Source organism: Lycium barbarum, chromosome 4 (assembly GCF_019175385.1).
Source record: "Lycium barbarum isolate Lr01 chromosome 4, ASM1917538v2, whole genome shotgun sequence".
Lineage (NCBI taxonomy): Eukaryota > Viridiplantae > Streptophyta > Magnoliopsida > Solanales > Solanaceae > Lycium > Lycium barbarum.
In genome coordinates this window covers 118,552,765-118,613,712 of record NC_083340.1, presented here as the reverse complement: position 1 = coordinate 118,613,712, position 60,948 = coordinate 118,552,765, and the positions used below count along the sequence as shown (strand labels likewise).

The 60,948-nt window shown below is 38.5% G+C and overlaps 1 protein-coding gene across 1 annotated transcript; it reads right to left on the bottom strand.

The window, feature by feature from the left end:
- Positions 1-9,685: 9,685 nt before the first annotated feature.
- LOC132637701 (uncharacterized) lies at positions 9,686-11,395 on the bottom strand. Its single transcript, XM_060354755.1, has 4 exons — positions 10,685-11,395; positions 10,327-10,578; positions 9,894-10,174; positions 9,686-9,701 (listed from the first exon to the last, which is right to left on the bottom strand). Exons 1-4 carry the CDS (start codon positions 11,393-11,395, stop codon positions 9,686-9,688), a joined length of 1,260 nt encoding a protein of 419 aa, XP_060210738.1.
- Positions 11,396-60,948: the final 49,553 nt, after the last annotated feature.

The window sequence follows — 60,948 nt, the reverse complement described above, 5'->3', positions numbered from 1 at the left end:
AAGCGGAAGAATTATGGACGAGCATTCTAGAGCGGTTCGTCGTTATTAACAACCCTCGAATGCAACAACTAAAGTCGGAACTTGCAGAGTGCAAGCAGAAGTGAAGGACCATAGTGGATTACTATGGAAAACGCAGTAAGTTGTGGGAGGAATTAGCGAATTACGAACAAATTCCAACTTGTTTGTGCGTAAAGTGCACGTGCAATCTAGGAACGGTCCTAGAAGCCAAAAGAGATGAAGAAAAAGTGCATCTTTTCCTCATAGGATTGGATGAGGCGATGTATGGAACAGTGAGGTCGAACATACTAGCCCAGGAATCACTCCCATCATTGAACAAGGTCCATTCAAAGCTGGTGCAAGAAGAGTGTGTGAGAGGAATAGCATGGAAAATGTTAGACCAAAGTGAAACCATGGCTTTATCCGTACAAGGGAGAAACCCTTATCGCGACCAAGGTGAAGGAAAAAATGATGTTGCATTCTGCACACATTGGAAAAGATTCGGACACGTTGTGGACGGATGTTTTTGACTCATTAGTTATCCAGATTGGTGGCTAGGAATAAAAGAGGAGATAAAAAATATTAGGGAAGAAGACGATGACAGCAACAACAGCAGAGGGGTGGATTGGGATCTGGTCATGGAAGAGGTTACTGGGCTAACGCCGTGGTTACCAAAGAAGGAACTCAACCGGAGACAGGATCGATAAACACAGGCAGGACAGGACCTTACAATTTAAGCAACGAGATTCGGAAGACTATGATTCACATGTTGAATTCTCAAATAATAAACCCAAATGGCAAGATGGATAGTGAGACCGAAAACTCGTCCTGCATTATTGACTCCGAAGCTACTAATCATGTGACAGGTAATTTGGAGGAACTGAGTGATCAGCGAGACATTCCTAAGTGCCCGATTGGGCTTCCGAATGGAAGTAGCTCGGTGGTCATGAGAGAAGGAACAACCAGGCTAAATAATAGGATATGATTGAAGGATGTCCGATACGTTCTGGATTTAACATGCAATTTAATTTCGGTGTCACAACTTGTTGATCATTTAGATTGTGATGTTAAATTTGATAAAATTATGTGTGCCATATAGGACCCCACCACGAGGAAGTTTCTTGAAATGAGTGAGCGTCGAGATGGACTTTACTATTTTCGGAATGTGCCAAGGATATGAGCTATGAAGGCGGAGGCAATTTATTAGTTCGATCTTAAGCACAAACGGTTAGGTCATCCTTTTGCACAAGTAATGAAGTTCAGTATGGCATTAGGCCTAAAAGGCAATAGTATTAGATCATATAAAGAATGTGATATATGTCAAAGGGCAAAGCAAACAAGAAGTGTTTTTCTTTAAGTGAAAATATAGCTTAGGATATTTTTAAAATGATTCATTATGACTTATGGGCACCGTATAAAACTACTTCTTCTTGTGGTGCTTCATATTTTTTTACAGTTGTGGATGATACTTCGCGAGCCATGTGGATTTTTCTATTAGTCGACAAGAAAGAAGTGTCCAAAACCTTGAAGAATTTCTTTGCCTTGGTGGATAGTTGTTTCGTAAGAGGGTGAAGCTTTTTAGAAGTGATAATAGAACTAAGCTCACATGTATGAAGACTTACTTCTTCGAATGTGGAATTCTTTTCCAAACATCTTGCACAGGGACACCACAGCAGAATGGAAAAGTCGAAAGAAAATAGCGTCACATTCGTAATGTTGCACGAGCATTAAGATTTCAGGGTCATCTTCCAATCAAATTCTGAGGAGAATGTGTTTTTGGACTGCGGGGTATTTGATCAATATAACACCATCTTTGGTTTGAATGGGAAAACCCCCTATGAAATTTTATATCATGAGGCGCCTTGGTATGATCATTTAAGGGTGATAGGGTCACTATTTTATACACACACAAAGGGAAGAAGAAGGGACATGTTTGAGAGTCGGAGTCATTGGTGTGTCTTCTTGGGATACCCCTACGGAAAGAAGGGTTGGAGATTGTATGACTTAAAGAACGATGAATATATAGTCTTAAGAGATGTGGAATTCTATGAGACTAAGTTCTCATTTGTTGTAGGATCGAATAATTTGGTCAACAACATAGAAGTGACCCCGAACGAAACGAAGGGAGAAAGAAACCAACACAACTTTGAAGAAAACTAGACTGACAATGTAGGTACAAACGAAGCTTGGATGGATGAAGTATGGACATCGAATACAGAACATACAGATCAGCCGAAATTAGACTAGACAGATACCGGTCCAGAAAAAGAAAACATAGAGGAAGTACAGACGAAAGGTGTCTGGATCAAAGAAATACCCCCGAAAGAACAATTGTGTCAGCTAAAAGTCAGAAGCATGAACTGATTCAGTTAAAACATTCCAGAAACAAAGTCCATCAACACGTCCGTCCAATCCTCATCAACCCTCAGGTGCGCTTTATCCTTTAGCTCACTATATATCTTGTGATAATTTTTTCTCACAACACCAAAGCTTCCTTGCGGCAATCACCACCGGAACCGAGCCAAGAACCTTCTCAGAGTCAATGAAAAAAGAATATTAGAGTAATTCCATGCAGCAAGAGATCCAACCATTAGAGGATAATGAAACGTGGACATTAGAAACATTGCCACCGGATAAGAAAGCACTCGGATATAGATGGGTATACAAGATCAAGTACAACTCTGATGTCACAATCGAGCGATATAAAGCTCGGTTAATCATTTTTAAAAATAAATAGTAGAAAGGAATTTATTACAATGAAATATTTGCTCTGATTGATAAGGTAGTAATCACTCAGACCTTCCTGCATGTTGTGGCTGCGTGAAATTGGGAGTTGCATCAAATAGATGTTCATAATGCCTTCTTACACAGTGACCTTACGGAGGAAGTTTATATGAAATTTTCACCGAGGCAAGTATGTTGACTCCAAAAATATTTGTATGGTTTGAAACAATCCCTACAGTGCTGGTTTGTGAAATCGTCAATTGCTTTGATGAAATATGGATTCAAATGGTCGTACTCAGATTATTCTCTATTCACGATGCACCGGAAAGTTATGCAACTTAACGTTAGTCTATGTGGATGGCTTGATTATCTCTGGAAACAACCATAGTGCCATTGAACGTTTCAAAGACTATCTCTGCACATGTTTTCACACGAAGGATTTGGGCCCTCTGAAATATATTTTAGGAGTTTAAGTTGCACGTGAGCCAAACGGGTTATTTATCTGTCAACAAAGATATGCCTTCGATATAATATGAGTCCAAATTATTGGGAGCTAAACCAATCAATACTCCTACGGAACCGAATCACAATTTGTCGTTGGTCGAAGGAGCTGTAACGACCTGCTTGGTCATTATAGTCCTTTCGGCACTTATTGAACTTTCCCCAAGCTTGTTTAGCTCACATTTGACATAAGAGGATCATTGACACACTTCCCGAGGTGTTTAGATTTGATTCGGGTGACTTTTTGGAAAATTTGGGCTTTACGCTAAAAAGAGTTGACTCAAAGTTAACTTTTGGATAAACGAACCTTTCTCGAAAATCCGTTGATTTTGAGAGGTGCGGATGGTCATTTAGAACTTGCGTGCATATCTGGTTCGGTTCCCAATGCACTCAGGTGCATTTTGAGACTTCGGTTGGGAAGTTGGAATTGAGGTACTGGGAGTTGACTCGGTCAATAAGACCTCCGTTGGAAATTTCGATCCCACGAGTGTGTTTGTAGCGCGTTTTTATGTGGGTCTATGTATGTGGTTTATGAGCAGATGGCCTCGAGTATTAGTCACGATTTCATATTAATATTGTGATTATTTTTGGGGAAATCTGGTGGTGGTGTCCGCTTGGGCGGCACCCTTACCGCCCCAGCGGTACCGCCATAGCGGCGGGATGGGACGCTAAGTGTAATTAAGGGCAGACGTCATAGCGTTCTGAGAGATCATTGAGGCAGGATCGTTGCAGTGGCCCCGCTGCCGCTAAAATGGTATCAGGCCTGGTTATTTCATTAATTGTGTATTAAAATCCCTTAGTCCCTCATTTATTACTATTCTGAAATCTGAGCTATTGGGAGAAAATCTAGGGTATTCCTGGAAGAAATTCTCGGTGGTAAGTTCTTCTAATCCCTTTACTATTCCATTGTCCTTAGTCACCTTAGAATCTAATTATCTTGTTAGTTCATTAAGTGATTGAAGATTAAAAGTGGGTTTAATGAGTTCTTTTTTGTAGGCTTCTAAATCATGATTTGTTGGTTGGGTTAGCTTCTTTAAGCATTGAATTGATGATTAGACTCCTTTATTTCATAACTTCTTCCTAATTAGTGGCTAATTTATGGAATTGGAAGTTGGGGTTTATACCCAAATTTGGGGGTTTTGCTTAGAATCTGAAATTGAGTGAATTGTTGATTATTCTAGCTTGCTATTGATGGGAATTGATCACCTAGAGGTTTAATCTCATGTTAGGACTTCTAGTTCATAAACCCTATTCCATAGGTTGGGGATTTGGGTCTTGAATAAGAGTAGGGTTTGTTTGATGTTCTTCTTGATTCTAATTCCATGACTTGAATATGCTTAGACTTTCTTGATCTCGGGGCTCAAAGGAAAGGAAAGGCTAAGGTATGATTGTTGGTAATATTGTTGTGCGGCCTTCCGTGTAGGTTACGGTTTACCCTATGGTGAGACTTCATTTAGCGAAGCATATATTTAGATGATATTATCGGAGAAAGCATGTAAACCTTCGGGTATGAAGTTGGGTTGGATATTGTCTTAGGTTGGGTCTTGTTGTGTGATTGGGGTTAGCCACCCTGTTGTGTTGTGACTTATCTTATTCTATCATTGTTGGCTTGATTCCAGGTAGAGATAGTAGATATTAGAGACTTTTGACATATCCTGATTATGATTTTGTAGTATCTTACGTGTTGTCGTTTGATACGAGGATTGTGATTCTATTGTGGCTTATTATGTAGCCTTATCATTAATATTACTTATGTACCCTGTGAGGTACTGTGGAGAGTTGTGATCACATTGTGGATTATTGTGTAGCCTTTTCATGATATTGTTGGCGTGCCCATGCGTGGTACTTGTGATATTGAATTGATTATTGACATTGAACTCATACATTGCACGCATTCTCATCCTTCATGATATACTGTTGATACGTTAATGATACTTGATAAAACACTGTTATGAGCTGGGTTTAGTTGGATGAGAGTGACGTGAGGATCGATATCCAATGGTTGTCCCGGAATCGAGGTTGTGCGTAGCGATTGCTGAAGTTTTTGCTGGAATCTTGAGGTAGCGGTTGCCGAGGTTGTTACCGAAACCGTGAGGTACATGGACTTCACGGGTCCCTCATGGGTTGTGCTACCGAGATGTGATGTTCCATCATCGGAGTAGATGTGTATCATAGCATTGCATTGCATTCACATTCCATACATTATTGCATTGCATTGCACCATGGCTTCTATTGTGCTATTCTTGTGATGTATTTGTGATATACGGATTCAGACTGAGTATTTGAGACTTGACACAATTGGGTTTAGATGCTATAACATAGGTGATAACGTGTAGTTGGATTCCGGCTCGTATTTGATTTATACCTTGTTGATTTACCTGTTTATCTAACTTTATTGACTTGATATGTGTTAGCTAAACTTAGTCGGCTTATGGTACCTACCAGTAGTAGTTGTTTATGGTGACCTGCAATTGCTGCATTCTTTTATGAATGCAGAGTTCCAAGTAGGATCGACCTCTGGTTCTCGTGGCTAATTGTGGTGCAAGAGTTGCTTTTGAGAGTCTTACAGGGTGAGCACAGGGACGTCCGCCGCCTTGGAGATTCTTCCCTTATTTTATGTCTTTCTTGATATTCCGAGACATATTCAGACTTTTGATGTATTTGTATATTTCTAGACTTGTAGATGTTAGTTAATTGCTCTTGTATGATTAGACTTATTTCTGGGGTGGTTGATGTATTTCCGCACTATTCTATTTATTATTATGTCAGACTTACGTATTTCTATCTCTTCCCCATATTTATTTATTACTTCATGTATCTGAGATTGTTGGATAAGGGTTCGCCTACCGAGGTGGGAAAGGTAGGTGCCTATGCGACTTAGCTAAATTTGGTCATGCCAGGAGCCAATTTGGGAGATCCGGAACCATACCGACGTCCGGTCGATTGATTGATATATCTCAGTTTTAAGCGACTTGAGTCGTCATATTATGTGCATGTTCTATCACAATTCATGCAACAACTGAAGAAAACACACTGGAATGCGGTTCTCCATGTGGTTGGTTACTTGAAGAAGAATCTAGGACAAAACATCATGAGGAGAAGTGATTGTGATCTTCAATAAAGGATTGTGATCTTCAGTTGTACGGATGGTGTGATTCAGACTGGGCTGGATGTCTGTTGACTTGAAAAACACTCACCGATTGGTTTATCCCCCTCGAAAACTCACCCGAATTATGAAAAACCAAGAAGCAACACATTATCTCTCATTCATCAGCAAAGGTGGAATATCGATCAATAGCAATAACTGTACGTGAAGTAAAATGGTTAAAGGGAAATCGTTTGTGCGTTTAACATAAATCTCCGTTGAAAATGTATTGTGATAGTCAAGCGGCATTGTATATTGAAGTCGATTGTCACTATGTCCGAGATGCACTCGAATCCGGTATAATACTTCCCAGTTATGTACCAGTGAGGAATTGGCCGATGTGTTTACAAAGGCTTTAGGAAAATGGCAACATGAATATTTAATTGGCAAGTAGGGCATTTGAGCCCCTCATGCTCCAACTTGAGGGGGGCATTGAGACCGGATGTCACCGGACCAGTTTGTCTGGTCATGTCGGTGAGTTGAAACCCTATGTCGGTGGAATCCTGTTCTAGTCTAGTTGTAATAGTTTTATTTATGGTGAAATTACAGTTATGGTAATATAGGATGTCTAGTTCTATTAGATTAGGGCTACCTTATTAGACTAGGATAAAGAGGACCTTTACCTTATTAGACTAGGAGAAGGAGGACCTTCCTTGTATATAAGGAGGTCATCATAATGAGATACAAAGCAGAAATAATTCTCTCATTATTCTTGTCTCTCTAAATTCTCGTCTATGTCTCAATTTTAACATATTTCTAACCATTATAAATTATCCATTGAATAAATTAAATGATCATATCTCCATATGCATCATATATGTATGTGATTTAGTTAGTGAGATCAATTACTATTTATTTCGTAAAGACCACTACATACATATTGATCTAATCCGCTCATTAATGTCCTACTTAATGATCATATGATGAAAAACAATTCTAGATTAAAAACAATTTTAGGGTTTAGTGTTTTTTGATATGGCCCACCCCGGAACTCGCCCTAAAATTGCCTTTGGAAACACTATTATCAACTATATCCGTAACAACAATGATACTAAACAAAATGGTGTAATAATATAAAAGAAAGTTTGGCTCTCTCACAAACCTACTTTACGGTGACAAAACTATATTATTCAATGTAATGGAGTAATGACCACACATTGCTTAGTTTTCTAAGGTCAAATAAATTTTTTCATAACTCATATGGGCATAATACATAAACAAGCCCCCAAACATGGCCTCAGATAGCAAGTATGCCCTCCAACTTTGGGTGTGCACAAGTGGGCACCTCAACTTGTCTCAATTTGTCAGTTGAACACTCCAATTTACAAAATGATCATCTAGACACTTCCAAAATTTATGTGTCGCGTCAGCATTTATGTTTACTTGTTCAAGTCTATACAAGTTGAGGTGCCTACTTGTGCATACCTAAAGTTGGAGGGCATGCTTGCCAGCTGAGGCCAAATTTGAGGGCCTGTTTATGTATTATGCCTAATTAATATGTTAAAATTAGTATAAACTTTAAATCTAAAAATTAAACCAAAAATAAAATCTATATAAAGGCGATCAACTTTTTTCTCTCTTCAAATTCACTTATTTATTATGTCGTGCACTTTGTTATAGTTATTATAATTGTGTGTGCGCGCGCTCAACAATAAACACGAACCCAAATCATCATATGATACAGTTGGAAAGAGAAAGTAAATAGCAAATTATCTGGTTTATTTGTCTAGCAAGTGGAAAGTAAATGTACAACACAATCAAATACAACAAAATTAGAGCACAAATATTACAAAATACACACCAATTATACTCTTGGTCGACAAACAGGGATGACAACCTCCACCTGTTTGTCAAGCCTCTTCTATATATTAGTAAAGTAAAGTAATAACACATGTCATGTCTCTACTCAGGTTCCTACTCTAGGCCTTGTCTTACATAAGTACAACAACAACATACCCAATGTAATCCCATAAATGGGGTCTGGGGTGGGTAAGATGTACGCAGACTTTACCTCTACCTTTATGGGGTAGAGAGGTTGTTTGCCTTGTCTTACATAAATATAATTATAAATCACCGTATTACAAAAAGATATATGATTAACCGGTACATAACGAAAGAGATACAGCAAAAGCAACAGACAATAATAGAGAGACCAAGTAAATGTGCTAAAGTAGCATATATACCAGTTATAAATGCTACTACAACTATCGTCATGGCCAAACCCTGCAAATAAGTTGTAGCAAAATAAAGCCTCCGTAGACCTTTTAACTCGTTTAGGATTTTATCTTGATCTACGTTTTGATCTGCCATGAAGAAGTAAATGAATATAGCACCAGCGGAACATGCAAAGGCAATGACATATGTAACAGCAAATACACGGAATGTTGTATTCCTTATTAGAATAGCCATCCCTTTAGTAGGGTTATTGGGATCATTGTCTAAACCTCTTGGCAATGTGAAACCAGTTGTGAAAGTCACTGGCATTATTAGAGTGGCCACATCTAGTTGTATTTGAGTTGCCTTCATAATATTTTCTTCTATTTCAGCTCTTAGCTTTGTCCTCCCTCTATTGTATGTTTATACTCATTTGATCCTCCCTCTGTTGTATTTTTCCACTCGTTTCATCCTCTCTCTCTGTTGTATGTTTCCACTCGTTTGATCTTCCCTCTTCTTCTTTTTATCAAAACAGCCAACATTAAGTTAGTCGTGGTTTTATTAAACAAAATAGTTGTACAGAATCTGAAAATACAAGGCCAAAAGTGCCTAAAACATGCACTAAGCAGACTAAGCAAAACTACCAAAGCCTAAAAACAACAAACTATGCAAGTCTTGATTTGATTTCACCAGAAGCAACCTCAGAGATCTCACTAGGTGCTATGAAATAAATAATCTCAGAAGACTCCTTCTAACGTGGATTTTGAGTATGTTAAAGACCTGTTCTTTACTCATCTGCATGTACTCCATGAATCTGCATTATGTTGTATACTCATCAGTACACATGACTTTGCATTAGTATACAAATTCTTGCAATAGCCTGAACATCAAGTTAATACCACGCATTGGTTAGAAAATGCATAGTAACAGAAATCATGGCTACTAATCTTCCCTTTTGATCATCTTATCTCTATTGTTGCTGACCCTCTTGTGCTCTTACTTCCTTTTCAACTTGTTGCAGTTTTACTGCATCTTGTGGAAATGTCCTTACCTGATCTTCAATCTGGTTCTCTTGTATATACTGTCTTGAATCTGAATGATGAAATGTGCATTTTATCAATGTTAACCAGCTTCTTTGCAGCTACTGGTAGTTCTTGAAAATTATTACAGTCCAGTGTACCTACAAAATCAAATATATAGTTAGCAAAAAAATCAGCCAGCTGGTTTCCTTCTCTCATGACATGGCCAATGTGTATTAACCCTTTCTTTCTCCGTTCCAAGATGTTGTGAAGCTCCATATTGACTTCACCAGATATGTATTAACCCTTTGTTTCGACATTCCAAGATGTTGTGAACCTCCATACTGACTGACCATGGCACTTCCCATTCACCTTCAACTATCTTCACCGGAGTTAATGAATCTGTCTCTACATATAGTGGCATCAAATGGATATTAACATAGTAAACTATGCCATTGTACATTGCTTTTGCCTCAGCTACAAGACAATGTGTATCTGCTATTCTCCTTACACTAGCATGAATGAACTCCCTTACACTGTCCCTAACACAATATGCAGAAGAGCTAGGTCCAGGATTCCCTTTTGATGCACCATCACTGTTACATTTAAACCATCCCTGAGGTGGACTTGTCCACTAAACCAAAGTAAATATCATTTGAGCTATAATCTATAAGCTATTGCACCAGATGAGACCATGAATTGGACAAATTCTTCATCCAATGGTACTTGGTTCTTGCTAGTTCGACTAAATTCAGATTAATGGCATATATCACCTTGTACTTAGACATTGTCCCTCCATGCAGAACTGTATTTCTTCTTTTCCATAGTTGCCAAACTATAATAGCAGGTGCTGCCTGATATAATGGCTTCAACTTGACTGAACACTTTGCATCCCACCACTTCTTGACTGCTTGCTTCACTTGAACAAAAGGGCCATGAATTCCTGCTGCATCTGAGAATGTTTTCCATATTCCTGCTGCATACTCTCCTGTCAAGAATGTATGTTACAATGTTTCTTGTTGTGGCTGAGAACAACATCTACAGATAGAAACAATAAATATGCCCATTCTAGCTAATACATGATCCAATGGTAATTTCTGCTTCCAAACTCTCCATAAGAAAAAAGCAATCTTGAACTACAAACCTTAGTCCATATTTGCTGAAAAAACCAGTTATGATCCTTTCTCTGTCTGAGCTTATCCCATGCACTTGATACTGTGAAATTTCCATTACCATTAAGTAGCCACCATGCCTTTTCCATTGAGTGATTAACTGCATCTCTAGAAAAAATCTTCAGAATGTACTCAACTAAATCTTTAGGAACTGTTTGTTGCAGTTTTGGAATATTCCATCTTCCATCCATCATTATTTCATCCACATCCTGAATGCTTTCATCCATTGGAAAGTTAGAAGGCATCACATCTACAAGAGGTCCCAATTTAGTCCAGTTATCATACCAAAAATTGGCAGAACCATTTCTTGGTTCCCACCAAATATGTTTCTCCATATTATTTCTAGCTTCAAGCATTTTCTTCCAACGTTGAGAGCCTCCTTTCCATTGCACTAAAGTTGGGATTTGCCTCTTACAATACTTGTTCCACATGTAAGTAGACCACAAGGAACAACTATTTCTAAATCTCCACCACAACTTAGCAAACAATGCATTGGAGATATCAAAAAGAGATCTGAACCCCAACCCTCCTTCAGTCTTTAGTAAAGAAACCTTCAACCATGCAGACCAATGCTTGCTCTTCCCTTCCTCTTTATTGCACCAGAAGAATCTTGCAAAGATTTTATGTAATTCATTTATAGTGTACTTTGCAGGAGCCATTGCAGAAAGCAAGTATGGAGGCATACTTTTAGAACACTAGTAATAAGAACTGCCTTTCCACCAAATGAAAGAAGCTTACCTTTCCAATTATAAAGTTTGTTCTTAACCTTCTTTATCAAATCATTATAATACACCTTCTTCTTTCTGGAATAAATTATAGGACAGCCTAAGTACATGAAAGGAAATTCCCTTCTACTACAACCAATACTTTGCATCACTTCTTGACTAAGACTTACAGATGTTTTCTGATGCATATAAAAGCAGCTTTTGTCCCTATTTATCAACTGACCTGACACTGCTTCATACTCCCTCAAAACTGTCATGATTAAGCCTAATGAATCCTTATCTGCCGAAGCAAATATTATGGTATCAACAACACATGCAAGATGGTTCAACTTTGCACTCCACTTTGGCATGTCAAATCCAATATACTGCTCATGTTCAAATAAAGAGTTTAGTGCTCTTGACAACACTTCTGCAGCTAGAACAAACAAAGCAGGTGACAATGTATCACCTTGCTTCACCCCTCTAGTGGAATGAAAAAATCCATGAGATTTCCCATTCACCAATACAGAATACCAATTATTAGCCAATAATCTCCATATTTTATCCACAAAGTTGCTTGCAAATCCCATATTTTCCAGTACATTTGTTAGGAATACCCAAGACACCCTATCATAGGCTTTTGCCATATCTAACTTGAGAACTACATTTGTAGGCTTTCCTCTTTTTCTGATATCAGTAACAATTTCCTAAGTGAGAAGTACATTTTCAATAATACTCCTTCCCTTAACAAAACCAGATTGGTGACTAGATATCAGATAAGGTAACAGCCTATCCAATCTCCCATGCACCACTCTTGAAATAACTTTATTGATAAAGTTACTCAAACTGATAGGTCTCAAGTTAACAAAGCTTTGTACCAAGTCTTTCTTAGGAAGAAAAACCAAATTGGTGTGTGTAATGGATTTTGGAAGAGTATATCCCTCATAGAAGGCTCTCACGACATTATAGACATCTATACCAACAACATCCCAATATGTCTGATAGAAGGTATCTGATAGCCCATCTGGACGACATTCACTATCGCCTTTAAGCTCAAACACAACCTTTTTAACTTCATCAAATGATGGTATTTCACACAATTGCAAATTACACTCATCAGACTCTATTCTAGGAATAAACCTGAGCATGCTATAATCAGAAACCACTGTTTCTTGTGTAAATTGACTTTGGAAGAAATGAACTACTCCTGCTGCTATCTGATCATCATTCTCTAGCCATACTCCATCTTATTCTTGAATTCTCTTGATCTGCAACCTCTTTCTCCTACCCTTAACTATATAGTGAAAGAACTTTCTATTTCTATCACCTTCAGAAAATCAAGTGTATCTTGATTTTTGCTTCCAAAATTCTTCTTCATAATGCAAATTCTTCTTCATTTCTGCTTGAGCAAGTTGCTATATTGATCTATTCTCCACAATAGGTTCCTCTTCAAATAGATGTTCTTTAATTCTCACTATGTCCTCCCTTATGATAAGTTGTTTGAAAATATCTCCAAAGGAAACCTTACTCCATATTGATAACGCCCATTTAATCTGCTTAATCTTCTTTTTAAAACTTAGGAAAGGATCACCATCACAATTCACAGGCCAATTATCTTTAATAGTATCTAATAATCCCTCATGTTCTACCCAAAATTTCAAAAACTTGAAAGGCCTGATGGAATGAAGAACTTTAGTGCCAAATGAAATAAGGAGTGGAGCATGATCAAAACCTACTCTAGACAGGTGCTCCACCTCTATATTCCCAAACCAACGTTGCAATTGAGAATTGACCACACTCCTATCTAACCTCTCAAAGATACAATCATATCCTGCCCTCTCATTCCACCAAGTGAAAGGACCTCCTTTGAAGGCAGGTTCCATCAATTCACAAGAGTTAATGCAAAAGGCAAAATCTTGTGGTAATACTGGTGTGCCTCCTATTTTTTCTTCTTCATTCATCACCACATTAAAGTCACCACCTACCATCCATGGTTCATCAACAATTGAGGACAAGTGATATATACTATCCCACAGCTGCAATATATCATTATCATCACATTTAGCATATACCAAAGTGGTAACCAGGTATCTACTGTGCTCTTGCAAAAACAGCTTCAATGTAATCTCCTGTGCAGTATCTGATAGAATCTCTACATCAACATTTCATCCACAAAAAAACAAATCTTCCCATTATAATTTGCACATGACCTCTGCATACCTAACCTTCTTTGGTACTTTTGTATATATCTAGCTTGTTGGAAAGGTTACATCAAAGTTATCAACACAAATTTATGATGCCTATGTAACATTTGTAGCCTATGAAAAGCTTGTTGAGTCCTTACTGATCTAATATTCCATATAAATGATTTTAAGATTATTTAAAAGAATGTTTTAATGTAGAAACTCTCTTTGGCACAACCCTGGTAGGTTTGATCTTCCCTTTGTTGTATGTTTCTACTCATTTCCATTTCATCCTTTGGCTTTGGCATGTTTCCTACTATCTTGAAGTCAATAGTAGAGTTGACATAGTGAAATCTATCCCTTATACGTTGACAAAGGTGAATGCAAAAGTAATTAAATACTACTGTACTACTCCCTCTGTCCCAATTTATACGACACATTTTCCTTTTTAGTCAGTCCCAAAAAGAATGACACATTTCCTTATTTGGCAACAATTTAACTTTAAACTTTACCTTTTACGCTTAACGAGATAATTTATAACTATACAAATATCTTTGGCTTGTTTTAGACCACAAGATTCAAAAGTCTTCCTTTATTTCTTAGACTACGTGTCCAGTCAAACTTCATCACATAAAATGGGACGGAGCGAGTACTAAGTAATATCTGGTGCGTGCCTTCTATATTGACTCTATGCAAGGCAATGTTATTATGTCATGCAAAGTTTGGTTTTCTTTTCTAAATGGCATCTTCTTTGCCTTGGGATGGTTTGTCAATTCTTTAGGCACATCATTCCCAGATGCACCAAACAAATGCAGAGGGGTGTTACCATTATCGTCTGGCTCATCAACAAGGCTACCCTAATGTTTGAACTTCAACAAGGAGCTGAATAACTTGGCTTGATTGTTCAATGCAGCTATTGTTAAGCATTTCCCAGCAATCTGGGAAATGCGTTAATTGCTCAGTTATCATGTTTACATCACCTTCACTAGCTGTAATATGAATTGCAGTCGTCTAGTTATTTTCACTGCCTGCTAAAAGGTAGGCTAAGGATTTCTTCCACCCCAACATTTAATAAATTACTTCTCTCAATCCTAGTTTAACAGCATAGCCCCGTTAGAGTGCTTTTGATCTGCAGGGATAGGAAACACGATTCTCGAGGTTATTGGACGAGTTTTGATAGGATTTGAGGAAGTTAGAACATTAAATTGAAAAATGTTTGACTGATAGTTGACTTTTTGGTAAACGGACCGGACCTCTTTTGGAATTTCGTCGATTCCATGAGGTCCGGAGGGTCGATTCTAATTTGGTAGGATGATTGGTTCGGTTCTTGAGGCATTCGGGAGTGTTTTGTACCCTTGGTTGCAAACTTGATTTTGGCCATTTGGGGGTTGACCGGGTCAAGGTTACCTTCGTTGGGAATGCTGAGGCCACGGTTGAGTTCGTAGTACATTTTTACATGCAGCTGCATGTTTGGGTTGAATCCGGGAGGTCTAGGATAGATGTCAAGATTTTGGGTGGAACTTGGTGAAAATTTTCTGATGTCCTGCTTCTGCAAGTGTGTTTCCGCCTCTGCGGGTCCACCCATGTCGGACTTGGCCTACAGACGCTAGTGCTAAGTCATTTAATAAGATCCACCTCAGTGGATGATTGTCCGCCGAGGTGGGATCGCGTAAGCGGGTCTTGCTCTGCATAAGCAGAGATCTCTATATCAGAATCCTATATTTTCCCCATTTGAACCATTCGTCTTCCATTCACTAAATTAGTAACCTAAGGAGTTCTAAGGGAGATTTGAGGAGCTTTTAGATTTGAATCTTCATTGGGTAAGTTTCCTTTCACTCCATTGTGTTTTATTTAATGATTAAACTTGGATTTGATGGTGGAATTAATAGGTTTAGTTAGAAAGAAAGTTTGTAGACCCTAGGTTGACTTCAAGAATCTTATGTTTCGGAAATGGTTTTTGTTCGTAAATCTTGTTTAATCTAGTATTGAATTACTTGGAATGAGTAGATACTAAGGGTGTGTTCGGTATGGAGGAAAACATTTTCCAATTTTGTCATGTTCGTTTGGTCAAAAATTTGGGAAAATATTTTCCTTAGAAAAACAAGCTCCTTAAAAATGGAAAAAAATGATTTCCCTAATCAAAGTAAGGAAAACAAGTCCACAATTCGCATTTCACCAACCACCCAAGCCCCAACTACCAAACCGCAACCACTCCTGCAACCCATGCACCACCCACCTCCCACCCCCAACCACCAAACCCTAACTACTCCCGCAACCCATGCACCACCCAACCACTCCCGCAACCAATGCACCTTGCACCCCACCCCCTTCCCCCACCCCCAAAAAAAATAATTTTTCTTCTGGGTTTTCTACACCACCAAATCCCTCCCTCCCTCCCCCCCCCCCCCCTCCTCCCTCCACCGCCCCCAAAAAAAATTAAAATTTTTCTTCTAGGTTTTCTACACCACCCTATCCCCCCACCCCCTCCCTCCATCGCCCACACCCCCTAGAAATTTTTTAAATTTTTTCTTCTGGGTATTCTACACCAACACATCCCCCCACCCACCACCCCCCAAAAAAAATCTTTTTTACTTCTCTTTTGGGTTTTCTACACCACCACATCCCTCCCCCGGCCCTCTCGACACCCCCACCACCCCCTCCAAAAAAAATAATTTTTTTAAAAGTTTTGAAAAGTTCTCATTTTTTTTTGGTTATCTACACCCACCCCCTCCCGAATTTACTACTTCATAATCAATTTTACCTTTATAAAAAAATAATAAAAATTGAAAGTTTGTGTGGTTAAAAATTAAAAATTTTGAAGGGGGTTATGGGGTGTCGGGTGGGTCGTGGGTGGTGTAAAAATCCCAAAAAAGTAACTTTTAAAAAAAATTATAAGAATTTTTTTGGGGGGTCGGGGGGGGGGGGGGGGGGGGGGAATGTGGTGGTGTAGAAAACACAGAAAAGAAAATTAAAAAATTCAAAAAAAAAAATCTATTGTGGGGGGTGAGGGTGGGGCGAAGGGTGGGTGTGGGGGTTGATCTGGTATGGGGTGGTGGCATTGGAGTGTAGTTTTTGGGGCTTAGGTGGGTATTTTCCAGAAAATGTTTTCTACCAACGAAACGAACATGAGAAAATAAGTAAGAAATTCACTTATTTTCCACTACCCATGAGAAAATAAGTAGAAATTCACATATTTTTCAGAAAACAATCTCCTTGGAAAACATTTTCCTCAAAAACATTTTCCTCCATACCGAACACACCCCAAGTTGAATCTATCTAAATTTCTTGGATTATGAATATGGAAAGTTAGGGTTTCTTTCTAAATTGGTGTTTTTTTTAATTAAAGGGTGAATTGAGGATTAATTGAGCTTAATTAGTAATTGAGAGATAGTATTGGACTTCCTAAGTGCTATTAACCAATTTTACTTTACTTTCCTATTTTGCCCTTATGGGCCCAATTTTCTCTTTAAAAAGGGTTAATTTCGACTCGTATAGTATTGTAGCAATATGGGTACCGTTAGTATTTTTTTCTAATATAGAATACGTTATTGTATAGACTTCGATCATTCAAAAGCTCTTTGGAAGTGCAAGGCTTGTGTTAGATAGTTTGTGGCACCCGCTCGGCATCGAGGTAGGTTACCGTTTACCTTTCGGTTAGAGTATAATTAGCGAAGCATATGTAGGAGTTAGATATTGATGGGGAAAGCATGCTAGGCCTTCGGGTATGAAGTTGGGATGGAATGCAATTAGGTTGGTTGTTGTTGTTTATGGGCTTGTTGCCTTGTTGTTGTGATTAGGTTTGTTGCCTTATTTGCTATGTTGTGATTTGCGTATGAATTCATCTCTCTCTTGTTATGTCACTTATCATCAGAAAGAGGAAGAATCATGAGATTAGGCTTGAATTATGATGTGTGGTTATGATAAGACACGGATGAGATTTTGGTTACGATTTATTATTGATTATGATATCTTGCATGGCATAAACCCTCGTTTCATATGTTGCATTGATATAAATTGTGACTCGGTATTGATTATGATAAATCAGGCAAAGGATTATTCGAGGTCTTTGCCAGATTGTGTAAAAGTAAGATGAGAATCGTGATCCGAGGTTGTTACCTGAGCGGAATGTGTTATACTCGCTACCCGAGGTTTCTCGCCAGGACGAGGATGTACATGGACTATGCGAGTCCCCTATTGATCATGACTATTGAGATGTGAAGATTTCCATTCGTAGCATGTGTGTACAGTTTGAGGTATTTGGCCAGTGCATTGCATCGCATATGCATTCACTCTTACATCCATTCTTCATTGACTGTACATGGCATTGATATTGAGTTGATCTTATGTTGATTTGTTTCATGACTGTGCTTGACTGCTTACATGTCTACTTGTTGATTTCTTCTATCATAGATGTGAACTAATTGTTGTCGGCCTATGATACCTGCTAGTACGTAGTGTTTGTACTGATACTACCTTGTTGTACGCCTTTCTGAGTGCAGAGTTTGCTACAGGATCCACGTCAGCCACTCGTGAGTGATTCCTGTGGCTTCTAGTACGAGTTTCCTGCGTGATCCATGTTTCAGATCCACAGCCTGGAAAACTCTTCTCTTATGATATATGTTCTTCTGCTCCGAGACAGTAATTTAGACTCTTATGTATTTACTATATTCAGACTTATGTATTTTATAGTTGCTCCTGTACTATGACTTGACTAGATTCGTGGGGTTTCATTTGTATTTCCGCGTTTAGATATTTATGACATGATATTGATACTGCTTAAATAATTCTATTTCCTTTTGTATGTTTAAATCAATTGTTGAATGAGGGAAGGGTTCGCCCACCAGGAGGGTTAGTGTAGGTGCCCGCTCGATTGGGTCGTGACATGTTGGTATCAGAGCTCTAGGTTACCGGTCTTACAAGTACAAGAGAATATCTAGTAGTCTTGCGGATCGGTACGATGAGCTCCGTACTTATCTGCGAGAGGCTATATGTCATTTAGGAAACTTCCAATTCTTCCTTTTCTTTCGTGCTACTTTATTCAAATTGGTATCTAGTCAATTCAAATTGGTATATGAATTTCTTTGTCTTATTCTCTCAACGGATAGTGGGGACTCATCCTTAAATCTTACGGAAGCGGTTTGACATGACGTGGCGCGGTTAGGTACAGATGTGTTATTCTGATACAGGCGCATGACCAAGTCCAGTTTTCAGCCATGATCAGGTTTCTCTAGTTGGTATGGAAAGGTTTCAGCATCGTCAAAGTTTAGTTTAATAGATGCGTGGCACAAGTGTTTCAATGGCAAGTCAGCAATTCAGTAATGCAAGTGTATCGATGTCAACATCAGGAAGCAAGTGTAACTTAAGAAGGATCGTCGGATTCGACAAGAGGGTGGTGACTGTGTTATGATGATGAAATGAAGTTGAGAATAAGGAAAGGAAAGGCGAATTTTGTGGTAAGGTGTAACAAAGTAAGATTTCTTAGGGTATATTAGTAAGAGTACTTCTTGTCTTATGGGACAAAGGCGTAAGGAAGAGAATTTAGATCGATCAATCTCCGCTATAGGAAGGGAACAATTGGTATCTGACATGCTCGTCAGGATAAGGTTGCAAGATATGAAAGGGCAGATTTTGTATTCGATTTTGGAAAGTTAAGTTGGGCTTCGATGTGACAGAATGGTAGTGGTGGAGTGTGTGGGTTTTTTCTGGGAAATGGCTATCGATTCTAGATCAGAAGGAAAGGTAAATTATGATTAATGGGAACTTGAGGTAGTGAGCAGGTGTGGTCCTTCAGTAAAGGGTGTGTTCGCAGGGTCGTTGTGTTTAGAGGATTGGTGAGGGGATCCTTTGAAATAAGAGCTTGTGGATTTGAGAGTTATGTCGCAGTTATACAATGTAGAGTTGACGTACGGATTCATGGATGAGCTGGTATGTTCGGTTATGTCGCAGGCTAATGGGGGCCAGTGGTTAACTAATAGAAATGACTCAGTGATGGGCAAGAGTGAAGTTTTAGCAGTCAAGGATTTATCGGGTATTACATCTAATCTTGGACAAAAGGTGTGGGCATTGTATCTGTTGTGTAAGTTTCGGCTATTCCTACTGTTGACACCTAATTTTCACCTCATAAAACGCGTATTTTAATTTTTCAAATTTTCCGAGTCTAAGACGGAGTACGGATGCGAGGGAAAAAGCTTTGATGAAGCAAAGTGTAAAGCTGAGGCATATTTCTAAAACAAAATAGTTTCCACGTCGACGAGTAAAAAGGGACTGCCTGGGATTGAAGAAAACCAACATCGCCTAGGCTCTTTCGCTCTCTCTTATTAGAAGAAGGAAGGGGCGCGACCCCACTCAGCTATTTCCAAGTACGTATCATCCGCTGCGTTATTCGCCGTCTCTGCGGCCGCCAAAAGCCAAATAGAGACTTCAAGAAGCTTCTATTTATAGGCCTTGGAGGCCCCAAAAAAAAGAGAGACTGAATTTCTTCCACCTTCCCTGTACGAGTAGTGAAGAACCCTTCTCATACCCTCCCTTACAGGAGCCTAACGGAGAATTCAATGAATGTGCTTGCGGCCTCTTCAACCTCGCTCCTAACTATTCATATTCATGGCTTATTCATAATCTAGGGCATTCGAACCGCGTCTAAACTAAATGTTGGGCAAGGGCCATTTATCAGTCAGGGCCAAATCCTTCTCCCTAAAAATTCCGGATTTTCTTTCCTCGGCTTCTATTCCCAAAGGCGAATCCTAACCGAAGCAAATTAGCCCCGTAGCTACAAAGAAAAAGAAGTTGTCGGAGACGATGCGACGAAATCAATCAAAATGGACCTGAATTGAATCATGACTATATAAGCTAGGGAGACAAGGTTAGGCGCTGGGTAGGGCAGCGCATCTGTTTCAGGGCAAGGGGCGTTCAGCCACTTGACTCGTTGGAAAGGGGTGGGATTAGCAGTTTTCTCTATTTTCTTCAATGGTAGGAGACGCTTTTGGATATTCAATAAGATTCAACTACGAATTGCCCGATTGCTGATTCACTGCGCCGATTCGGGCGGTTGGTGGCCCCTTCGAGAGTTGCGGGTCCTTCGCCAAATCAACTATTTCGTTTGAGGGGTCAGAAAGCCCCGATTCTTGGCAGAGGGAAGCCCCATGACCGACCGAACCGAGGCAGACCATGCTACCAGTCCTAGCTGGCACCGAAGCGACCGGTTTACGGAACAAGGAGGTAAGAAAGGGCCAGGAGATTGATAAGGCTGTTATTAATACGACTAGTCCGAGAGCTAGCAAGGCAACATGTCCATAATAATAACCACGCCGAATGGGCCGGGACGTCTGGCATAATAATTTCGAAAAGGCTCGTCTTCAATTTAGCTCAACTTGTCACCCACAAACGGATGGCCGCTCCACTGTTCTGAATAGTGAGAAAGAATGAAATTCGATCAAATCGATCGAGAAAGGTGCGGCATCCGCCTGAACGGGGAGAGGATTTCCCTAATACAAAGATAGGCATGTCAGGAAACAATGGGAAGTCCTCCACACAGGCCTTGAATGCTTCTTCTTATAATGAAGTCGAGTTATGGCATCGTAGATTAGGGGGCCCGGATACCGCCTAAACCAGTGCAAGGTAGTATTCCCCGCTCTCTCTTTTTTCCAGCCTTCTTTTTATTTTAAAGGCATATAGTGCGTTCTCGCCACCGGGATCGTTGAGGCCCCATGAAGACGGCTCTACTTCACTAGGAAGACATAGGTACTGATGACTAAATTCCCTGGAGCTTTAACAAGATCCCCAGATGCGTGGGCCGATAAGTCATCATCTTCGAGAATTTCAAAAGAATGTGAATGAAAATCAAATGTGAATTCAAAAAAAAAAAATCATGCCCTTAAAATTTTGAAAAATTAAAAATCCCGAGAAAATTACAAAAATTGACGTTTAATCATTATTTTCCTAAAAACTTAACAATTACAAGAAATTATGAGTTATTTACTTTCATAAATATAATTCAAAAAGAAAATACGCATCCCGCTCTGTCTAACTCGGAAAGATTGTTAATTAAGACGATGTATGAATTATGGTTTATTTTTTTATCGCATTTTTCACATTCTTAAATATTCCCCGGCACTATATCAATATTAGGCTTGTTTCAAAGCTAAAATTTTAAATCTACGAGTTTTAAATTTTAATCTGCCTAATAACTATTTTTACTTAAGTTATATGCGTATTTTAATACTTAGTTTTATTTTGATTTAAAACGGAAAGGGGATTGAATTAAATCTTTTTAAAACTAAAGGGGGGGGGGGGGGGGGACTTTAAAAAAAATAGGGGTGGAAATTTATTAAAATAAACATTCGACCTCCCCCCCCCCCCCCCCCCACCTCCCACCCCCATATTTTCATTTGGTCTTACCCGTCTCTTTCTCTTCGTCAAAGACGATTATTTAGGGTTGGGGTTTCTTCTGCCACAGCAACACGGTGGTTTTTGACCGAAATTGAAAGGGCTTTTATGACCTTTCACTCGTTTATGTCGATTCCAGGTTCAATTGCTTAATTTTTTATGGAGGTTGCTCGGGTCACCCATGCGTGTGGTTGCCATGGGCGGGACCTTGAGTCCCTTGCCAGCTTGTGCACCACACGCGACTATATGGGTACCTAGGGTAATTTCCACGAAGGTCCGCTGGTTTTGGGTGCGAATTTGAGGGTTTTATCCCCTTGGTACAAAGTTGGTACAATTATACCATTTGGATTGTACAGTATACGTGGTTCATGCTGGCATTTGTACTATCCTCATATTTATCTGATTTTTGTGGATTTTATTTGAAATTTAGGGTACAATTAGTTAGCATTTTTATTTTGTCCTACCTGATTTATTTTTGAAATTCTAGATAAGGTACAAATTCTGGAAATTTGGAGGGAAAATGAAGGCCAGGTGTCCTTATATTTTTTCCTAGGATTCCTATAGATTTTTGGCGATAAAAGAGCAAGTCTGGGAACAAGTTAGAAGTCCAGATTTTTTATCAAAAAAAAAAAAACCAATGTCTCATCTACACTAACTATTTATTCAAAATATATATATATATATATATATATATATATATATATATATATATATATATATATATATATATATATATAGAAAATACAATAGATATAGAGAAGAATATAAAATATAGGAAGAAAAGGTGATTTTGGGGATCGGAAAAGGTTTTGTTGCTTGAAGTGTTGAATCAATCCCCTTTTTGATCTTTAGGTTGCCCCAACAAAAGGTAAATTCTATTTCAATCCTTGTTTTTTCATTTCCAGTTATGATTACTTACTGTTTGTGATGTTTGCTAGTTAGAAAGATTGATTACATATTGGCTGGATTTTTGTTTTAAGAGATTAGTTGAGTATTTTGTGTCCTTTGTTGTGATTTGAAATTAAAATGAGTTAGGAAGCTTAAAGTTTGACAGTATTGTGTAATTTTGAGTTACTTAAGTTAAATGAAAATGAAGAAAGAAGAGTCTACGTTAGATTCTTGACATTAAGTTAAATAGAGTTGTTGTTTTGACCTAAGTTTGTTCTTGATAGATCTTGTTGAGTAATACAGGTCGGTTGAAAATCTACCCTGGTTTGTGACATGCATCTTCTTAAACTTTGTTTGCTGGTTTGAAATTATGAGTTAGATTGTCAAAACAGTTTGGAAGGGTTTTGGAATGAAAATATGATTAAGTGAAGATACTTTTAAGTTCAAACATGTTTCTTTTGAACCTGTTTCAGTCACAAATATCAAAAAGAACCTTTTTGTTTTATTCTTCTTCTTCATTGTTAGGTAACTGTTTATTTGCTTCAATAGTTTGATTTATTTAGAACTGCATGATTGTTTCTAAGAATGTTAAAACCCATCCTAGATAAGTAAGTTTCTTTCTGAAAATAGATTCTAGAGTCTTGTTTGAAGCTTGAATGCAACTTATGAAAACTTGTGTATCTCATATGAGTTTTGAGTTGAGAAATGGGATTTGCAAGCCATTCTTGATTTTCTCTAAAATTGCTAAATTTGATTGAAGATCTTATAACCTAATTTGTGGTCTTGATCAGTTCTTGTTTTGAAAAGAAAAAATGATTTTAAGGGAGTAAGAGTTGTTCTTGAGATATAGTATGAGGACTTGAAGTTTAAAACTTTCTAGATTCAATAGGAAGTTTGGATGCCTTATTAGTCTTTAACTTTGACAAAATAAATTAGAAAAGGTTGTAAGCTAGTCTTGTGTGTGAACTATGTAGTTGTCGAGATTTCAGACTTAGCTAGATGGTAAGCTTGAAGTTAGGAACCTGTCTCTGTTAAACCATAGTCTTATGAGTTTGTGTATCTTTACATTTTCCCTTATTTGAAAACTTTGAAGGTTTAAAATAGAATAGGCCAGAAATGCCCCTTGTTTTAATAGTTGTCCTGTTGTGAAGTCATTTATGTTGTAAAAGCTGGGAAATTGGATTGTATCTTTCAAGAATTTAGTGTAGAGGTTCAAACTAGTTTTAAAGCTAAGAGTAGTTCCTAAACGTGTAGAAATTGTTTTGCTTCCTCTGTAAGTCATAATTTGGTTCATGGCTTGAGTCATTAAAAAAAACCAATTGGCTTAATCACAGTTTCTAAAGCACTCAGTTTCAGGATTTTTAATAGTCAAAAGCCTGGGAATTAAGTGGAAACTGACTTAAAACTATGTGACATCCTTAGTAGTCCAATCTGTCCTCTTTTGTTTCAAAAAATAAGAAAATATGCATTTGTCTATCTTGTTCTGTGCTTTTTTGACTGTGTCAGCTACTATCTGTCTTCTTGATTCTAGTATAGGTACTATATGACCTCTATGAGTTTCTTTCTAGTTCTTTTGAACTGTGGAAATTCTTGTTTTGTGACTGTCTTGGTTGTGTGCCTTGTAACGTGGGAAACTTGCCTTAAAACCTTTCCTAGACTAGACTATGTCTCATATTAGCCTTACTTAGACACTGTTTGGCCTATTTGAAACCAATCTAGCCTAGAATACTCCTTTGTGTGATAGCATTTGTAACCTGCATTGCTTAAGAGTAATCTCAATGTTTGGAAGGAAAAACCTTTCAAATAATAGGAATCTCTAAGACTGAAATTTTGAATTGAAAGGAAAGAGTGAAAATCTGTTTTGATTTAAAAACCACTAAGCCATGATTGCAATGGTGCTAAGTTGGCATTTTGTTCATTTTTCTAAATCTGAGAAACTTGAATGAAACTGTTTACCTTGTAAGGCTGCTATTGTGATTATTATTTAAGTGATTGAGGTACATACTGAACCTAGTGGTAGTTACATGTATTTAAGCTTGTGAGTCTCATCTCTGTTTACTATTTGATTACAAATTACTGTTGAACTAATAGGCTAAAAGTTGTAAAACTGGAAGATGTGAACCTATTATCTATAGAGTGTGTTCCATGATTCATTTGAACGACTGGTTGTCTTGACTTTATACCTGAACAAATCCCTCTAATAATGTAAAACTTAGTCTATGAACCTGGTCTGGGAAGATAAACCCCCTTCTTGACATAACATTTAGTGTTGATGGAAGTCTAGAATAGAAATAGGATTTGGAAAAGGTTCCTCCCCTATTGTCTGCTTGAATTCCCTTCATTTCAAGCCCTGAGGCATTTCTCTTAGTTGGAATGTGCATTACAATTTGATTTTGAGACTAGAACCTGATTCATATGGGAAAGAAAATCTGGTATTAGAGCTTTATGAGAACCGTTCTTGCTTTTCCAAAGCTGAGCTGGATTATTTGATTGCTTGCCCATTTTGTTTCATCCTTCTTGATTTCCTTTGTGATAGCTGGACTTTGAAATTGCTTGAAATATGGTTGAAAAGGCTAAATACAAAGATTGTGACCCTTTTTCTCTAAAATATGTTGTGTTGAACATGTAAGTTTTAAAGGAATGTTATGGATACTCTTGAAAAGATAAACAACCTTTGCTTTGCTTTCTTTTTACTTGGTTGGTTCCTCTTTCCTTGGCTGATGTATGATCCTATGTTGAACCTCAATTGCTGAAAATACTCTCTTCGAACTCTATCTGAATTTTTATACTTAACTGGTCAAAGGGTGGATGTGAGGTGGTTGTAATTTGTCCTTCTTGTTTTATGGATGTTGCTGTGTCTATGGGTGAAACGTCTTCATAACCATCTCAGTCTAGACTTACATTTGAAACTACTGCTCATGCCTACCTGATTCATATTAGAAATTATCTGGAGATCCGCACAAGTGTCTTTGTCTGAAAAATGGACTTCTAAGACTATCTGTGTAATTATCATTTGCTCCCTCCAATTTTATAAGCTAAATTGGGAAGCAAGTTGAGATTTGGAATATAATTTAGAGACCTTGGAATGCCTCATAGAATTTGTTATTGTTGAGTTGCCTATGGCTTGTCTTAACCTGTGTTTGGAAATCCCACCTGTGCATTATCTTAAACCTGTCAACCTGTTTGCATTTTCTAGAAAAAAAAAAAAGCAGGTTGGCACCTTTACTTTGGAACCTGGTTTAAAACCTGTTGACTATCCAAAATGAATTTTCAAAAACTTGTTGAGTGTAATTTGAAAACCTTGAAAAATGAAAGTATATTTAGGTCAAATTAGTACTGTTTCATTTTGCTCTAACCTGCAATATGTTGGTTGTGGTCTTAGGTGATAATCCATCTCCATGTCATTTTCTTGCATTGGCACTTCTTAAAAAGTTTTTGCATTTGACTCATGAATATCTTGCTTGCTTGAAACTGCTTGATTTTTCTTCTTGTGCTAGTTGAGTCACTCTGTGACACTTTTGCTCTTGAAATTGTTGATAACTGGCCTTGTAGCAGTGCATTATGAGAGTCTTTTGATTGTTTCTTTAAGTCTTAATTGGTAATTAGATATTTAAGTTTGAACTTGTGGTATTTGTTGGGTAGATTTGAAGTTTTCTGCGTAGTTAAATGTGATGTTTGAGAGTTGATATTAGCCGAGAATGAAGTGTATATTGAAGTGTATACAGGGTATGCCCTTCATGGGTTTTGCTCTCTATTTTTGACAGTATATCAGTGGTACACTGTGTATATTCGCAGTTTGACACTTATAATATTTCAGAGCTGTTAGTCATTGGGCCACAGTTTTGGGCCTGTCCGTCTATACAGTTGATCTATTAATTGTTGGACCCTTTTTGCATAAATTGTCCCTTATTTGATATGTTTAATAATTGTGATCTTGGCCCAAAAGCATTGTGATTCATTTTTTTTGCTTTATAATTTAATTCCCATTCTCGGTTACTTTACTAATATTATGTATACCTATTTTTGTGACCTCCCAAATCTGTTGTTGGGTCCTTCGAGGCCCACTAACGTATCTAGATCGAGTCAACCTTTTCTCTTGGAGCAAAAATGGAGCATACGTTAGATTTAAGACGAACCTGATTGCATAAATATCTCCTTGTTGGGCTTGGTCGGCCCAATCTCTCTATCTCCATTTTATTATGTACTTTAAATTGTTACTTGTACAATTTTTATATAAATTGGAACCCTGAATGAGATTATCACACCTAAGAGTTGCTAAAAAGAAAAAACCGTTTAGGCAAATTTAGGATTACTGATGATTTTGAAGATTTTGGATACCTTTGATATGATTTTAAACTTATAGGCAAACTTTAGGACTACTACGATTGATTTGAAACTTGAGTTGAAAAAGATATTTTGTAAACTTGGATTATCATTTTGGGTGAACTGTTTTGACTATTAAAAAGGCTAATGAGTTAACTTTGAGACTTTTTTGTAAAGATTAAAACCAAGAATTGGATAAAAGTTCTAAAAATATGGCTAACCTATGGAGTATATTAGTATGCCTATAAAAACTATTTTCTATACTTAAAAACATTTTTTATAAAAAACTTTTTTCTAAACTCGAGTGGGCTTACGTAGTGTTCTACTTGAGTTAACGCCTTCGGGTTTTAACTTAGGTGTTCTAGTCCGAAATCCAAAAAAGGCCCAATTTTGGATAAAACTCTACCATTTTTCGTTTCTTGAAAAGGAGTGTTTTTGGCATGACTAATTTCTATTTGCGGAAATATAAAATAAAAATTGTTTTTATCACAAGCAATTTATATCTGCTAAGGCATACTATTAGAACCCTTAGGTCAACCGCATTTTACAGATCCTTAATACCGAGTGCCTAACACCTTCCCCGGAGGATCACCAGAACCCTTACCCATACTTTGGTTAGATTAGGATTCTTTTAAAATTTAACCGTTTTAAATGAACCCTTTTCGAATTGATTTTCCTAATTTCCTAAAAATTAGGTGGCGATACCATTACGTAGAGGTATATTTTTTCTTTTTCCCGGTACGATTGACAACCGTACTTCCCCGGGACACTTTCCTTTTTAAATGAGGCAAGTGCAAATGCGAATCGGAAAACATATAGAACCGCTACAGATGGCGACTCCGCTGAGGAACAATTTAAGGTTCTAACCATAAGGGTTCCAATAATTTGTGTGTTTATGTGATATAATTTTTTCTATATGTTTAAATTTCCGCAAAATATAATTGTCATTCATGCATGCATACTCCGCCACTCCTGGAATTTATTTTACATTTTTTTCTAAAAGATGACGACGCGGGATGAGCTGCGGTCATACCTTCACTAAAACACCTTTTGATATATTCTTTGGAGGTATCTAAGGTCGAGTGGGCATGCGATCATCCCACAGACTTAGAGATCCCACCCCCAGCTTGTCCGTCTGGGTAACCTGTGTCATTTGCTTGAAAAACCACTCTAGAATAATTAGTGTAGAGCGAAGCCAAATCCTTACTGATATAGCGCATGCTGACCATAGACCGGTTTGAGTATCTCAGACCTACCTGAATCGGACAGGAAAGACACCTTACCGTGTTCAGATGGTGTAAAAACCTGAAGACATTGCATCCCACTATTTGCTATATGGAAGCATTATTGTGCCATATGTGAAATAAATTGTTGTTCCTGAGGGCGGGGAACTAACAGTGTTCTGTCTTGCAGATGTCTCTAGATGTGCAGTTTGATATGGTTGTGGGTCCACCACCAGGTTTAATGATGTGGTGGGAAGGATTGACTAATGATCAGAAGAAAGAAATAAAGAGTTGTATAGGGCATCTGCCTTTGTTGATGGATATGACTGGGGATCCAGGTCTGCTGGAGATTATTATTGGTTATTGGGACAACGACAAAATAGTGTTCAGATTTGGAGAGATAGAGATGACTCCAACTTTAGAAGAGATTAGAGATGTCTTGGAAAGCGTAGAAAGTGCTAACAGATCCAAAAAGAAATTAGCTCAAAATATCCTTATCCCTCACAAACCTACCCCAAAAGAAATCAAAGACATGTTTGCTGTCAACAAAGCCGATTGGGCACAGGGACCCACTATAGCCTTTAGAGAGTTGTATGGGAGGTATTCATCTAAACAGGGATACGAGAACCACATCCTTGATTTTTCCTCACCCCAATCCGGGGAAGCTCACCAAACACTAGCCTTTATCACCTGCCTATTGGGAACCATGGTATTTCCATTAAACGCCTCCCTAGCTATTAACACCCGAGTTGTCTTTGTTGCCCATGCTGTCCTTAGGGGAGTTACAATGAATGGGCTTACCAAATATTTCGACATCACCCCTATTATCTTATCAAATATATACCGAGCTTAGGGAAAATGCCGCGACCGTTATTATTATTTCCGGGGTTGCAACCTCTTAGTCCAATGGTGGATACTTAAGCATTTAGATAAGAGCAGTCTATCTACCCGCCGAGATCCGGCCCTGAGAGAGGTTGATTTGGGTGTCGCTGATATGCCTTGTGGGGTTCAAGATAAAAGAGGATGGGCTCACATCTTTTCCAGACTGAGAGAAGAACATATCATGTGGAGGCTACTTGATTTTCATTCCAAGACTGTTTGTGTCAAGAACCATGGCGTCCATATCTACTGCTTATGGGCATTAGGGAAATCAGACCCTACGCACCATTGAGAGTACTTAGGCAGTTTTGCATGAGACAGGTTATTCCAAATATAGGTAATATGGGAGAGTTTGTACGAGATTATGAAGAAGGTCGTATCGAAGTTATAAAAGATGCTCAGAAAGATTAGAAGAATGTGATAAGAGAAGATAAGTTGGATGAGGATCCAAACAATCCAAGTTATGATGAAAATTACTACGAGTGGCAGTGGCTTAGGGCTGAGATAGCTGGTACTACCGCTCTAAGACCGTATCTGTACAAATTTCGCGAGTATAGGGAAGCTGTGAATGCAATTCAAGTTAGAAGAATGAAACGACGAATAGAAGGAAGAGAAATGGATAATCAAGCAAAAATAGAATATGATCAAGAGGTGATTAAGAGTTTGGCAAACGAGGCAAATGCTTTATTGAAGAGCTTGGAATGGCTTGACACTTTCGTTAAGGAAGCCATAGATACGGGGACGTCGTTGACTGACGATCAGATGGGTCAATGGATTGGGACAACATTGATGCCCGCCCATGTAGTCATTCAGACCATCCTTCAAAGGGCCAAGAAGACGCAAGATGATAGAGAGCAGATTTTTGTCTGTGGAGTGGATTTTTTCTGATTATTGCATTTATTTCAAAAGCCTTGTAATCCCACTTGGGAAAATACTATTAATGAAAAGCACTGGGATTTTATTTTTGGGTAACAATACATTTGTTTTACATATGGCACAATTTTGCTTCATACGCTAGTAGCCTCGGAGCAACGGGGTATAGGAAAGTTGTCACGACCCAACCCGCCATGACTGGCACCCATCTAAATCCTAGTGGGTGAACCAATATACAAGACACCTATCCATTCAATCCGGTTTTATATTAACCAAGCTAAACAATTATTACTCATTTAACAACAAAAGAACAAGGTAAATCATGCCATAAATGCTGAAATAAGTGCGGAAGTCCTAACTATTACAATCCCCAAAATTCAAAAGTCATCGTACAAGACTCTAAGCTAAAAACATGTCTAGGAATCTGAAGTCTAACAAGTAAGTAATCTATAATGTCCAGAGTATGAAAAGATATCATATTAAGAAGATCTTCGGCGGCCTGGCATGGGAAGAAGCTCACCCAAAATTTGACAACAAATATCCTCCACGCTAGATGTGAGGACGAGCAACGGTCTCTATATCAAAATCTGCACTCAAAGAATACAGCAAATTAGTATCAGTACAAACACTATGTACCGGTAGATATCATAGGCCGACTAAGATTAGTATCATGCATATCTCGTAAAATCAATAGAATAAAACAAGCCAGTCAACAGACATGAATATCAAGAAATAACAGCAAGTCAACCAAGAATAATCACAATCAAATCACCAAAATGTTAAGCATCACAATCACGTAAGTCACAACGGAAATAAATTTACCACAATAACCTCACTCACTGTACATACATGCTAGCTGATGTCTTAGATCAGTAGCCATGACCTGCAGGGGACCCATGGTGTCCATGTACCACCCATTTCGGAATACCCCTCGGACCCGAGCACAAACCTCCGCCCCAGAACGAACCTCGATCGCGGGACATATCAAAGTACCTTTCGTGTCCGAAACGATCCTCGGACCACGAGCCCATAATCTGGGTCACATGAGTGCCTTTCCATACCTCTTACAGAATGGTGTTTCTTACCTTTCCAATATCAACAATCAACTTATCATTTCATGTCACAATACCCTTGAGAAGATTATATTAGCTTCTCATCACAACACGTCCACTGTAGATTTAATCACATAGGAAATAATGGCACGGAGCCTACACAATCAATCATTCACATTCACGTAGTAATTTAGCCACACAATACCATGCAAGCAAACTAGACATGCTTTCTCCTAAGGAGATCACCAAACATACAATCAACTAACCAAAGTCTAACTAAAGTAAACCGTAACCTACCTCAAAGTAGAGCTGGAACACGCAGGTTACTCTGCTACAACCTTTTTTTTCCTCAAAGCCTCAATACGTTCATGGTCTAAAAATAGAAGGCTCAATGAGTCACATTGCTCAATTTACAAACACCAAAGCAAGAATACCCTTCCCTTTCCCAATTCTAAGGGTGGATGATTTTCTAGGAGATAAACAACCTATCAAGGCCCCTAGTATTCATTTACCATCAATTTATACAACATTCTATTAAACATTCCCATTACAAACAGTTTTATATGGCAAAGACACCATTTTTATAGAACCCTAGGTCTCAAATCACTTAGTTTACTATTTTAAATGTTTAATTTATGACAAATAGCAACTAATCAATCCATTTAAATGATAAATACGCGATAATAACCCCAACCCATCAAGTTTAGAAAGTTTATTGACATTCTAGGGTTTCTACTTCACTTTCACCATTAAAGACCCATGAAGATGATTACCATAATGAAGAGGAAGGGAATGATGGAATGAAAATCAATGGAACTTACCTCTCAAGGTTATCTAGCCCTAGCTTGAAACTTCTCTCTAGGTGCTTGTTGGGAAGTGTGTTGATGTTTTGTAAGAAGAGAAAATAAAACTGAGTATATAAAATTCGGGCTACTGGTTTACGTCGACCGCTGTAGCGGTCAAAACGCCGCTACAGCAGTCCCGCTATAGCGGTCAAGTGACAGCTATAGTGGTCCCAAAGGAAACCGCTATGGCAGTCTTCTCACCGCTACAGCGGTACCGCTATAGCGGTCCACCGCCCGCCACAGCAGCCACCAAGGACATGGATGGCCGCTGGCAGTTGTCAAGCCGCCGCTATAGCGGTACCGCCGCAGCGGTACACCCACCGTTGCAGCGGTCCATTTTGGGCAGTGAGCTTGACTTTGTCCAGGTTTTCCCCCAATCACCCCACATTTCATCCAAGGCCTCAAAAACACAACACAAAACATGTACACATACAAAAAGACACCCCACGAATCTACCCGCGGCCTCGGAATTCCCAATGGAGTCCTAATTTCCCATAACGACCAGAAGGGTCGTTACAAAAGCGAATTATATATTATCTAAATGCTTACTTGATATAACTGCTTTGTGTGAAAATCATGTAATTTGTTGAAACGCTTGATTGGTCCACATTCCGGTCACTACCCGAAAGGAAAACCAAGGAAATAACCACTAAAACAAATCTAGCTCCACTTTTAAAAGGTTGAATTGCTAATAGGAAAAGGGGACTCCAGACAGCATGAGTGCGACTTCTCCTTACGTCAACCTAGTTAGTAACGATGAGGACATGGAAGCAACAAGTGAGAAAAACCGATAATGGGATGATAGAATGGCCCTAGTAACTGCTAGAATGAAAGAAGTCGTCAAAACCCCTAAGGCGGCCGATAAGAAAATGAAGGAAGCGGAAACCCTCCTAGCCTATGTTGAGGAACTAACTAAGCAACACCCTGCCAATTGGGTGAAACGGGGAAAGACACTTGAAGCACCACTTGGGAGTTATGTCCCACTCAGTCAACAAGAAGGGCTTGATTGTTACACCTCGAAAACAAATTACGTCGTTTGCATTGGAAGTAAACTAACGTAAGCTCATAGAGGTCATGGAACCCTTATAAGGTTAAGGAATACTCTTAACAAGTGTTAAGAAAGTGTCTAAAGGTTTCAGGATCAAGCAAATCAAAGAAAATAAGTTTGACGAAAATTTGGAAAAAGTTGGCAGGATTTTGGACTGAAATTTTGGGTCAACTTTAGAGGGGTATATCTCTGGGTATATCAGGAGTTTTGATGTGTTTCAAGAGCTTAAAATGAAGTTCGTCAAGTCTAGTTTCCAACGCAACAAACCATTCGTCAATACGACATCCGAGTAGGGATTTATGGGCATTTTAAAACGGACTGCCAGAAGCAGCGAATCTACGCGGAAATTCTAGAAACCTCTTAAAAGGTCCATTAAATTTGGCCCACTAGCCCAACCCGAATTGGGATGCTATATAGATCCCTTTAAGTCATCTAAATCACCTAATTTCTCACCATTTCTTATCTCCACCCTTCTCTAGAGCCTTCCACACTTATCTCCCCATTATAAGAGAGTTATTGAGGATTCTTAAAGGTTCTACAACATTCCACAACCTTCCATACCATTGAAATAAAAGATCAAACATCAAAACCTTGATAATCTATGGAAGATGATTATTCTTGTTTCTCTTGAATGTTGTGATGAACTTGAGCTTGGGAGAAGTTGAGTGAGGTGAAATTCTTCCATTATAAGGTATATTCCCCATCTTATCTATATGATTGAGTTGGTTTAAAGGTTTAATAAATCTTGAAAAGGAAAAGAATCAAAGTGGAGAAGTCACAAAGTATTGAATTGAAGATGATGACTATGGGATGAATTGGAAAGGAGATTTTGGATTAATTTGAAATTAAATTGAATATAATTCTTTGATTATGGTATTGTGGATATTGTTATGGTTGGTTGAGAAATTGGGGAAAAACATCATGTGGGATGTTTTATGGAGTATATTGGTCTTGATGATGATGTTGTTGATATTATTATTGCTATTGTTGTTGTTTTGCTGGTATTGTGATTTCGGGCTAGGGATATAAACAGGGGAGATGTTGCCCGAATTTCGGCAGATTTTAAAAGTAATTAATTTGAGGGCTTAAGACAAGCATATGACGATAAGCCTAATAATAGTATAAATTTTCTTGAATGTAGATTTACAAGCTTGGGAGGATAAGCGTTAAGTAGTGGGAAACTGAAAAGGTATGTAAGACTAAACCCTTTCTTTCTAAATGCATGATTCCCTTCTTATGAACATATATATCTCTTCCATAACATTCTTATTTCCAAAAGCTAGAAGTTCATGATTCTTAGAGTTTCTTATGATGCTAAAGGTAAGTATGTTCCATGATGATAATGATTCCATTCTTGGAGATTCCAAAGCTTATGGATTTGACGCTATTATGAGATTATTGAGCTTATTTCATGATTTCCTTGATTTTATTCATTGTTATTGATCTCACCTTATAATCATTGTTCCTTCAAGGTGAGATATAGCGATGATGATTGTTCCATAATATAATCAGAGGTTACCGACCTTACGTCACTCCAATAGAGTTGTAACTTTTATTTGGGCTCTTATTCATGCTTTACGTATATATATGTGTATGATTACACTGGGCCTAGGTGGCTGGGCAGCCACCACTACGGTGGGCGTAGTGGGTGGCTTATGGATAATGATAATAACACTGTGCCTATATGGCACGGACAATCACCACTAGTGGGCGGCGTGAGATGGATTACCCCGGACGAGGGAGGCCCGGACGCGGGCTAATGATGATAAAACCTTGCCTATATGGTCGGGCAGCATAACACCGTACCTATATGGTCGGGCAGTTTACTTACTTACTTACATATATATATATAATGTTGATTTAAAAAGTTAAAGTTGGCATGCATGGTATCCGCCTAAAAATCAAATCAGATATACAGGTTATCTTTTTATCTCATGCTTCTTTATTCTTGTTTATGTTGTTATTCATGCCTTACATACTCAGTACACTGTTCGTACTGACGTCCCTTCTTGTGGACGCTGTGCTTATGCCCGCCAGTAGGCAGGGAGATGGATCAAATCCGTAGGTGCTTTATCAGCGGATTCCCAAGAGCACTTCACTTACTTCGGAGCTGCAGTCTATTGGTATTGGTCTTCATGGGCACTTGTATTCTATGTAGGGGCTCGTAGACATGTGTGTATAGTTAGACGTTTCATAACCCTACCGATTCATATCGTTGTATCACATTTTAGTAGCCTTGTCGGCTGGTGATGATGGGTATAATTGTTCAAGATTATATAGAGAAGTGTCGTTATGTTGTGATATATGTCTTTATATATTATGATATCCATGAGCTATCTTTATGGTCCACCCAGAAATGATTATGAGATGTATGTTTAGAGGTGCTCGGTGTGTTAGCTCTGGGTGCCCGTCATGGCCCTCTAGTTGGGTCGTGACAAAAGTGGTAACAGAGTAGTTCGTCCTAGGGCGTGTCTATGAGCCGTGTCCAGTAGAGTCTTGTTTATGGGTGTGAAGCGCGCCACACTTATAAACAAGAGGTTGCAGGGCATTTAGGAATAATTGACCTTTCTTTCCCATCTTAGATCGTGCCGTAGAGCTAAATTATAGGATGTGATGTCCCTGATTCCAATCCTAAATGTTTTGATTGTGGATAATGGATAAGCAGTTGATTATGCCACTATGAAGTAATTGATGAGAATTGAAGTTGATACTCCGAAGGGTATGTTTCTTGCCTTATTGATATTGATAGAATTCGATATAAGAACTCGAGCTAGATGTTACGAGTATTTGTGATCGCCCTGTGAGGCATTGGATGTGTTTTTGGGGTTGTGTGCAGGAATGAGGCAGTAAGAAGTATAGAGGAAACTCTGCCGAAATTCTTACAAATTGAATTGTTTGAATGTCTATGCTATAGAGAAAGAATGAAGGGAAAATATGACAATCGGATGTTTGGTGAGTTATGATTTAATGAACCATTATGAGACGCTTTCAAAGAGAAGTTTTAGAATGATTTTAATTTAATTTAAGGGAAGAACCCTGGAGGGGAAAATTGATTAATGATTAAAGGAACGAGAATGAGTTGCATTCGAGATTTCGGAGAATTGAGATTTATTGAAGATATAGGGAAAGTTTCCACTACGAATTCAAATACAGTATTACGATTTATAAATTGGTGAGTAAGAGATAACGAAGAGATATTGATAAGGGAAAGGAAGTTAACGAGTAGGGGAAAGTTTTACTCTAGAAGTTTATATATATATATATATATACATAAGATCAGGACGGGTTGATGACAGACACTAAGACTCGTTTTATCAAACTTTCCTATATGATGTGGGTTTACATTGGGATTTAGAAGTCACCAGTCATTCGACTTCAAGGGGATTCTGAGTATTTGATAGTTGGTACTATTCTGAGAATCATTATGGCTAAGTTACTTCGGGTGTTACTGACGACCTTAAACTCAAGAATGAGAAATGGTTTGGTAAGTTGGATTGCAATTATGATTGTTTTTTGGATCGTTTATATAACTTTTAAATATGATGTTGCTTGGCTGACGAAGGAAGTAGAGATTGTATCAACCTTAGGAATATGTGTATTTCTAGCTAATCCTTATAAGAAGGCTTTATCTCAAATTTTTTCGGATGGGTGTTGAGAAGATTATTGACGATAGAGAAATTAGGTGCGATGTCGGTTTATGTGTAAGGAGAGAAGAGAGTAGGTGTACAAGTGAAGATAAAGTATTGCAAGGATCGATTCGGTAGCTACAAGAAAGTAAAGGATGCGAGGTTGATTATCTTAGACAAAGAGACAGGGTACAAGTATGAGTAAAGATTTTTAAGTAAAGTTGTATCGCCAGGATTCACAGTTAGGACGTAGAAAGGTATGCTATGAAGACCTACAGATTTAGACATACGAAAAAAAAATATGAGAAACCAGAATATCCCGAGGGAAATTAGGAGCATATGAGCTTTACAATTAGAATTCTCTGGATTGCTGGGGCAAAAAAGAGGGGAGATGTATTAGAGCCACAAATTCAGGGCAAAATCAAATGGCAACGGGATATCTCGCAGGAAAAGGTGTTGAAAAGCGATAAAAAGATAAGTCACAAATGGCTACATCGAGTATTATGTATACCCTTATGATTGATGTTACGACATATTAAAAATATTGATTGTGCCGTATGTCAAAATTGAGGTAGCAAGCATTACAGAAAGAATCAGGATTGGGTTTTCTTGGGAATTAAGTCAGATAGCGGTAACACGACCAAATATGTAAGCACGAGCATTAGGAAAAAGAAAGTCATGATATCATGAAGGGGAGAGAAACTTGGAAAAGGAAAACGTATACACATTGAGGATCAGGTAATACATTTGAGGAAAAGGTCAGGATGAAAACAGGAAAGCAGACAATAGGATCAATTTTAAATAAATCAACGGGAGATAGAGTAATGTTGTACGTGACAAAGGATGAACGTGAGGACCACGGAACCAACCTATACGTCTTCATAACCAGAATCAAGAAGGTTGTAAATAATGGACAAAGGTGCATCCTTCAAAAGAAATAAACAGGTCTTATGAGAGCAACGAGGGAATTTTAAGCTCCTGAGTTTTAACCAGGAGAATGGATGTGAAAACATGATTGGTACACCTATTTAAGGGGAGAAAGTACCCCAAGAAGAGATTTTTAGTGTCAAAAGGATTCGCACTCGTAACGAAACACTCCAAAGTTTCCTAACCTAAGAGTAAAGGATGACTAATGGAAACAAGCATTTTACGAGTAAAAGAAAACAAAAGGAACTATGAGGACTAAAGGAAGGAGGAGGTGTTAACGAAATGGTTAAAGAGAATTATGGGCCGCCGACAACAAGGAGACGGTTAATGAGTCAGTATGCTTGCCCAAAGGAAGACAAATTGAAATTATTAGTTAATGGTTGTGTGAAAGATGCGATCATGAAGAAAATCGAGAAAATTCGAGATATATATGTGTGTGTATGTGTGTGTGTGTGTGTGTGTGTGTGTGTGTGTGTGTGTGTGTACAAGTTGTAGTATCATAAAGAAAGATGAAGACTCGAAGAAAGGAGAAAGGAAAGGGTGTACTTTGTGAAGATTTCATAATAAGAACAAGAACCGACAGAACACTAGAAGGACTATGATGCATAGCTGTGATGTAAACAAGTGGTTAAGAAGAATCACGGGACAAAATGAGCTAAGCTAATGAAAGGACGAGTCGTAGGAATGGACGGTGTAGAATATCAACTTTTAATGGTATAGTATAGACATAAATCAGAATTGGAAACCTAGAGCAAGGAGAATTTCAAGGATATTAAGAAGATAGTCGTGGAGAAAGACTAGGGCTAAAGGAGCGCGGTATAGTCGGACGCTCCATAAGGGGCCTAATGAATTCCGATGTCCCCATTAATTCATTAGCCTAGAGGATTACTAGTCATGAAAGGTAGAGGTGAAAAGGCAATAAAGAAGGCATCTGAATTGTATCCGAAATGTATAAGCATTTTGATTTGATACAAGAACTCAACTAGCAAAAAAGGAAATAAGTTAAACTATGCGATGAAAAGAACTCCAGCATCATAAGGAATAGAGGAGTTGAAGGATCGCTAAGGTAGGCCAGATGACTATCAAAGACGGTTAACAGTCAAAGGTTACGGGTATATGAGAACATCCTTTATAAGGGGGGAAGAACAAATTCAGTTCTAAGATGAGCTACAACATTCCCAAGATCGAAAGAGGGAAATGTACTGGCTTGAAGGAGCCAAAATTCGAGATGAACCAATATATCAAGAATGTGCTAAAGAAAAGTGAGAATGGATTAAATGCAGGTATATCAGGAGACAAATATGGAAGGAGAATAAGTTTCGCCAATGCGATACGTTGTATTCCGGACTATGACTCGAATCACTCGCGCCGAAGAAATTTTAGGTACATATAGATATGCAGTAAAGTACTCCAAGGGGTAGCAGAAGGAGTGAGGAAGGCCGAATGTGACCAAGGATAAGTATAAGGGACAATCGGGATTACTAAAAAGAACTTGTAGCACTAGAAGAGATGAAAGCTTTAAAAGAGGAATATTTATAGGAAAGTTCAATAATCTTCAAAGGAAAGGAAGATAGTGTGCCTATGGATAGCAAGACAGCAGTACTGCCTGAGATTAGGGAGTACCTCGTAAGTCGTGAAATTCCAAGCCGCTGGTTATATCAATGAGAGTGTATGACATAGAACCATATAAACAATCGCCAGAAATGGCTAACAGAATAGTGCAAGGATGACGATAAGGAGCCGAAGAAGAATGGAGGTTAGTTTAAGTCTCAATTAGTCACCAGTATAAGAGAGCCAAGGACTTAAGAAGGGAACCATACTCGTATTGAAAGGAAATTATGATTAAGTAAGATTTTGTCTTAGTTCCATGTTCATGAGTTTATTTTGTAATTATGTTAAAACTGAGGAGAGGAAATTGGAAGAAAGGTTCAAATATGAATATGATAATGTTGTAAAGAATTAAGGAGTCCGACCAAGTAATTAAAAGAAGATGATATGGTATGTATATAAGGTCGACTAGTACAAAAAGGGATAACCTAAATAGCACCAAAGAAGCAAGCAAGGAAAGATGTCATATCTGAACAAGAGCATTTGTCTACTAGTAGAGCAATAAGGAGCAAGGCAAAAGAGTACAACAATTAAGAATGCTCACAGACCGACAGAGAGCCGTAGCAATTATGAGTTAAGACCATCTTAATGGCAACAGATCCCAGGACGGTAGCTAGATATCAGTTGACCATTGGGTACATACATAAGAACATGAGGATATGGAACTAATGAATGGGTTTGACAGAGAATTGGGAGAATATGAAAGAAGACTGATGAGCCCATAGTATAAGATCATGGAGATCAGGAACTGAAGGAGGACAACTATTGCAAGAAATTAATGATAGCATCATAAGCTCGCAAGCTTGAACATTCGAGGACGAATGTTTCTAAGGAGGGGGGAATGTTATACCTCGAAACAAAATTGCGTCGTTTGCATTGGAAGTAAACTAACGTAAGCTCATAGAGGTCATGGAACCCTTATAAGGTTAAGGAATACTCTTAATAAGTTTTAACCAAGTGTCTAAAGGTTCTGGGATCAAGCAAATCGAAGAAAATAAGTTTGACGAAAATTTGGAAAAAGTTGGCAGGATTTTGGACAGAAATTTTGAATCAACTTTAGAGGGGTATATCTCTAGGTATATCAAGAGTTTTGAGGTGTTTTAACAGCCTAAAATGAATTTCGTCAAGTCTAGTTTCTAACGCAACAAACTGTTCATCAGTACGACATCGGAGTAGGGAGTTATGGGCATTTTAAAACGGACCACCAGAAGCCGCGAATCTATGCGGAAATTCTAGAAACCTCTTAAAAGGTCCATTAAATTCAGCCCACTAGCCAAACCCGAATTGGGCTGCTATATATATCCTTTTAAGTCATCTAAATCACCTAATTTCTCACCATTTCTGATCTCCACCCTTCTCTAGCCTTCCACACTTATCTCCCCATAATAAGAGAGTTATTGAGGATTCTTGAAGGTTCTACAACATTCCACAACCTTCCAAACCATTTAAAGAAAAGATCAAACATCAAAACCTTAAGATAATCTATGGAAGATGATTATTCTTATTTCTCTTGAATATTGTGATGAACTTGAGCTTGGGAGAAGTTGAGTGAGGTGAAATTCTTCCATTATAAGGTAGGTTCCCCATCTTATCTATATGATTGAGTTGGTTTAAAGGTTTAATAACTCTTAAAAAGGAAGAGATTCAAAGTGGAGAAGTCAGAAAGTATTGAATTGAAGATGATGATTATGGGATGAATTTGAAAGGAGATTTTGTATTAATTTGAGATTAAATTGAATATAATTCTTTGATTATGGTATTGTGGATATTGTTATGGTTAGTTGAGAAATTGGCGAAAAACATCATGTGGGATGTTTTATGGAGTATATTGATCTTGATGATGATGTTGTTGATATTATTATTGCTATTGTTGTTGTTTTGTTGGTATTGTGATTTCGGGCTAGAGATATAAACAAGGAAGATGTTGCACGAATTTCATGATTCTTAGAGTTTCTTATGATGCTAAAGATAAGTATGTTCCATGATGATAATGTTGATGATAATGATTCCATTCTTGGAGATTCCAAAGCTTATGGATTTGACGCTATTATGAGATTATTGAGCGTATTTCATGATTTCCTTGATTTTATTCATTGTTGTTGATCTCACCTTATAATCATTATTCCTTCAAGGTGAGATATAGCGATGATGATTGTTCCATAATATAATTGGAGGTTACCGACCTTACGTCACTCCGATAGAGTTGTAGCTTTTATTTGGGCTCTCATGCATGCTATACGTATATATATATGTATGATTACACATAGCCTAGTTGGCCAGGAAGAAACCACTACGGTGGGCGTAGTGGGCGGCTTATGGATAATGATAATAACACCGTGCCTATATGGCAGGGGCAGTCACGACTAGTGGGCGGTGTGAGATAGATTACCCCAGACGCGAGAGGCCTGGACGTAGGCTAATGATGATAACACCGCGCCTATATGGACAGGAAGCATAACACCGTACCTATATGGTCGGGCAGTTTACTTACATGTATATATATTTATAATGTTGATTTAAAAAGTTAAAGTTGGCATGCATGGTATCCGCCTAAAAAGGTAATCAGATATACAGGTTATCTCTTTATCTCATGCTTCTTTATTCTTGTTTATGTTGTTATTCATGCCTTACATACTCAGTAGACTATTCATACTGACGTCCCTTCTTGTGGATGATGCGCTCATGCCCGCAGGTTGGCAGGGAGACGGATCAGATCCATTGATGCTTTATCAGCGGATTCCCAGGAGCACTCCACTTACTTCGGAGCTGCAGTGCACTTACTTCGAAGCTGCAGTCTATTGGTATTGGTCTTCATGGTCACTTGTATTCTATGTAGAGGCTCTTAGACATGTGTGTACAGTTAGACGTTTCATAACCCTACCGGTTCATATCGTGGTATAACATTTTAGTAGCCTTGTCGGCTGGTGATGATGGGTATAATTATTGAAGATTATATAGAGATGTGGCGTTATGTTGTGATATATGTCCTTATAGATTATGATATCCATGAGCTATCTCTATGGTCCACCCCAGAATGATTATGAGATGTATGTTTAGAGGTGCTCGGTGTGTTAGCTCCCGGTGCCCGTCTTGGCCCTCTAGTTGGGTTGTGACATTGACCCCATTTCATATGGAGACGACGAACTACTTATCCCCAATCTGAAAGTCTATGGAGACCCGCGCGAATCTCAGCTCGAGGAGCCTCCTATTTCGTGTACAATTGTTCTTAAAGGCACAAGATCGCATAATTGGGGTACACCAGTAGAGTTGTCGAAACAAGAACTCTTACTTTGGGGAGCTTTGGAGTGTATGCACAAAGCCCAAATTTGTTGCCGCCATGTGCTCCTTCTATGGTCTACAGAAAGTGCCTCTACCACCGAAGTCAGTCAGGCCATACAGCCAATGAGTGTGGAGCGTTGAAAAGGAAGCTTATCCAATGGATTGACCAAGGGAGAATTAGCCAGCTATGGGGGCCCCAGTTTTTCTTGACCCATGACCAAGGAAGAAATCATCCAGAGAGGATATCAAAGGTTAGATTCTAGAGGTGCGACTTTTTCAAATTCAAAGAGTCATACGCCAGGATCCACTCCCTGTTATGTAGCGTGAAGAAGATAAGAGCAGTGCCACAAACCTATTAGGGTCGCCCAGGATCTCCAAAAGAAAGGGTTTATGTGTATCACCATGGCCGCCCTGGCCACGACATTGAAGAAAGTGTAGATTTCAAGCTTGAACTAGAACGCCTCATGAATTAAGGTCATGATTGGATTGTCGAGGGAAGACAAGGATAGAAGAGGAAGATAAAGAAGATGATGAAGACCCGCTTAGTATGGTTGGGTAGAAAACATAAGTATCCCTTTACTGCTTTCAATAAGATAGAGTATCCCTTTCCCTTTTTATGTAAATGGAACCACGCCGACCTGATGTCCCATTGGCCATACGTGGGAAGCCTAGATAAGGCCTGATCAGGGTAGAAAACTAAGTTTCGGGTAGCATAGGGAAAAATCTTTTTTGTGTATGCTTGAACTACGGATGGACCTGATTTTACCTTTGGTGGGATACGTAGGCAGTCTATTTAAGACTCGGTCCTTTTATAATAAAAAATAAAATCCCCCTTAGTACAGGATGGGTAGAAGTAAATCAACCATAAAAACCACTTACTAAAACATCAATGTTCCCAAAAATACAAAAAGGCCAAGATACCCTTGGAATGTGAATCAGTCAAGAGTTGAAATAAAATATATGACTCTATGTGCTATAAACTGCAAACAACGTGATATCTTGTGTTTTGTGCTTAAATCTAACGCTAACTTAGGAGCTTTTGAGGTGTTTTCTCTTATAGATAGGGGTCGATTCGCTGGCACCGATTACCCGATCAAAAGCTATCGCAACGTCCTTAAACCCTCAAGAAGAAAACATTCCTGAGACTCCACCACCGAACAAAACTGCCTTAGTCGAGGGTACCCCAACAGTTGACATAGCTGGAATGCCTTTGGAAGAGGCTGTTAATCTACTGATGAGGCAGTTGGCTGAAGCTAGAGAAGAAGCAACCCGCCTGAGGGCCGAAAATGAAAATTCTACTAACACTGAGGCTAGAAGACCTCCACGTACTTTCCTAAATCTGGACTTACCAATTCCTGACCATTTCCCTCAAACCCAGACTGGGGATACTTTTCAAACCCCACTGCGTTGAAACACCACCCATGTAGGGAATTCCTCCCACTAAACACCAGCTTTTCAAACACCAGCTTACGCTACAAACACAAATGCTTATCAAGCCCCCCAGGCAACAGGAGTTCCTGTGATCCATCCCGTACAACCAAATATCACTTTTCAAGACCATGTCATCCATATTGACTCCTCCCAGAAATGGAGAACATGGAAATGTTCTTTGAAGCAAGAATAGACAAGATCGAGAATGAAATGGGGAAGAAAATTGATGAACTAGAACATGGCTCTAAAAAGAAAGAGGGATTACGGTACTCTAATTTGTGCATACATCTAGACCTGCGCCTACCAGAAAGCTTCAAAATTCCTAAATTTGGTCACTTCAATGGGTCGGGCAATCCCAGGGCCCACTTGAGGCGACCAATTGGTTGGAAATAGCGGAAATGAAGATTTTCTTATGAGGTTTTTTAGTCGAAGTCTGTCAAGAACAGCTATGAAATGGTCTATCTCTCAATACATTAGCCGATGGAAAACATGGGAAGAAATGGCAAGTTCGTTCATGGAAAGATTCCGCTTCAATGTGGAAAATGTGCCTGATAGCTTCTTATTGGAGAAAATTCGTCAGAAATCGACTGAAACCTACCGAGAATATGCTAGTCGCTGGAGAGTTGAAGTGGCGTGTGTGCAACCACCTATGACTAAAGATGAGCTGTCAGCTGCATTCATACGGTACCTAGAAGCTGATTGCTTTGACAAAATAATAACTATGAAAGGGAGTTCCTTTGCAGATTTGGTCGTCGTTGGGGAAGATATCGAAGATGGCCTCAAGACCGGCAGGATTGTTAGTGTACTAAACAAATCAGGTGTGTCTGGCGCCGCAGGTGGCAAAAAGAAGAGAGAAGATATAGCTTATATTTCTAGAACTACTAGCCCAAAAATCTGAGGAAAAGAGATGACCCATAAAAATCCAAATAACTACCAATCACCCCCACCAACCAACTATATGACCACTTCACCCCAATATAGCCCAATATCTGTGTTTTACGCATAACCTGGCTATCAAGCTCCACAACCAAATTATTAAATACCAGCACCTAGCAACCGAGCTCCACGACCAAATTATCGAATGCCAGCACCCAATAGCCAAGCTCCGCAAAACTAAACTTTCCAAAACCAACCTCCCCCAGAAAACTATGAGGCACCCCAAAAACAACCTATGATAGCATTCACTCCTTTCCCAGAATAAAGGACTAGTTTATTTGCCAAACTAAGAGAGGTCTGACGAATGAACGCTGTTCCACCAAAACCTGCTAATCCCACGGATCGATGGTACAGGACGGATTTCACTTGCGCCTATCATTCTAACCAAGTTGGCCATGCCACCGAATATTGCATAAACCTAAGGCACAAACTACAAGATATGATTAACAATCACGAGCTTATCCTGGAACCAACACCTCCGAATGTGGACACAAATCCGCTCTCAAAGCATGGAGGGAACCAAATTCACATGATAGAAGGAGGTGATGAATGGGAAGAGAGCCCCGCAATAATTCGTCCGGATATTGAAGGGTTGGAAAGCATTATCGCCTCGTTGTCTTTACAAGAACGAAAAGAGGTGCAAAGCCCTTTGGCAAAGAAATCTGAGACATCTGCTGTAGCCAAAAGAGAGCCTTCCATGCTCAAATATCCCTCAACAGTCGCTCGAATTCATAATGAGCCATTCATACTCAAAACATCAGGACCAGTTATAAAAAAAACCCCTTTGTGATCAAACTACCGCACCGGATGGTGGTCAATAAAGAAAAAGAGATAGCTGATGTGGTTCAGGGTATGACCAGGTTTCGAAGGTGTTATGCTCCAGAAGAGACTGTGCTCGAAGCGCCACGTCGCAAAAACCCTCAGAAAAAACCAATTACTGAAGGCGAAGCTGAAAACCTTTGGAGGCTAATGCCAGTCAAGGATTATTCGATTGTTGAGCACCTGTATAAGACTCCTGCTAGGATATCAGTAATGTCATTATTACTCAGTTTGTCTCAACATCGCTTAGCCTTAATGAAAGCCTTGGATGAAGTACAACTGCCCGCTGGCACTACAACTGAAACATTGGCTGAGATCGTGGGGTATGTTGTACAAGCGCATAGGCTATCATTTTCTGATGATGAACTACCAAGGGAAGGTAAGTCCCACAGTAAAGCCTTGTACATAACAGTCAAATGCCATGACAAGATCATCTTTCAAGTGCTGATTGATGGAGGGCTGCTTTGAATGTATGCCCTGTGACGACTTTGAAACAACTCGGGTACGATGCTGGCAAAATCCGCCATAGTCGAACAAATGTAAAAGCTTACGATGGTGCAACCAGCGACCCAATTGGAGAAATATATCTACACATACAAATGGATCCCATAGAGTTCATAGGGGAGTTCGTGATCATGGATATCAAAACAAGCTACAACTTATTATTAGGACGACCCTGGTTACACGCCGCTGGAGTTGTAGCATCTTCATTACACCAGTCTCTCAAATTCATATGGGATGATCAAGAAGTCGTGATTCACGGTAAAAGAAGTGTCCACAACTATCCGGATAACTCTGTACCAGTCATAGAGAAGTCACCAGTTGGTGTTGATTTTCACACCGTTGAACTAGCCATGATAGATTGTAGGGGAGATGATGAAGATACCTCTACGCTAATGTTCTACAAAATGGTTGCTACGACGATGATAAGGAGTGGGTTTGATCCCAGGAAAGGTCTAGGAAAGAACGTACAGGGAATCAAAGAACCAGTGAGTATTAAAATGGAAAATATCGATTTGGGGTGGGATATGAGCCCTGTGAGGCGGAAGAGGAAAAATCAGAATATAGGCCGAGAGGTCCCGTTGAAATGAGAAAGTCGTTCCCTCATCTATACCAATCCTTCACAGCCTGCCCATTGAGTCACAACAGCAAAGATCCAGAAGAGGGTTTAAGGACGTTGTTTTGGGAAGAAAAATGCGCAGCCATCATTGAAGAATGCTTTGAAGCATTAGATACTCGCCAAGTAGAGCCAATGGATGGACTTCTACCCCATTGTTCACTCTGCAGTAGAAAGAATGCTAATTTTCAGAAAAAATAGCGAAAGTCGGCTTTGAGACCTGGCTTGTCGCCTTTTCATGTTTTTATTATGTGTTGTTAAATAATGGAAATGGCTCGATGTTCCATTCCGAGTAAGACCACAGTTTGTATCGCTCTTTTAAAATTTCAATAAAACGCCTCAAAGTTTACAATAAGACAAAATCGCTTTACCTTACCTATATAAATATATGATATCTAATTAAATACATAATTAAAATTGCTTTTACATGATTAATAACCGTGTTATTTTGTTTTACAGTAACAATACAGAGGCTACAAATAATGTCATGACATGTTACAAAACAAGTAAAAACAACGGCGAACAAAATGACGATCAAGAAGAAAAGATAACCTAACCAGAAGGATTGATAGATGTCGAAGAGGAATACAAGAACGGACCAACACCAAACCTAGAGGAAACAAAGGCATTTAATCTAGGAAATGAAGAGTTGGTTCGGGAAACTAGAATAAGTGTGCATTTGACAGAAGCTGGAAAGAAGAGTATCGGAGTTTGTTGAAAGAATATGAAGATGTTTTTGCTTGGTCGTATACCAATATGCCGGGTTTGAGTACGAACTTTGTTGCCCATAGGCTGCCGATCCTAGAAGGATTTGCCTCGGTAAAACAGAAAATCAGGCAGCATAAACCTGATGTCAGCATCCGAATTAAAGAAGAAGTAGAAAAATAGATTCAGTCAGGAGTTGTTGAGGTGACACCGTACCCGACATGGTTAGCCAACATATTCCCGGTACCAAATAAAGAAGGGAAAATAAGGATTTGTGTGGACTATCGTGATCTTAACCACGCTAGCCCAAAGGATAATTTCCCACTCCCGAGCATTCACATACTCATTGATAACTGCGCCAAGCATAAGGTGCAATCTTTTATGGATTGTTACGCAAGCTATCATCAGATATTGATGGATGAAGAAGATGCTCAAAAGACGGCATTCATCACACTGTTGGGAGTGTATCATTACTGGATAATTCCCTTCGGGCTCAAGAATGCCAGTGATACTTAAATGAGGGCGATGACCGCCATTTTTCATGATATGATGCACAGAGAGATTGAGGTGTATGTGGATGTCCTCGTCATCAAAATCTCGAGTGGGTGAGGATCATCTTGAGCCCCTAAGAAGATTCTTCGACAGGCTCTGCAAGTACGACCTGAAGTTGAATCCTGCAAAATACGAATTTGGAGTGCCTGCTGGAAAATTACTAGGATTCGTGGTCAGTCGTCTTGGTATTGAGTTAGATCCCACAAAGATCAAAGCAATCCAAGAACTCCCACCGCCAAGAATGAAGAAAGAGGTTATGAGTTTCTTAGGAAGGTTGAATTACATTGGACGCTTCATCGCCCAATCCACATTAATCATAGAACCAATCCTCAAACTCCTCAAGAAAGATGCTCCAACTAAATGGATGGAAGACCGTCAGAAAACCTTTGACACAATCAAGAGATACCTGTCAAATCCACCTATTTTGGTCCCATCCCGCCAAGGCCAGGGAGTCCTTTGCTGCTATACATGTCAATATCAGAAAATGCTTTTGGATGCATGTTGGCACAAAATGACAAAACAGGCAAGAAAGAGAGAGCCATCTATTACATTAGTAAGAAGTTCACACCCTGCGAGTCCAGATATTTCTTGGTGGAAAAGACGTGTTGCGCTCTGACTTGGGTGTCTCAGAAGTTAAGGCATTATATGGCCACATACACAACTCGTCTGATCTCAAGAATAGACCCCCTAAGGTATATCTTTCGCCAGCCTATGCCGATAGGGAATTTGGCCAAATGGCAAATGCTATTAAGTGAGTTCGACATTCAATACGTCGCACAGAAAGCAGTTAAAGGGCAAGCACTAGCAGATTTATTGACAGGAAGTCTGATAGATGACAATCCCGTACCTTTGTGGACTTACTTCCCGGATGAAGAAATAATGACAATTGAGGGTGAAGAAAGTGAAGATGAGTCAGGATGGAAAGTATACTTTGATGGAGCAGTCAACTTTAAAGGATCAGGAATCGGAGCCGTCTTGGTTTCAGACTCGGGACAATATTATCCAGTGGCAGCCAAGTTGAGCTTCAGTTGCACCAACAACATGGCTGAATGTGAAGCATGTATCTTGGGTCTACGTTTTTCCCTCAACATGGATGTTCAAAACCTTCAAGTAATCGGCGACTCAGATTTGTTGATTCATCAAGTTCGAGGAGAGTGAGCCACCAAGAATGAAAAGATCATACCGTATGTTGGACTTATGCAAAGATTGGTAGACCGGTTCCAAGAAGTCAAGTTCAAACACATACAAAGAACCCAAAACGAGTTTACTGATGCATGGGAAACAATAGCATCCATGATTCAGCACCCCGACAGTAGATACATTGATCCTGTCAAAGTTGAGATCAGAGATCAACTAGCCCACTGTGTTTTTGTAGAGGTAGAGACTGATGGAAAACCTTGGTATATTGAAATCAAAGTGTATTTGGAGAAAGGAGAGTATCCTGAAGGAATCACCTTAAATCAGAAGAGGACTATCAGGAAATTAGCGAATAGTTTCTTCCTTAAGAAGAATCTCCTGTATAAAAGAACCCCAGATTTGGGGTTGCTTAGATATGTTGACTCTATTGAAGCTACAAGATTGATTGAAGAACTACATGCCGGAACCTATGGGCCTCACATGAATGGGTTCGTGCTAGTAAAGAAGATGTCACGACCCAACCCCGTGGGCCGTAACTAGTGCCCGAGATGGACACCCGTACACACTCACTTACCAAAATCGGCGTACGAATAGCTTATCCATACTCGGCGTACACTGACTTATACAGATACAAAGGTCAGATGCCATCTTAAGAGGTCACATATAACAAATGTATCACATAGAAGCCGGCAAGGCTGTCCTAAAACACATCGCCCAAAACATACGTATACATACATACAAGCTGTTAAGGCTGTCACGGCAAAGGGGACCGCTTAAGACACCAAATCACATAGACATATCTGAACAATAACGATCCATGACCCACATACATGTCTCCAGGCCTCTAACAAAGTCAACATAATCATATGACGGGACAGGGCCCCGCCGTACCCTAATTAGACATATACATATACATATATATACAATAGAAGGATCTGTACCAAAGGTAGGGGCTCCGGAACAAGGGAGCACTTCAAAGTAGCAGAGTAGATGTCCTAAGCTGGCGGATCACCGCAACGAGCGTCTGTACCTGCGGGCATGAAACGCAGCCCCCGAAGAAGAGGGGGTCAGTACGGAATATGTACTGAGTATGTAAGGCATGAAATGCAACTGAAGAGATCATAACTGAAATAGAGATTCCAGGAGACAAGTATGATAATAAAGAAACTGATGTACCTGTGCAGTACGAAATAGAATCAAACATACTAATACCACATACCGTACCTGGCCCATTATGGGGCTCGGTGAATAAAATCATGTCATTACGCCATTATGAATATATGTATACATATACCGTACCTGGCCCTCTAGTGAGGGACTCGGTGAGTAAAGCCATGCATGTCAACATCATATATCATATACATATATACCGTACCCGGCCCTCTAGTGAGGGACTCGGTGAATGAAGTCATGTCATCATGTCAACATGCTATCATATCATCATGCATATACATATATACATACCGTACTCAACCCTCTAGTGAGGGACTCGGTGAATCAAATCATCATATGCCCTCCTGGCCGCCGTAACATATCATCATCTCATCATGTCATCATATACATATTCCGTACCCGGCCCTCTAATGAGGGACTCGGTGAACAATGCAGTGGAGTGCGCACGATAACATACCCGGCCCGGGACTCGGTGAGAGACATATTGAGACATGCACGAGCAGAGTAGTGAGAAACTATATGCATATAAATCAAGACTCGATAGGTAGGTACGCAAATCGACACTTAAGGATCATAAACACGTTGCGAGTCAATCCGGTTTAGTATGAGAAAGTTATGGACACTTTTACCACAGAACCTTTACGAACGTTTCCAAAGCAATCCAATCCAAGACTGTATACAAAAGTTAGAGACATTAATACTTACAGAATTCTTTTAGAGACATGAACTCTTTATACTTTACTCGTTATCCAACCATACAATAAGCTCAACTATACCGAGCATACTCATATCAAGAAGTAAATAAGAATCATAGGCAAACTTGGAAACATATCAAATAGAGCTTCGGAAATCATAGATACGTGTCAAAACCATATGAAGTAGCTTATGGAAATCAAGAATGTTAGCCATCCTAGTGGCTCTAAGAATAGGAGTTCCTTTGAAATCATACATATACATCGTCTGTTTGTTTCATAAGGATCATTCCAAAAGAAAGAAAGGGTAAGCCTTACATACCTTGCCCGTTTCCTAGGCTAATCCGAATTTAAGTCTTTGGCTTCGCAAGATCTACAACAATGTTAGTATATACCAAACATTAGCCATAAACACTTAAGAGTCCAATTCTAAACCAACACTTTATTTACAGAAATTTCGGCAGCATTTCCCCTGTAAATACAACTAACCCCGAGAATCCAACTCAGCCAAATCATCAACAACAAATCCGAGAATTCAACTCGGCCAAATTACCAACAACGATACCAACAGTCATTCTAACAGTATCAACAATCAATTCAAAACGCATTCCAACGTTAGCAACTTCTTTCTACAAACTTCGACGGCGTTTCATTTATGTTCAATTCATAATTGCTCACATATTCAAGTACTAATCCGAAACCATTCAAACAATATTCAAGAACACTTCAAACAATCCGCACAATATTCAAAATAATCTAACCAATATGCCACTCCACCCGAAACCTTCCAAATGCAACAAGAACAATAACAACACATTTCCTTCTTTCAAATTCATGAACTACTCCAACAATTCACACACTAACAACATTATTTTCCATAAATACAAGAAGCTACATTCAAATCACATTGGCTTCTAAAACAGCCCACAACAATTTCAACTTCAACTTGAATCATTTGACTCTCATTTCTATCATAGAATTCATGACAACAACAACCAAAATACTAAGTAAAAATTGGTTCACCATTCCTACATAACACAACACATACACGGCTACAACATAACATCCACACTTTCATGAATTTCATCCATTTCCACCTACTACAACATGTACAAACCATTCATAACATATGAAAAAGAAGATCGAACCTTACCTTTTCCCACTTATCTTCTCACTTGGCTAGGATTTGTAGCTTGCAAGAATAGATGTTTTACTTGCTCCAATGACTACTTCACTTTGCTAGGGACCTTCCAATTGGTTGATTAGCTAGAAGAAAATATATTTTTAATCAAGATTTTTGGACCTCAATTTTTTCCCACCTTGGCCGAATGGCTTCTCTTTCTTTTTCTTTCTCTAAGCTTCTCTAAGCTTCTTAGGATGAAGATGAATAATATGATAAACTTGTCATCTTTTGGCTATTTATTTTATGCATCCATGAGGGCCTTGGCCCACACCATACTTGGATGGCCCACTTGGCCCTTTTACTTCAAGACCATTATTTTGTTTTGTTTTGGAATTCATGAAAAAAAAAATTCCTAATTCTAAATTTGCCCATAGCCTTCCTCAATATTACCATGAACCACCTGTGAATTTCCCTTTTTACCCCTAGCCTTTCTTAATATTTCCACATCAATAACTTTCATAAACAACTTGTGTGCTAAACAAGATCAAAAATATAGCCTTGCTCTTAACTTCCCGCAATTATCTTGAATTATCCGAATGTACAAAATGCGGGATATAACAGAAGATTCTAAGAACTGGGTATTACTGGATGACCACGGAAAATGATTGTAGCAAGTTTGTCCAGAAATGCCACAAATGTCAAATTCATAGAGATTTGATAAAGGTTCCTCCAACAGAACAAAATGCTATGACGTCGCCTTGGCCATTCGCTACTTTGGGCATGGATGTCATAGGACCAATTGAGCCAGTTGCGTCAAACAAACACCGCTTCATTTTGGTCGCCATAGACAACTTCACCAAGTGGGTGGAAGCAACATCTTATTCATCAGTAACAAAGAAAGTAGTCGCGGATTTTGTGCGCAACAACATCATATGCCGATTTGGTATCCCAAAATCAATCATAACAGACAATCGGGCTAACTTGAACAGCCACCTAATGAAGGAAATGTGCACAGTTCTGAATCACTCACCGGAATTCAACCGCATACCGGCCACAAATGAATGGGGCTGTGGAAGCCGCCAACAAAAACATCAAGAAGATCCTTAGAAAGATGATCGATAACTACAAAGACTGGCATGAACAACTGCCTTATGCATTATTGGGATATCACACCACGGCCAGAACTTCAAATGGGGCCACTCTATACCTGTTGATGTATGGCACTGAAGGAGTAATACCAGCCGAGGTAGAAATCCCTTCACTTCGAGTAATACAAGAGGCTGAGTTGGACGATGCAGAATGGATCCGCAAGAGTTATGAGCAACTTGCTTTGATAGATGAAAAGCGAATGATTACTGTTTTTCATGGTCAATTGTACCAACAAAGAATGGCGTGAGCTTTCAACAAGCATGTAAGAACCAGGGTGTTTCAAATTGGGCAATTGGTGCTCAAACGAATATTCCCAAACCAAGAAGAATACAAAGGAAAGTTTGCACCAAACTGGCAAGGGCCCTATATGGTGCGAAAAGTAATATCAGGAGGAGCTGTAGTACTTGCTGAAATGGATGGTCAAGAGTGGCCAAGAGCAATAAATTCAGATGTCCAAGAGATACTACGTGTGAAGAAGAAGACGACTGCGAAGATTAAGAGTTTTTATAGTTTATGCTGCTTGTAATTTTGCATTTTCTCAGACAAAACCAAATCCAAACCATGTACGAACTACGCGAGGACCTGATTCCCTATACTTATAAGGGGATACGTAGGCGTTTTTCGAAGCTCGGTCGCTTCAACCAAAAATCCAAAATTATATATTTGAACTACGTCATGACCTGATTCCCATCCTGGGATATGTAGGCGCTCTTTTGAGTTTGATCTCTCACCAGAAAAATTTCAATATGTTTACTCCGAACTACATTTCGATCTGATTCTCGAAACGGGATACGTAGGCGCTCTCTCGAGCTCGGTCATTCCAAACAAAATTTCCAATAAACCTTAGGAAACCTCAAAAATGTTTTAGCTAGAGAAAGATGAAAGTAACCCCATAAGGAAACTGGGGCAGAATTTTGAGAGGACCTCAAAAATTCTTTAAATCTATCAATTCTAAGGAATGGACTAATTAAAATTTCTACACTTGGGCAGAATTTTTGAGAAGGATCTCAAAAATTCCTCAAGCGCGGTGAAATCAAGAATTGACAAGTACACACTTACACTGGGGCAGAATTTTTGAGAGGACCTAAAAAATTCCTTCGACATAGCGAATTCAAGTCGGTATGAAGATGTATACAAACTGAGACAAAATTTTCGAAAGGGATTTGAAAATTTCGCAAGTCAAGATCAAGAAGGAGAAAAAGATATGGGAGACCTTGTTTGAGTAACCAATGTCTGACATTAAAAGGGCGTGTGTAAAATATATCATTTCCGAAACATATATAATATGCTAAAATACATATATTCTCCAAAAATCATCGCCCAAAAACTTTTTCAGCTCTGCTAGAAAAATAAAAGATTTTAAGGAAAATGAGCATCCTTTCCTGCCAAAATGTGAACGGAAGAAGTCAATGCGCAGGGAGAGCGGTCGATCATATAGGAAACTGACAAATATTTTGTGGACGCAGGAACAAACAAGCATGGATTTTTTACACTAACTCGTTTGCTAGAATGTTTAAAATAGGGTAACGACAACAAGCCAAGTGAAGAAGAAGCTTCAAGGAATAGCGGCGCAAAAGAGTGTACGAAAGGGTAACGAAGCCTTCCCTAAGTAAAATTTGCTTTACACTAATAAGTTTGTTCATTTTGCAGAGCACGAAGATTTTTTACAAAAGAAAAATTTTAAAGACTACTGAAAGATATAATCTAGTACCAAAAGCTTGGTCTCTACTAAACAGTATTGTGTTAAGGTATTGAGACCCCGGCCTAGACGTCGCATGGCTTGCCTTGATATATTGACTGAGTGGACATCATAAAAATCTAAAAATTTAAAATGACGCATTGATATTGGTATCGAAATGCCATATTCACAATCGAGTCTAGTCCTTTTGAAAGATGTGAACCCTGTCGACGGGCGGGTATTCTTCCCCAGAGTCAAAAATGGAAGGTATCAGTCTTGCCATCGAGGCAAGCTTCACTCCTCAAAATGACGATATGGATTAAACGACTATGTGCCGAAGGGGCTGAGTCGTCATCCATATATATAGCCAAAAATAGGTAGCATAATTCTAAGGTTGATATCCACAATCGTTGAAATACAAATGTGATTCCTACATCAAGATTTACGGTTGCTATCGCAGTCTATTTCAAGTTAACATAATCATGGTTCAGGGATAGTGGTAGTGGTAGTCATGAGAAAAGGCTCCGCACTTGAATATGCAGTAGTTAACTTGAATATTCTGACTAAATGTTGTAATTCTGGACATAGAGGTTAGTAGTCATCATGAAAGGAATATGATACTGCACTCTGGTGTGCAGTCTACATTTGGGTATTTTTTACTATAAGTGATGTGGTTCCGAACTGGTATACCGCAACCTTCGCATTAGGATAACGATGTAGGTGACACCAGATTTGCAACAGTCACCGCAATATGTAAAAATGATATGAGTCCAAATTTTCAGGGGTGGCGGATGTCATAAAAAATAAAAATGATCCCGCACTTGAAAACATGGTTTTCATTAGTAGCATCTTGCTTACGAAAACGACAGCCAGACTAGGGTGTGTAGGTTAGCAAAAATGCAGTATAGCCCGACCCAGATCCCAACAGAAGTTATCATTGAACAATGTAAACATCTGAAAATGACGAAAAAAGAGCAGGTAAAAGTGTCGTGATTATTATCCATAGTAGATCATTTTTTCAAAAATACACGAAAAACAGACACCGGCAGGAGAAAGAAAGAAGACGGACAAACATTTGCAAAAAGACGGACATAATGTCAGAAGATGACTCCAATGTCAACAAAATGGCAAAATGCCACTCGGGTATGACTACATTAAAATCAAAATTTCCAAAAGACTAACACGCAGGACTCAGCATTTGGAAACGAGCTAGAAGCTGCCGAAGGTGAAAGCAAAAGCCGAATTCAAAACATGCGGAGCACACGTGAAACTTTTCTTGGGAAACCGGTCAAAAATCATGTACGAGAGTCAATCTTTCTACACCTGGGATTGGAGATCATTTCGAGCATCAACACTAATAAGTCCTTTCCAAAACCGCCTCCGGTTCGGATTTTTCAACCGGTAATAGCCAAGGGGATCCCCACATAAAGGGATATTCCTTTTCAGACCATCGAGTCGAACTACAATTGTCCTGATTCCCAAAGTCAGGGATATGCAGGCTACTCAAGTTTCGAGGATCGGCCATATTCCTGTAATTATCTCGGGACACCTCGAGATAGTTTAAAGAAAACTCTTTATTGCATAGTCCTCATAGAGTCAAAACTACAAACGACCTGAACTCTCATTTAGCCTGAGATATGTAGGAAGCCTAGAAACCGGGGTCCGGCCATACTTTCAAATATTGCGCAAGAAGGGCTGTTATTTCTATTATTTGGTAAAAATTAGATTTGTCAAATTTGTAGCTCAAGGATGGCCTTGCCATCCTTGATCTTCGAACGGGCAATTGTTGAAACCTAATTTTCACCTCATAAAACGCGTATTTTAATTTTCCAAATTTCCTGAGTCTAAGATGGAGTAAGGATTCCCTTAAAAATTTAAAAATTTAAAAATCCCGAGAAAATTAAAAAGATTGAAGTTTAATCATTATTTTCCTAAAAAATTAACAATTACAAGAAATTACGAGTTAGTTACTTTCATAAATATAATACAAAAAGAAAATACGCATCTCGCTCCGTCTAACTCGGAAAGAATATTAATTAAGACGACGTATGAATTACAGTTTATATTTTTACCGCATTTTTCACATTCTTAAATATTTTCCGGAACTATATCAATATTAGGCTTGTTTCAAAGCTAAAATTTTAACTCTACGAGTTTTAAATTTTAATCTGCCTAAATAACTATTTTTACTTAAGTTATATGTGTATTTTAATACTTAGTTTTATTTTGATTTAAAACGGAGAGGGGATTGAATGAAACCTTTTTAAAACTAAAGGGGGGGGGGGGACTTTTAAAAAAAATAGGGGTGGAAGTTTATTAAAATTAACATTCCACACCCCCCTTCCCCCCTAATATTTTCATTTGGTCTTACCCATCTCTTTCTCTACATCAAAGACGATTATTTAGGGTTGAGGTTTATTTTGCCACTGCAACACGGTGGTTTTGACTAAAATTTAAAGGGCTTTTATGTCCTTTCAATCGTTTATGTCGATTCCAGGTTCAATTGCGTTTAATTTTTCATAATTGCACTAGTTATGCCCTTTTTTATGGATGTTTCTCGGGTCACCCATGCATGTGGTTGCCGTGGGCGGGATCTCGAGTCCCTTGCCATCTTGAGCACCACACGCGACTATATGGGTACCTAGAGTAATTTCCACGAGGGTCCGCTAGTTTTGAGTGCGAATTTGAGGGTTTTTATCCCCTTGGTACAAAGTTGGTACAATTATACCGTTTGGATTGTACAGTACGCGTGGTTCATGCTGGCATTTGTACTATCCTCATATTTATCTTATTTTTTTGGATTTTATTTAAAATTTAGGGTACAATTAGTTAGCATTTTTATTTTGTCCTATCTGATTTATTTTTGAAATTCTAGATAAGGAACAAATTCTGGGAATTAGGGGGGGAAATGAAGGTCAGGTGTCATTATATTTTGTCCTAGGATTCCTATAGATTTTTGGCTATAAAAGAGAAAGTCTGGGAACAAGTTAGAGGTCCAGATATTTACTAAAAAAAACCTATGTCTCATCTGCACTAACTATTTATTCGAAATATATATAGAAAATACAATAGATATAGAGAAGAATATAAAATATAGGAAGAAAAGGTGATTTTGGGGATTGGAAAAGGTTTTGTTGCTTGGACTGTTGAATCAATCCCCCTTTTGATCTTTAGGTTGCCCCAACAAAAGGTAAATTCTATTTCAATCCTTGTTTTTTCATTTCCAATTATGATTACTTACTGTTTGTGATGTTTTCTTGTTAGAAAGATTGAATACATATTGGCTGGATTTTTGTTTTAAGTGATTAGTTGAGTATTCTGTGTCCTTTGTTGTGATTTGAAATTAAAATGAGTTAGGAAGCTTAAAGTTTGACTGTGTTAAGTAATTTTGAGTTACTTAAGTAAAATAAAAATGAAGAAAGAAGAGTCTAGGTTAGATTATTGACATTAAGTTAAGTAGAGTTGTTGTTTTGGCCTAAGTTAGTTACTCTTGATAGATCTTGTTGAGTAATACTGGTCGGTTGAAAATCTGCCCTGGTTTGTGACCCTGCATCTTCTTAAACTTTGTTTGCTGGTTTGAAATTATGAGTTAGATTGGAAAAACAATTTGGAAGGGTTTTGGAATGAAAATATGATTAAGTGAAGATACTTTTAAGTTCAAACATGTTTCTTTTGAACCAGTTTCAGTCACAAATATCAAAAAGAACTTTTTTTCTCTTCTTCATTGTTAGGTAACTGTTTATTTGCTTCAATAGTTTGATTTATTTGGAAGTGCATGCCTGTTTCTAAGAATGTTAAAACCTGTCCTAGATAAGTAAGTTTCTTTCTGAAAATAGATTCTAGAGTCTTGTTTGAAGCTTGAATGCAACTTATGAAAACTTGTGCATCTCAGATGAGTTTTGAGTTGAGAAATGGGATTTGCAAGCCATTCTTGATTTTCTCTAAAACTGCTAAATTTGATTGAATGTCTTATAACCTGATTTGTGGTCTTGATCAGTTCTTGTTTTGAAAAGAAAAAATGATTTTAAAGGAGTAAGAGTTGTTCTTGAGATATAGTATGATGACTTGAAGTTTAAAACTGTCTAGGTTCAATAGGAAGTTTGGATGCCTTATTAGACTTTAACTTTGACAAAATAAATTAGAAAAGGTTGTAAGCTTTGTGTGTGAACTATGTAGTTGTTGAGATTTCTGACTTAGCTAGATGCTAAGCTTGAAGTTAGGAACCTGTCTCTGTTAAACCATAGTCTTATGAGTTTTTGTATCTTTACATTTGCCCTTATTTGAAAACTTTGAAGGTTTAAAATAGAATAGACCAGAAATGCCCCTTGTTATATTTGCCCTGTTTTGAAGTCATTTATGTTGTAAGAAGCTGGGGAATTGGATTGTATCTTTCAAGAATTAAGTGTAGAGGTTCAAACCAGTTTGAAAGCTAAGAGTAGTTCCTAAACCTTTAGAAGTTGTTTTCCTTCCTTTGTAAATCATAATTTGGGGCAAAATTGTTTGTTCATGGCTTGAGTCCTAAAAAAAACAATTTGGCTTAATCACAATTTCTAAAGCACTCAGTTCTAGGATTTTTAACAGTCAAAAGCCTGGGAATTAAGTGGAAACTGACTTAAAACTGTGTGACATCATTATGAGTCCAATCTGTCCTCTTTTGTTTCAAATAATAAGAAAATGTGCATTTGTCTATGTTGTTCTGTGCTTTTTTTACTGTGTTAGCCACTATCTGTCTTATTGATTTTAATATAGGTACTATATGACCTCTATGAGTTTCTTTCTAGTTCTTTTGAACTGTGGAAATTCTTGTTTTGTGACTGTATTGGTTGTGAGCCTTGTAATGTGGAAAACTTGCCATGAAACCTTTCCTAGACTAGACTATGTCTCATATTGGCCTTACTTAGACACTGTTTGGCCTATTTGAAACCAATCTAGCCTAGAATACTCCTTTGTGTGATAGCATTTGTAACATGCATTGGTTAAGAGTAATCTCACAGTTTGGAAGGAAAAGCCTTTCAAATAATAGGAATCTCTAAGACTGAAATTTTGAAAGGAAAGGAAAGAGTGAAAATCTGTTTTGATTTAAAAACCACTAAGCCATGATTGCAATGGTGCTAAGTTGGCATTTTTTTCATTTTTCTAAATCTGCGAAGCTTGAATGAAACTGTTTACCTTGTAAGGCAGCTCTTGTGATTCATGTTTAAGTGATTGAGGTACATACTGAACCTAGTGGTAGTTACATGTATTTAAGCTTGTGAGTCTCATTTCTGTTTACTATTTGATTACAAATTATTTTTGAACTAATAGGCTAAAAGTTGTAAAACTTGAAGATGTGAACCTGTTATCTATAGAGTGTGTTCCATCATTCAATTGAATGACTGGTTGTCTTGACTTTATACCTGAACAAATCCCTCTAATAATGTAAAACTTAGTCTATGAACCTGGTCTGGGCAGATAAGCCCCCTTCTTGACATAACATTTAGTGTTGATGGAAGTTTAGAATAGAAATAGGATTTAGAAGAGGCTCATCCCCTATTGTCTGCTTGAATTCCCTTCATTTGAAGCCCTGAGGCATTTCTATTAGTTGGAATGTGCATTACAATTTGATTTTGAGACTAGAAACTGATTCATATAGGAAAGAAAATCTGGTATTAGAGCTTTATGATAACTGTTCTTTCTTTTCCAAAGCTGAGCTAGATTATTTGATTGCTTGCCCATTTTGTTTCTTCCTTCTTGATTGCCTTTGTGATAGCTGGACTTTGAAATTGCTTGAAATATGGTTGAAGAGGCTAAATACAAAGATTGTGACCCTTTTTCTCTGAAATATGTCGTGTTGAACATGTAAGTTTTAAAGGAATTTTATGGATACTCTTGAAAAGATAAACAA

Coding starts and splice junctions, on each gene's coding strand:
- LOC132637701 (XM_060354755.1), bottom strand. CDS start 11,395: ATGCCTCCATACTTGCTTTCTGCAATGGCTCCTGCAAAGTACACTATA. Junction 10,579..10,684: donor TTCAGCAAATATGGACTAAG/GTTTGTAGTTCA, acceptor TTCTATCTGTAG/ATGTTGTTCTCAGCCACAAC. Junction 10,175..10,326: donor GTTCTGCATGGAGGGACAAT/GTCTAAGTACAA, acceptor ACTTTGGTTTAG/TGGACAAGTCCACCTCAGGG.